Here is a 69,473-nt window from a genome sequence, read left to right as displayed (position 1 = left end):
GTGTTGCCCCGGATATGATTCGCGCTGCCTCATGCTGAACCTTCTCTAGATATTCTGCATCAGCATGTTTTATATAGTAATTCTCGCGATTTGCGATCAATGACATATTTAAATGATCGCATGAGGTAGATACGTTGCCAGGCCTTGTTTATTTACGGACTGAATATGTACATGCCATGAGCAGTTATTGGATAGTGTGACGCCAAGATGTTTATAGGAAGTCACCACCACCATATTAACATTGTCCATTAAGATGGGTGGATGTGCCTGTCTGTTTGTTTTTCGAGAGATAAGAAGTGATTCAGTTTTCGCCAAGTTGAATGATACAAGCCACCTTTCTGCCCACATATGGATCTTTTCCATGTCATCATTTAATTGCTGAGCAGCAGACAAGGGGTCATCGACAATGATATACATGGAAGTATCATCTGCAAAAAGACGTATGGGTGAATTTATTTCACGAACGATATCATTTATGTAGACAAGGAAGAGTAAGGAACCAAGGATCCTTGTGGAACTCCGGCAGATATTAAAACCGTATCAGACATAGTACCAGACATGACAACACACTGTTGTTTTCTATCATTGAGATAATCAGTAAGCCATAATAATAGGGGACCAGAAATACCAATTTCTCTAAGTTTGAAAATGAGGGCTTAATGCCATACGCGATCGAAGGCTTTTAAGATGTCACAGAATACTGCTCGTACTTCTTTACCCTCATCTAGAGCGAGGCAAAATGAGTGATAAATAGATACAAGCTGATTAACAGTGGAATCCTTAGGAACAAAACCTGACTGAAATGGTGTAAGAAAGTCGCTTTGACGGAAGAAACTGAACATGTATTTATGCGAAATTCTTTCTAGAACCTTACTTATAACACTCAAAAGGAATATTGGACGATAATTACAGACGTCTTGGGGATCTGACTTCTTAAATATCGCGCATACATAATCATGTTTCCACTGGCTAGGTACCTTTCCAGAACGAAGAGAGTAGTTAAAAAGGTCTCGAAGGGTCTGTGAGATTTCGGTTGCTATCTCCCTTAGAACAAAACTGTTGATAGAGTCCGGTCCTGTTGCTTTACCAGTCTTCAGAACCTTTATTGAGTCAAGAACATCTTGATTGAAAATATCGAAATCCTGCATGGAAAGAGCATCAGAGACAGTGGGAAGAGGTGTGTAAGGTATAGTAAGAAGGGTCTGTGATTGGAAAAAGTTGTTCAGAAGATTTGCCTTGTCAATGTTTGATTCGTAGACGGTGCGTTGTTGATGAGAGGGGGAATGTGCTGTGATGTCGACGTAGGACTGTTTTCCAAAAGTCTGTTGAGGAGAGGGTATTATCTCGTAGTAACGTAGCAAGTTTTTCATAATGTGTTTGCTTGGCAGTTCTTATAATATGGTTGGCATTATTGCGTATCATCCTATAAGCTCGCCAGTTGTGTTCATTATTCGAGAATCTGGCTCTCCTATATGCTCTTTGTCTTTGGCGGATTAACTTACGAATTTCATTATGAAACCAGGAAGGGTCCTGAGTGCGAATCGTAATAAACTTTGACGGTATACACATTTCACAAAATGTCATAAGTTGATTAGTGAATTATTAGCGTACATATCGATATTTGTGTAGACACATGAACTCCAGTCAAAAGATGACACAAGCGATCGAAGTTCGACTTAATACCCTTGTGAATATTTCCAGACTTTTCGTTTAAATGTTGATCCGACCGTTTTGTTAAATTTCAATATGCAATAAATAGGGCAGTGATAACGAACTAACTGATCCAGAAATGGCTCCCCTACACCACATTTTAAAACAATATCTGATGATGAAACTAGGAATAAGTCGAGAAGAGGTTCTGAGTTTTCGGTAAAATGAGTAGCGTTTCGAATGACTTGTGATATACTGAACTGTTGACATACGGACTCAATCTTTTGTCCAGATAATGATTTATTCATATCAAGATTGAAATCATCTGTAATAACTATGTCTTTAATACCAGTATCAACCGCCAGTGATATTGAGTTGGTAATGGATTCAAGAACATATGAACTGGAATTAGGAGGACTGTAAAAGTACCCAAAAGAAGAGGTTTAGTTTTAATGCGTAATTCGAGCCAAAGACATTATACATCATTAACTTCAAGATCACGTCGATCTAATACAAATATGTCTGATTTGATGAAGACAATGACACCTCCATGTGGGTCTGTAGGTCTGTTTCGTCTAAAAGGTTTATGAAAGGCAGGAAAATGACACTCAGAAGATTCAACATTAGGCGTGAGCTATGTTTCAGTAAAAGCTTAGACATGAAAGTTATGTATGTCAGCATACAAAATGTCTTTTTTCCCGTAAAAAACTCTGCACATTGTAATATACTATACTTATGCTACCATGGACCGCACTAGAAGTTTCGGAAGAGGAAGTTGACAGGGATGATATAGGACCGGGATTTTCATGAACATCACCGGAAAGGAGTAAAAGCATGGACAACCAACATATTAATTCAAAATGAGTTACATGTTTAGTACCTTTTGCTTGAGCTTGATAAAAACAGAACAAACCGACCCTCATTCTATATGTGCCTGTTTCAATAGACATGTAAATCATGTTATACCGGGATCAAACATCTCTCTGAATTAGGGATATCTACATACTACATGACCTATACCACGGGGAAAAAAGGAAATAGAAAGAGAAAGAGGGAAGAAAAAATGTATAAGGAAAGAACTTGTGTAACATAACTAGTACCTTAAAGTTCAAAGCTCCCTTAAATAGTTAGGGTTTGGGCAAATTTTATTAAGTATTTATGTAGTGATAAAATGTGTAGTGATAAAAAATAAACACAAAAGCGAATATTATAGTAAAACTACAAGTACTGTTTGTAAACTTATTAAGAAGATAATTTAGGTTAGCAGCTTCTTAGAGTATATTCCATGATTTCGGTTTGTTATCGGACGCGACTTTATAGATAACAAAACCGAATGAGTGCGACTTTTCCTATCAAATTTCAATGTTATTCTTGAAGGAGGAACTACCTTAAACTCTTGAAATTGTTGAACATCAGAAACAAGGAAAATACTGCAAGCGGTTTCTCCATATCATTTGTGAATCATAAAATATATAAGTTAACAACGCGAAATATTTAATAAAACATCAATAGTGCCACAGGAAAGGAAAACATGCTTTACTGAAAGTAATTTTTACCGAAAATTGCAAATGATTCATTGCGACCGGGTATGTGCCTTTAATGTGTCAATAGGTGTGCACGCTTTTCTCCGGGAAGGCGAGGTTCAAAATTACGTCAAATCGACATACATATGATTTTATCAATGGGTCTTTACTGATGCATACGGATTAATTTACGAAATTCAATCTCTTTTAGGAAAAAAACTACTATATGCCTACTATCTTTTAAAGTGGAATATGTGGTCATTTGGAATAAAAGTGAATTGATTATTTGTTTTATTTGTAAATTGTTTAAGAAGTGAAGTGACATACTCAGTCCAATGGAAGATGATTAAAGAGAATATGTAGTCAGTAGTGTGAGTTGATATTAGCGTGTTGTGCAATCTAGGTGATTTATTTTTATATAAATTCATTATACTCGTGTGAAACATAAGTATAGTGATGTAAAATATTCATGGTGTATAGTGCTAGCAGTTTTGAAGAATTGCAGAATCATACAGGAAGGATTTATTCAGGTAAATCCTCTTAAAATGTGCTAATTACATCATATCAGACTTATCAATAATGATAGTTTTTTTTTTCTTTTAATAAGAGGTTAAGATTGTTTTAACATAAGGTAATTGACAACGTGTTTTGCTTGGTGGTCAAAAAAGGAATTAATGAGTTCTTATAAGTAAAATAGTCGTTATACAAAGAAAGATATACATGAACAAGCAAGTGCACATACATCATATTAAACTAGACAAAGGTATACAAATATTCAAATATAAAAACAAGAGTTTACACGGCTAAGATTTAAGAGAGTTAAACTACACCCACACACACACATACACATTCATATATCTACGCACATACACACATAAATATATATACATACGTATATACACATAAACATATATATTCATGCATACATACACATACATATACATATACACATATAAACACATATATACATATACACACACAAACAAACATACATACACATACATATATACACATATGCATATACATATATGTCAAAATAGTATGTATATGTACTTAAACTAAGCAATGCATACTTAAGTATGTTTCTGTTATAATATGCATTTTACAAATTTACATAAGTGAATTTTCAACCTCAACAATATCTCGTACTCTTGAAGATGTTTAAGGCTTAGAATGTTAGATTGCAAATGAGTCAATTATTACTAAAAGACTAAGGTTTAACTAAGGTATAAAACAGAAAGTACATGTCTCAGAGTACATTATGTATACATGTTATTGTGTAAGATAAACATGAGTATAAAAGTTCAATGCAGAGATCTTTAATTAGTCAAACAAAGTTATAGAGACATACATTTTAATGAATGTATACATCAATATGCATGCATGTGTACACACACACGCACACGCACACACACACGCACCAGCACACGCACACGCACACGCACACGCACACACACACACACATGTATACATTACACACATATACATAGAAAATGCATGTTCATACACAATTTTTAATTTCACTCAAGTATGGTGTACAAAGTTTTAAATGAGGGGATTGGTAAGCTAAGATGCAAACCATATACTTGGCATAGTTCATGAAGAGGGGGGGGGGGGGGTTGTACCCATATGGATCAAGGGCTAAATGAAGTTGTTTAGTATTAGTCATTAACCTGTCTGATCTCTGACCATAAATGTAATAAAAGCATGTGTTGAACGTTGTAAGCTTATCAAATTGTTGATGATTGTCGTTTCAACAAGCGGTGATGCTTAGGAATTAGAAAGTAATAACGTTTGCCTCAGAAATTGACAGAATACTAAAAGACTACATTTTAACCAGTACATGATTATTTTGTAAGTAGTTAAAGATTGACCACTCAAAATTTATGTTTTTATGCATGTGAATGTATTAATTTTGAATTAGGATGTCACTCTAACATCTGTCTTGTAGAATGAGTTTCATCATAAGTGTTGTACAAATGTGTTATACACAGTTACTGTAGCTTCAACAAATAAGGCAGCTGTGTACAGATGCTCTATACGATCATTTCAAACATAAATCTACCATATGTCAATGCTTAGAGATACATATCGAGCTAGACATAGTCTAAACAACAAACCAGTTGTGTTATTAGGTATCAACCACGCACAGATATATTCAACGTATCATATTGAAGTCCAATCTCTTTTCTTTTAAATGTAGCAGTTGGGATGTCATGTTTGTGACTTTACAAAACCTCAAGTACTGATCTCACTTCAAGTAATTCCGATGGTATAAGTCGGACAATTCAACGTCGATTTCTCATCATTCATTGATTCGATTCCATTTTCCAGTATGTTATTAAATGACTCTCTTGACCCTTTTGGATAACATTGATTGTTACGACAATCCTTCACCCATTTGTCATTTTTAGCTTGAAACCTACTTTCTGTCCATTAAGTGATGTTAAACTGTCACGGAATCTTGTTTACTAATGCCAAGCGTTAAGGACATCTGTACGCATATAATGGATGTTTTCTCCTTATTTAAAATGATTTATTTAGAGTTAATTTGAAGATTTTTACAGAGCAATTTGAATGTGTCAACCCTCATAAGTAGTCCGTTTTGAATTCAAGTATGTCTGAATGTTTTGTTTGAAAAAATATATAATCATAGAACCGGATTAACTGCTAGAGTCTCATGCTGATAATACAAATGTGGAATTCAAGGTAATAAATCTTGATAAACGATCTTCCTTTAGTTGCGTAATTGTTCTTGCCGTTAACATTGTATGTTCGAATTAAAAAAACAACAGTATGGACTACATAGACAAGACCAGTAGCAATATATAAAGGAAGAAACAGTTTAAAGATATGTTGCTATGGTCGAAAAACATTGAACGAGGAACACACAACATTGAAACAACACACACTTACTATACATTCAGTACACTGTCTTTTGCAATATCAACTTAGTTTTTCATAGAAGGAAAGTGTGTATATTACTTTAAACAACAAAATTCGTCCCTAAAATATGACTTTTTTGTCTAAAGCATGTAAAATGAGCGTCAGACTAAGGGATACAATATCCTCAAATGCGTGAAACTATGCCATATTGCAGCATCAGCAGTTTGAAAGATACCACGTCACTGAATATGCAGTGGAATGCTAACAAGCACAATGCAATTAGTAATAGAATTTAATTGACGCGGTACACAAAGACTTTAAAACATCGTGATTTAAGTGCACATTCTGTGTCATGTCACAAATCAAACACACGCATACTCATGCACACACACGTACACGCATACACGCACGCACACACGCATGATCGCACGCACATACACACACATTAAATTGACCATAGGTTGACAATAACTATAGGTTTATTTTTTTTGTATAGTTTGATTGCAGGAAAACGATATCCGGCGAATGTTAAAAAATTCGGTAGCATCAATACACAGTTTGGTTAGAGAGGTCTTTGATTAAGCCGTAAAACTATCGATATATGTGCTACTTCACAGCAGCAGGGTTTTTCCTGTTGTTGTTTTTAATTTCAATTATACTTTCTTTTGATGTACGTTTATGTCTGGAACCATAAATTGGTAGAAAAGCGGATATATCAGAAGAAATACCAATTTTAAGGTTTTTCACAATACCGGAAAAGGGTACGGCATGAACAATTGTACTTATACTTAAAAATAATACTCTTATGTCGCCTTATAAATAACCGGTATAGCGATACGTCCGTGTGCCATTATGCTACTTTTGATGTTAACGTAACATAGCTGCTCCTTTTTTCACCATTAAATCACATGCCTATCATACAGATTCCCGATTGTTCACGGCATCTCTTGTGAAGCAATCTTGTCTGCCATGGTCCGGCTAGTGCTTATTTACTAGGGGAACTCGGCTGAAGTTAGTGTTGTAGTAGTAACCATGCCGGTCAAGTGGTTTACCCCACAACACAAGACCACACTCTCGCTTATCATCGTGCTAACGAGAGTAATTAATTAAATATTGTAATAACTCGTTTCACATACGTTGTAAAATAAATATGTTTACACGAAACTATACGCTCTTGTACGTTTTCGGATAAATAAATTAGCGGTTAAAGGCTGGGATTACTGTGTTAAGCAGCGTGCCATTTAATGGTTGAATTGTCTTCACTGTCATTGACAGGTGCTAACTATTTTAATCCGGATAGCATCTTCTATATGGTGAAGTCGTGCTTGTTCATGCATTCGCGTTTTCAGTTGTCCAATCCTTAAAATTGAAATTTGTGCAGAACGGTACGCGAGTCCTTATAGTTTAAAATTCAGTGTCCAATAATAAAAAATCAAAACATAAACAGATTCTCAGTAAGTACAAAATAACCATCAAAGAAATAATTTTGAAAAGACGGCATTCTCGTTTTTCCTTTGAACATTCTGAAAGGAACAATCAACATGTCAATGTTGGTCGACTCTTAAAATAAAATTGCGATTTGGTAGAGGTGTTTCCTTATCATAGATTTACCAACACGCTTTTATATAGCTGACATATTATACAGGATTAAAACCGCTGATATAATCTGTATCACAATGACTAAAAGTGTATTTATATCAAAGTTGTTCTAGGATGCCTGTTCAACACGCTTTTATTTTCAAAGTGTAAGTTATCCTAGATGAAAAATGCAGATGTTTTCTGTATCCAATCGACTAAAGGAATGCATTCTTTTATTAAAGTTTTTCTAGGATGGCCTGTTCAATATAATGAATACTGTATTTTTAGCATTCGTTATTGTAATTTTGGAAATTCTGAACAGTTTTGCGGTACAAATGTATCAATGTCTACAATCTGACTAAATTGGCGTTGTTTCGCACAACGATAAGCGTATTGTTTGCATCGTTTAACCATTTGTGTATGAATTGTCTCGCTAACGATGGTGTTCTGTATTGTGTTCTATTCATTTCTATGTTGACGAACACACTCTGACTGATATGGCCGCTAATGTTTATTTACAGGCCAATTTATCGCGTGAAACATGGTACAAACAAGAGATTATATACCTTCGAAAACAAAGCCGTTCATTTAGTTGATACAATTATATTTATTTTCTGAATATAGCTATTTATTACACTATCTTCAAAGAGACCTTTGAACAAAAGAGCCTCATTATAGAACAAAATCATTTTCTAGTTTTTTTTGTAATGAAGTGCACGTATGATAAAAATGGAAAGTCTGTAGCACAAACAAAAACGAGGCATGAAGTTCATGACGTTGACGTCTGGTGATAATTTTACGTATTTTATACCTAATTGGCCCCTTGTTCAACAATAATTGTAAACATAATCAGGCTTGCACAAATCAAAAATTGTTTGTGAAGGTTGAACGTTTGAAGAGTCCCCATCAATACGTCGATTTAGTTAAATGATTGGCTTTAATCAATGTCAATAGTCTAGATTGTTGTATATCAAGTGTGCTTTAACAAATACATAACAAACAAGTAAAAATGAGTCGCAAAGGCATATTTCATACGATCAACTCTTTCATCAAGTTATACGTTGACTAAAAGGTTTGTTGGGGAATGAGATATTGAATTATGGTTTCAATGATGAAATATAACTGGAAATATAACTGGATATGAAGATATGACGATATGAAAGAATAGAGGTTTGAAAATTGTATTAGCTCATCAACAAATTGTGTTTATTCGAATATTGAATTACGCATTGAATGGTTTTTGTTTACCACAGGGATATGAAACTCATAACTTGTTTTATTTTGCCGGAATGAAATAAGGCAGACGTATAATATTGCTCAATAGCTCTTAAACAATTTAGTATATACTAGAAGTAAAATATACATGCAGATCATTAAATGGTGTTTTGACCTTCAATAATTGTATAAGAGTAGGTTTTGTTATTTGTTTCATGTTACGTATAAATACACTCATCCATAATACACAAGGAACGTTTATTTTTATGATGTACTTAGCGGGTATGTCTAAAGGTGTTTGTGTTTAAGTAACTTCTAAAATATACTGTGGATATCGCAAAGTATAATGTACCATTATGTTTGGCTAGATAATGCAACTATTCCGAAAACCCTGGAGGTAATACAAAAATAAAAAAGCAACTTTAAATTAGAGAACAGTATGCGATGTGGCACAAACCACAAAGAGAAAGAATGAAGTTAAATAAGCTACATTAAAATGATTAAATTGCAGTGCCAAACTGCTTTAAACATTGTATGAACGTCTTGTGATGAACGAAAATAATATTCACCTGATTCGTGTTACAAAATATCATCTTGTTCCCATTTGTTAACACTGAAGAAACTCTTTATATCAAAAATATATATATACATCGTTGTTAAGAGCTGTTGCATAAATATTGGCTATACTGCAGACACATATTTCAGACGGTACAACATGTAATCATTCAGTACCCAGATAAGAGCATCGACACATGATTTAAGCTTTCTTATGCTGTATTGGTGCGCAATAATTGCATTGTTATTTCCGGAGAAGCGCAAACTTCAGACAGCTCAACTAGTTTGTGACAGCTTTATGGACATTCGGAGTCTGGAAACACTGTTTTATTTTGAAGACACAATAAAAATAACGTAAAATAAAGTTCATTCCCAAGTATTCTCATTTAAATGAAGTATATTGAGGAACAATGCCTAAAACACAGAATGTAACAGGACAATTCAACTCTTTCTACCTTGATTAAATGCATTTATATAACCGATCTAGATAGACCCTTTAAAATTTACTGACCATTCAAAGGATGCATTTTACTTTATTTGCTTTGTCTTTTTTGTATGTGTTAGGTGTGTTCGTTACTTTTGTATGTTTTATTTTCAAAAATATATTTAAAACTTCCAGTAGACTTATATTTAATAAAGTCCATATTCAAAGGCACAAGCAAAATCTCAATCATACAATGGACGAATGATAAACAACATACAGACAACAAACACAGAGAACACATTAATCAACCTATTTTTATCAATATCAACTTGGGTGTGCACAATTAGTTTTTTTTAAATATTCGTAACAAATTTGTGCCAAATTAGTAATTATGACAACTGTGTAAAAGGCCTCTACTCGTATATATTAAGTTTAAAATCATGTATGATATAGAGTCACAAAACAAGAAACGCATTTATAAATAGTTAGCTTTTAGCATGTTTCCAGTCTGGTTTTGATATCAACTCTTGCATCACCTTACTTAGAGTGTATTAACTTCATATAAGCTTATGCTATTGGGTATCACAGTGTTTGTACCGGGCGGACACATTAGTTTATGTCATTAATTAAAGGGCAATGCCTTTCGTGTTACTGGCCTGATTGAAACGAATGCAAATGCATCAGTCCACTATGGCTAAAAAGACGTACATTCATAAGATTAATTAATTTATTTTAAATAGTCACATTATGCTGGCTATGGACGAACGGTTATACCAAAGGTTGATGCTTATTAATCTTGACATAGTACTTGCTTTTAATGAGCGCATGGACGAATAGACCGAAGGCGCGGATGGAAAAGCCAAAGTTGTATTCTTCCATCTAAAGCTTTATAGGGTGTAACAATATACTTTAGATTCATTGCTACACAAATAAATGACACGGATGCCTAAATAAACTTCCCGCCCTCGATCCTTCTGAAAAAAGCAGCATCAGCAAGACTTTCGCATGTTCATTTTGGATAATATTATGCACCTGTCAATATCCATTCATTTTACCGTAAATGTGTACATACTATATTTTCTTATCAAATTTTATTTCTTTGTGTAAGAGGAATATTCAATACGGTGATAACTCATCCTTCTTTGATATGATTCCATTTTCCCGTACGGTTTTGAATGGTGCTCTTGACCTCATTCGATAAGCGTGAGTGTTACGATAGTCCTTCACTCATTTGTCTGTTTTATCGGGAATACTTGTTCCTGCGGGAGATGTTAAAGTGTCATGCAATCGAATTGACATTTACAGAGCAATAAAAAGGACAATTAAATGCAGGGCAAGCTACAAGCCAAGCAAGCGTGGCTTAAAATGCATTCAAAAACATGGGCAATATACTATCGATCAAACTGGAAAACTAGATATTTCTAAATATCGTTGTTTTACGAAATATTGGATTATGCGTTTATGTTACTTTCACTAGCAAAAAGTAAATACCAATGCAAATATTGCAATATATATCTACTTTAGAAGCTTATTGGAATAAGTTTTGCCTGGAATAAGAATATACAAGACAATTCATACTAAATAACATGTAGTATGTACATTAATTAAAATTTTGGAACGAGGAAACTACACAAGGAAATATCAAATATAATCATTTGACACATTGGACCAAAACTATTTCCAATACTGTTTCTTAAGAAGAGTTGAAGAGTATTAATGCAATCAGTAGTTTATGTTTTGTTCGTATATATAAACATATGTACATTAAACACAACACATGGTGGGTTTTGAATGTTTGCATGTGTAATGTCATTTAAATCACAATTAGTGTGTTAAACCTACTTTCGTAATCGTGGTCCAACGTTTACATACCTTTCTTAAATGATGAGCATATGATTAGCAAACGCCACCTGAGACTATCTTTGACGCCTTTACAAATAAAAAATACGATCTGGGGGACTTAGTTCTATTTCAGAGCCTTAACAACTCATTATTAAGTTCATTTTGCATCGTATATATAACGGTGATGCAAACACTGTTGTAATGAGTAAACACATGCAAGCTACGTGTTGTTCAAGCTTTTCCGAGATGCCTGCTCAGTAGAGTGACTTTTTTTAAATAGCATTTACATAGAAGCCTTTTTCTAAATGTCTTCTGAGTATGGATGGTTGCGCTTTCTCTGCCCAGACTGGAAAGTTGCACTTTAAAAGAGCCCTTTATGCATCGTTTAACCAAGTTGCACCGCTGTTGATTAGATTCTGTGCTGTATTATTTCATTAACATAAAATTGTTACTGTGCCACGTATGTTCATGTAAAGGCCAAATTATCTTGTTTGCTTGACATAGATATCGCGTTAATAGACTTTTGAAATCCATGAAAACCAATTAAATGAAAAACAATAGTCCATTTTCTAAAATATGGCCATTTATGACAGAATCCTTATGGAATGATAGTATAAAAGAGCTATATTTAGAAAAAAAGTTAATTTCAGAAATGTTATCCTAAAGATTTTGTAAATGATTGCACGTTTGATCTACTGTGTCGTGATATAAATACTCTGTTGCAAAATATACAAGTATGAGTTAAATTCATCAAACAGGAGGAAGATACATTTAAAGAAACTGTATTGAAGTGTTTGCTTATTTAAGGAATGAATTGCCGGGTTGATGTCATTATCGGGGTATGAACGCAATTGGGTTGGTCAATGTGTGTGGAGTCCGAAGGACTCCACGCGTACTTTGACCAACCCAATTGCGTTCATATCCCCGATAATGACATCAACCCCACAATTCATTCCTTATATTTACACCAATAGTTCATTATTTCATTCAAGAATTGTTAAAAAAATTCTTCATTTCATTTAAGAAAACCTTTAAGTAATCCGTTCCTACCCATTCCGTAAATAGAACGACCCGAATGACGTCACAATAACGCGGGAAAAGATCAACCACTTGAAATCACTTTAAAACGTAAATTTGAAACACTTCTGGTACCATTATATTTAAAATATAATAACCTAACACTTTTAAAAATGTTGATCTATATTTTACGGGACCTGCAGACACAATACAACCAATAACAAGATTAATAGCTTTCATGTATATTGTTATGCAATGAATTACGATCCGAACATATCCGAAGATGTTGCGTTCATCGATTGATGAACGCAATTGCCGAAAGTCAGTTCATTTAAGGAATGGAAGTTTAGGTGTAAATATTGAGATATAAATTTTCATTTCGATCAAAATGTTACCTTGGATTGCTTAATAAATTCAGTTTGAATTGTTGAAGCACTGCTTGCAAAGGTCGGTATAATGCCAGTGATTTTCTTTGTTGGTGTTGGCCTCAAGAACGAAACACTACAAATGTTGGTGTAGTGCTAGGGAATTTTCTTGTTTTTGTTGGCCTTTAAAACATCATACAATGCAAAAGTCGGTATAGAACCAGAGATTTTCCTTGTTTTCTTTTGCATTTAGGAAGTTGTGACCAATACATTATTTGGTAAACTGTTTGTTTTTTGTTGATATATATTTCATGTTGCGGTTCCCCTTTGACTTGAATGTCATTCAAATGCGATGAAATGGGAATGTCTACTCGGATGTTCACTGTTCCTTCATTATATTATACATCACAACTAAACCATTGTAACGCACATTTGCAAAATAATCCTATTTGAGAATGTTTTTGTTAACATATACATGTTATAAATGTCTATCCTAATTCAACCAACTGTTGTTAACCTATCATTATTGTGCCTGTGTATTAGACATCAGCTATAACAGGATTTATTTGAAAATGACTGTTATTAACCAAAACATGTAATTTGGCAGTAAATACATTTATACCACAGCAAAAAAAGTTGTAACCCTTAACATTGCATCTCGGTGTTACGGTTTTGTGAAATTGTGCTAAGAAATGCAACGAAGGAAGGCAACACATTTTTAGAAACGTAACATTTAAAAAAATATGATCCCGGCGTTTGAACAATAGTTGTTAATTACTCCAACAACAGAACATATATTTATATTAAATTTTAAAATTGCTTAGTAGTGTCTGCTAATTAATGTTTGAAAAATACGAATGAACCCCGTTTCAAGTCTTCCAATTACAGTTTTAACCAGAAATGTTTGCAATGTTAAATAAATAATGTTGATGAAATATCAAACAGTCACACACAAATCGCATGGCTGGATCAGAACCTACCACGAAATATTCCATTTATTCCGCTATCTATCGGAAACCATTTAACAGTTTGCTCAAACGGTGAGAGAAAAGAAACGATAGCATGTCTGTAGGACGATAAAGCAAATATAAACATTGGATATTCACATCAGACGGGGTTGTTAGAACTTCCAATCGTAACTAAAACATGTCGTGTAGATCGTTCCACTTACCAGGAGATTTAAGTCAAATGTAAACGACATTGAAGCTTGGGAAAAATGCAAACTATCTGAAGGACACGATATCCCTTGCTTGTGAAAATAAATTGGATATAGATAATTGTTAAAATGTAGGATATTCAAAACAAATCCTGGATTGTACATCAACAAAATTTAAATATATTTCAAATATCTCCAAAATTTCTGTAGAACATATAAACACTATGATACTGCTGGTTTATTTATCACATTATAGCTGACCAAAAACTCCTTTGCCTATTGACATTAAAATATAGTTTTGCTTCGTTTGTCACGCATAACATACTATTTGTATATGTGTGCCATTACAGATGAAGACATTTACTTCTATATTTTGATGATTGTGTAAAGTTTGTTGTCCTGTAGCGTTATTTCTTGTATCTAGTTTTTGTTTGGCCTTGAAAATATTACTTATATGATTGTCCCTGAATCTTTCATTGTTTTATTATGACCGTGGTCAATTTTTGTTTGATATTGTCACAAACATCGACTGCACACGACATTGCTCGAAATCAATGGCTAAAAGAACGTAAGGAATCGCTGATTCGTAACTTAAACACAAAAAATAATTGGCAATTCGGCGGGGATAATTTAGGTACGCACTGTGACAGACATATGACCACATATTTTTAGGACACAAATCTCCAAATAATCGATTTGTAACAATTTAAAGAAATTCGTGACAACGCAACTGGTGTCTATTATTTTAATTAACGCCTATCCTTAAAAAAAAGAAGATCGTTCTTGATCTCATTGAAAATATTAAAGTTCAGAATTTTGGTATGTAAAACGACGCCGATAGTTTCATTTTAAAAGAAAGATCATAAACAGCTTTTTATATATAGGAAGGATATGGTTGTATGACAAAAATGTGTAGGCTAAAATAAATTTGTGTGCAAGCATGTAACACCTCTCCAGAAAGTTTTGAATCAGATAGAAATTAATATTATTATGTTGTGTACCGGTCGAGTTTACCAGATCATCAACATCGTTATATTTTACCGTAAATGTATATTTTGTTTTGTTTAACAATTTGGAAGAATTTTCATTCACAAAGTCCTTTGTATAGATTAAACGTTCATTCTTTATTACACACTTACGTCATTGTTAACTTCAATTTTGCGCTCAGATTGGATTAGCGCTTTATGGAATTTGCTAGCGTGCCGTACTGCGAGCATAAACGTAAAAAAGCGATCAATTCTTAATTATTTTCGATCCTGTTTTTTTGTTGGCTGTTTACCAAGTGTATATTTGCCAATGATTTCAGTTGGAATAGTTGAAGTAATACGAGATCGATCAGTTATTTCATAAACAACTCCTGCATTTGTACACATAGCTTATGGTCCTTCCTTGTAGCTGCCATTGCATTATTAGATATGGATATATTTATAAGTGTATAAACTTGCCTTGGTCTGATAAAAAGACAGTTTATTGTTATGTGACAATTTAAAATAATGGAGTCGGGAGCAACATTACAAAGGGTTTATGGAACAAAGGAAATGTAATTAAAAGTGTTGGAATGTTGGTTCCTAATTGTCGTAATTAGTTGTTAAGACGGAAAAAGGGGTCAATATAAGTGTATTTATGTTATAAATAAATACATAATAAAAAGAAATGTGTTAAAGCAATGATAACAATGAGCATTATTTTATGAACAGCAACTCAATTGCATTAAGACAATTTTAAAATAAGATAAAAACAGCGGCATGATGCAAAAGGTAATTATTACATTCTTACAGTCAACTTGTATATGTTTTAAAGGTTTAGGCGATAGCAGTCACAATAAATAAACCCCTTAATACACGTTCAGTTGTTGTTAAGAGATTTCCATAGTTTACGAAAGGAGATATTTAACGCATATATAGACAATCTAAACATACATTTGCGTTAGATTTATCATTTTAAATTTCAACAAGTTTTGGAAAAACAGTATTACGTAAAAAATAATCATTTTAAAAAACACCAAACATGTTGCAAAGGCTATATATTTTACCCTTGCAAAAATGTCTAGATCGACACCATTCTAAAAAATGAATACACTAATTTTAGACACTTCAGATAATTGCCAACAGCTTGTGTAATAAAACATGTTCCAGACAAGTTTTTTTTCAGGTTAACTTCTTATCATCATGCGGCATTCTCCGATACCTTTCAGAATTTTTGTAATTTCTTTCTTGTGACACAACTAGATACTGCTCTTATAATGCAACAAAATCTATTTCATGGTTAATATCGTTAAGTAAACGCATATCTCAAATTAATGAACGGAGAAGACGTAATTGTAAATGTCACAATGATATTGTATTTAAAAATAATCATTTTGTATTGAGCTTTTCCGAAAATGGAATTTTATTTCAGAGAATGTTCCCTGGTTGTTTTCAATTATGCAATAAATCAAATGTAATGGAACGCACTGTGTGCACCGAGTTTCTTAACACTCGTAAATCGGGAAATATGTCTTAATTAAATACACCGGCAATTACTGCCTGACCGAACAATACCCTGAACAAAAGAAGTAACATGTTTGCTTTGTTTACTAAGAAACAATCGAAACAATAACCTGCGAGCTTTGGTGCATTTCTTTTTATATCATTGCTCGATCGGGGAATAATGAGGTCTGATAAATGTTTCACCAGCCTTTTCAAAGTAAAGAAATGAATATTTATATAAGAAACTAGCTATGGTCAAATTCACTTAGTATACTTAGCTTATAAGTACTGAATCTTACCCTATCGTTTCCCCACAATATATATATATATATATATATATATATATATATATATATATATATATATATATATATATATATATATATATATATATATATATATATATATATCATAAGCGCATTTGTTCATTCGATGTGTTGTAGAATCTTTTCAAAATATCAACCATCACAGTCGGGTGATACTTAGTTTAAATTTGACGCTCATTGATATTCGATCAAAATAAAACATACAGAAATGAAATATATGTGATTGCCTTTTAAAGCCTATCACGAACATATATGTTACTCTAAGATTAACCAAGATATAGAAGAATAATTGTCGAATTATGGCCAAGTTATGCGAGAACCCGAACTTTCGCCGTTCATTCTAACGAGTCAAATGCAATGTTAACTGTATGTTTTTTTTGTGGTTTAAAATTCCCTTTTCTGTTTCCGTTTGTTTTTCTATGAATTTTAAAACAAACATGGACCTACCTAAGCTTGTATACTCTGATCGCTGCTGTGCATAATATTTCACTTTAACTACACGTAAGCTATATTTTCCCGTTGTGTATTTTAAACATAAGTTAAAAAATCGTTTTGTTGACCTTATAGTTGTTGTTTACATAGCTGCTCTGAGGGTGAGACATTTACAAAGGTCTATTTTTCAGAAAGAACACGATTTATTAGATGACATAGAAATTACAGGGTGTTCAATATTTCCGTCTTTTATACTGCTAGCAACATTTGCGACCCTGTCATTTTTTGTGTCTGTGTTTTTGACAGTAATACACTTTGCCATTATTAGGACGACGATATGTATGAACCCACTGGTAATACGGGCTCTAAACCGAGCGAATGTATATGATATGATATGAGATATATGTATCATAGAGTACACAAACACATTTTTTATAATTCTCAGACCAAGAGATCACCCAAGGGACCGAATCGCCCCAATCAGATAGCTCGACTGGCCACAACTGCAGTCCAAATACCAGGTAACTGAAATGCAACACCACTTTTTTGTGACAGATGTTATTAAATTTAAGAAGTTGGAAGGGGAGGGTGCGGGTCACATCTACCATGTAACCTGCATATTTCCTTTCTGGTTTCCCCTTCTGCCAAAAAAATCCATGGCGGAGCGCAAGATTATAACTGAAAAGATAAATGGACGGTTGCGGTCCAACACCATGGCTTTGTGAGCTATTGTGACTGTATGAATGAATGGTTTTGCTTTGATCCACAGATTGTGTAGAAGATTGTAAATAAATAGTGCCGAGTGACTACTCGTGCCAAGCAACACTATGGCAGATGAGAGATTGTGACTGAACATGTTGAGAGGAAGGCTGACACCATTAGAGTGCAAGATTGTGATTGAAAGTCAAATCGGCAAATGCGGGTTGATGGTTTTGCTGTGGGCCACAGATCGTGTGAAATATTGTAACTAAATAGTCAGTTCAGGATGTGGAGAAGGCCAAACAACCCCCATGACTGAGTGAGAGTTGCCGTACCCTTTCCATGAAACAACATGGCTTTGTGAGAGAATCATCAATGTTACTAAAATACACTTACTTTATAGGTGCACCTGTATGTTATTAAGCTGTGCAATTCTTTATTCATACGTTCTGTTCTATATACATTTTAAAACTTTAAAATGGAGGTGCACTTCTTACATAAATACAACTGCACCTCTATATTTAAGATGGAGGTGCACATCTTTAATATACAACTGCACCTCTATATTTAGACCGTCATGCTTTTTCTTAGACCTGCACCTTAACAAAATTAGATGCAACTCCATTTTTTTCAATTTACATCGCCGTTTAGTAATGTTTCACCCAAATGGTAAGTCAAACTGTACTGGCTTGCTCACACTTAATCTCATGGTCAAGTTTTTATAAAATTGCCATTGTGTCAAAATTTCCGCTTGTTAATAAGTACAAAAGTCTAAATGAAATGCCTAAAGAAGTTTGTGTTTTAAAAGTCAAAGCCGTGTTTCATAAAAAATATATATACAAAAGAGTAAAATAGATTCCAAAGATTTTCTTAATCATAATGGATTTATCTAAAACTCTTGATGTGTTATCGGATATAAATCATTTAGTTATTTCAGTCCACATGCACATTCAAACACAATTTAACTACAGTTTTTGTAGAAAAATCGATTTGCGAATTGCAGTGATAAGGTTTCCATTAAAATCTTATCCTTGGTAGTGATTGGTTTTGGAAACCTATAAGCAGTTCATCATTTTGTTTCTGCAGTGATTATCAGATTTTTCTTTGACAGAGTTAACCCTATCCCTTACTATTCATTAGACTATCATGGATATTACAAAGCATTGTGATAAACCATTGATACAACTAATAATACTTCAATTTAAGAAGTCAATGCCAGTTTGGTTTGTAATATTCAACTATTTTAGTACACGTTAAAGTTAGGTACAAGAAGTCTTTTTTGTATTTTAAATGATAAACGGGAGAAGTGATAAGAAATGCATTTATATTTTAGTGTACGCTGTATTGCCATACGATTACATCGTTACGCTTGATATGATCTTTAAGCCTTTTTCTTGATGATATAAAACAATGTTTTTCTCGACTGAGGTTCAGCGTTTATATGTATTATAAGTTACACTATAAGCAGCTATATCAGCAGTAAGTGATATAAACCCTCATAGTTTTATACCATGCGAGAGCCGAATACTTAGTTAGGACTGTTAGTGTTCTCTCCTACACCTATACACATCTATAATAACTAAATACTTACCTCTAGCATTGCTTCAACTTTAACGCAATAGCGAGATGCCATTTAAGAAGGACTGAACCGAAACATCCGGTGGCTAAACTAAACCTACTGTTTGCGATAAACATACTTTAAATAGTTAGTTCCCTTATATAATTGTCGCTCAAACAATAAAATAAAGTGTGAAGCGGAGATTTGTTTGGTCGCAATTTTGTTTATCTCGTTAGTGGGTCTAAATTTACAAGAGGTAAATGGATTACTCAAGCCTCATCGTCATCGCTCTAGTCTTCTTGTACTTCTTTTGAAAAATATGTAACCATGCTGTTGACCTAACGCTGTTTGCATGTTGTGATTTTTTGCACATTAGGTTTTGATTCAATTGCAAGTTATGAAAGCCCTTCTCTCTGTTTTCGTCAATGTATTTGTATAAATTGACAAGTAAAGAAGCAATTAACTGGTTGCATGCTTCACAGTAACATTCTGTCTGATAGCGAATAGTATCGACACAAATAACTTAAAAGTAAAAAGGTATACTGACTTAACCTGTTAAACATACATATATACATTTGAATGTTAATGTTAATTGTGTGTATATTTTATATGACAACATGTTAAAGCATTTGTCAACAACGATGTAGTAGCACTGGTCCCCTATTAAAAACCGTGAGTATCCAAGATCGTATCCTTAATTCATCGAATTCTAATTTTAAGTCTCATTTTGATCATGAAGAAAATGAAATTAATCTCATTTTTAACTCATCATCCTGATATTTACTTTATTCATTTTTCTATTATTTCAACAACAAACATGGAAGTAATGGGCCTTTTATGAATAAGAATCAATTCCAGGAATACCTTAATGTAAGAATTGAACCGTGTGATTTATATCTTATTTTATTCTAAATGTAATGCAGCAACATGTTGAATATGATATCTTTTTCAAACATATTTGATTACACATGCCATATTTAAAAGCGCACTTTACTGGTTATATCATTGTCACAATGATTTATTATACAGCCTACTCACATGTTGACAGCGTTTTAGCGCTTATTCCGTTATTTGAACATCCTCAATCTGATAAGATTGAATTAAGGTAGGGTGTTGATTTGTATTTAATGGTAGGCATTAAACACCACTTATAAGTAATCGATTTGACTTTCATTAATATATTCTATGTGAATTTTAAAAGTAGTTTCAATCATATACGTGTGCAATTGAAATATAGAATTGAAATGCTTATAACATTATAATACTTTATCCAAACAGAAATAATGTCACAATTTGCTATGTAACAAAAAGGGTAAGATACTACACTTTAGCATTATTTAAGGAAATAAAGAACAGGGCTGAAGGTCGAGTAAGGTAGAATATGTATCGCTTAAATAGAACAAAACATTTCAAACATATTGCATTTCGTTTTAAGGTATTAGCCACGTAATACACACTTTTATTAAAGTTAATTGAAAACTAAAGCTCAAACGAAAACAATATTGAACGAAATGGAAAAAAATAATATTTTGATTGATCTTTTGACTTTTTGGAACAGAGCAGTTTTATTTAATTCATAGAAAATAGTTATATCTAAGACCAGCTGGTGAAATCATTTTAAATATTTTCTATGATGTCAATTGAGCAATTTAAAAGACAATTTATGATATGTTACAGTCCAGTTTTAAAGAATATATCTATTATGTCATGTAACCATACATTTTCATACCTAATAAAATGCCTAAAAATCAACCTTATTCTTGTAATAAATGATAAAGCTTAGTTGGACTTGTTCATTAAATATACTCATTCAAATAAATGCATTTAACTTATGATATTACCTCAGAATGCAGTGTTTTAAAATAATAAGTGTACTTTTAAACTAAAATATGTGAAGAAATAAGAAAGCTAAAGCGGGCGGAAATTCCTCTCTAAAATGTCAAGGTGAAAGTTCTCGGCTTTGATTTTATAACATGTAACATAAGTTTGACCATCTGTTTCAATATGTTATTGGGATTTTAACATTAAGATTTTTTCACAATAATTCTTCGCTCTTAAACATTTAAAGATTGGTCTTTTCCCAGGCGGTTGTACTTGTAAAGTGTGCACTGATGATCACTTATTAATGCTAAGTTAATGCTGATTTGTTTTTCATGCCCTTTAGGTACATTATACATCAAGAATGTTTTGCTGTAAAGGAAAAAGAAGTTGTACTTTAAAATATTTTTTTTAAAATTAGTATATATAATTATACTGGCATACACATACAAAATAAAATAGTGTAATATTTTTACCACCACCATCATCATCACCACCATCATCATCATCATCATCATCATCATCATCATCATCATCATCATCATCATCATCATCATCATCATCATCATCAACAACATCATTAACACCACCACCATCATTCACAACCACCACTTGATTATTTAATACAGTGTGTTTATAAAAACAAAAATTAAAGTCAAATATGTATTTTTTTATAAAATACCCACATCATCTTTATAAGGAGCAACTGCTTTGTGGACATACATAGCTGTCAAATCTGAAAGAATTTCGACATCTGAAACTACCACCGTAAAAATCCAAATGCACAGATATTATACATTTTTCGCTTATATCCGTTTTAGCCGACGGTTAGGGGTGGTAGGCATAAATATGCAGTGAAAACTGTTGACAATGATTCCAGACAGGTTTTGACAGAATTGGCGAGACCAGCACCAAGCAAATGTATTTTGCTAGTGTCTCAGCATTCGTGGGTTCGAGCCTCAAACCACGCACAACATTTTCTCACAGGTTAACTTTTAATATATGCATTTTGTAAAAAAATAACGGAAACATACACGTAAAATGGTATGTTAGAAATAAGACGCGTACTAAAACACATACAATGATTATAAACAAAATTTTAAGTTTAATATTTTTCTAAGATAAAATAATCAAGGTAAAGTGTACATATTCATATACATAAATCAGGTAAATAAGTATATGTAAAAATATGTAACATGTACATAAGTACATGTAAACATTTGTAACATGAACATAAGTACATGTAAAAATATGATCATGATGTCTAAACATTTAGCTAATAAAAATGATTTTAGAATCCAAAGATAAATTACAAACACACACTTTTTTGAATCACATAAAGGAACAAAACTGCTCAATGTCTATTTACATTTATAACCCTTTTACACGAATACCTGAATATTCCAGTTCCATGTTGAAAATTTGTTCTTTCGACACAAAATCTTTTCCTACGCGTAGATTTCACTACTAATCCATGTTTAACTGTAATAAATCAATGTGTCAGGCGTATCGTCATCAATTGTCAGCGTGCCGTTTTAGTTTTTATTTATTTTTAACGAATATTCGTGAAAAGAAAAATCACCCAGTTTCCAAATATTACGATGTAGAAATTCCATCATTGACCTATGAATAGCGGGAAAATACTTTATGTATCTACAAATAGCAACATCCGGTACATGCCGAATACGTCCACTGCCATTCGGAACTCCTCGACCATCTTTTAATAAAAATGGCCGAGGTGTTCCGAATGGTCCAATGTTTGTCGCGATCTGTTGTGGCGAGTTGTGATATATGTCGATGTTTATGAAGGCTATTCGTTGCCAAAAGTCCAGATGTGTAATTCCCACAATGTGCTTCTTAATCGTATTAAATGTCTCTTACATTTGTCAATGTATACGTGCTATTTATTCTTTCTATTCGTTAGTTTTTCCGTATTGATTTGACATTTGTCATTATAGTAGTCAAAATGTATATTTGTCAGATCTACCCTGTATAAACTCACTAAAACATAGATCGTATAACTTGCCTTTAACAATATGACGATGTAATTTAGAAAGCCGAATCATGCATATGTAAAACTGCAATCCTACAGTCGACACTCGCATTCGTATAATGAACATTTGCAGTCCAACAAGTCCAGGTTTACAAAAATGAATTGACAAGTTCAGAATTACAAGGATAGACGATTTCGCCTATGCCTTATATGATAAATGTCACGGAAAGAAACGAAGGTGAATGGGCGGAGCTAACGAATCGGATTTTCTTTCGTTTATTTCCGTCGAATCCAGCAAGGGAGATAACATCTTCGCCTACTTCCTGTAAATTCCCGGTTGTACCACAGTCTACAATTTCACGAACATGTAAGTATTTGCTCAATTACACTAACATACAAACATGTACACACTACTGTTGATAAAGACTTTGTTAGTTTACCTAATAAGATCATTGATATAATGATTTGGATAATGAGTGTATATAAGTTAAAGATCTACATCATCTGGTCATGTAAGTTGTATTGTACTAAGACCAGATGATGTAGATCTGAAACTACATGTATACGTATTCGTTCACAAAATCATTCGTCGCAAATTAAGTGGTATGAATAGTGAAATAATGATCAATAATTTTATTATATATATTTACATTATTTCTATTTGTTTATCTAACTGTTTATTGCTTAAGCAGGATTTCTGCATTCTCGTGTACACACTAGACCGATGATGCTATGTGTACAACAGTTTGTTTTATCATTGTCAAACCTCAGATGAATGAGAATGGATCTCTGTGACTAGGAGGATAAAGACTGATGTTTTTTAATAGCAACGTCTCAATACAGTGGATCCCCCAAACAAGAGTTTTATGCTATCTAGACTTATACTAAGGAATTGAGTTAATGATTATAATAAACACTAAATTTTAAAGCTGCACCCTCACCGATTGACTGCTTTGGCATGAGCCAATTCTTGTGGAAATTTCAGGAAAAAAGTGATAAAAGACTGCTGACAACAGATTAGATCACAGGTTTTCATATTTACATTCACAAATGGAAGTCCATGTAATATGGTTTATTTATAATTTCGGCGGTTTTCTATTGAGACCTATTATATTGTGAGTTATCTTATATGAATGAATTGCATGCATTGCTGCCAAAGTCAGCTGATTCTGAGAAACTATTTGAAAATATGTCTGTGAGAGTACAGCTTTAAGGCAGTTCTAGATTTAAAAGAAATATCAAGTATGCCACCAAAACATGAGACGTAGAGGTAGTAGAATGTACGTACATCCCTGATGATATCCCAGCTCATGGCAGGTAATACTGAGAAAGCTTATTAAGCTAAATATACAATGGGTAATAAACAGACACCGTCTTGGTAAAAGTGAATAAGTACCATGGAACTGCACTGTACTGATTGGTGTTTGGACACGGCGTTCTTTTCAGCAAAGAGGTAAAAGTACAGGTCCCAAATGGTACAATATATAACCTGTTTGCTGAAGTTCTTTAGTTAAGACTTATAGGGATACTGGTTTGAAACTTATTTATTGGTATCATTTACCTGTAGGTCATGGGGACAGGTCACATCTACCATGTAACCTGCATATTTCCTTTCTGGTAATGTATAAAAGGCTGGCGAGAGCTTATTCATTGGTTAAAAGCTACAAATACTTCTCCAAAGGTAAACGTGATTCGAAATGAAACTATGGACTTATATGGAGATTTTAATGCACATCAGTTTTTCTCTATTCAAATGTTGATCAATGTGGTTGCAGTCATTACCAAAAGGAAACACTTTGAAGACAGTAAGGAATATTGCATATGGCATTTCCCAATATTGTCCGTTAATGCACATACAATTGTAGAATTGCACACGCTATAACTTCCAAAAACAAATAGGCAAGGCCTCTAAGGCTCTTCACTATATTTGATAAAAAAGCCCTGAAAGTACCAGCCAGAGGCTTCGGTTCCGGTATAAGGTAGTTCATTAAACCTTTACCAAGGAAACGTGTAATGTCTATCATTTAACATGTTTCAGGCAGCAGTTGTTTGTGTCTGATGGTTTCACAATGTAATGTCTATCATTTAACATGTTTCAGGCAACAATTGTTTGTGTCTGATGGTTCACAATGTAATGTCTATCATTTAACATGTTGCAGGCAACAGTTGTTTGTGTCTGATGATTTCACAATGTAATGTCTATCATTTAACATGTTTCAGGCATCAATTGTTTGTGTCTGATGGTTTCACAATGTAATGTCTATCATTTAACATGTTTCAGGCATCAGTTGTTTGTATCTGATGGTTTCACAATGACCACAGTAGATTTTATTAGTTTGTTGCATCTTTTAACGTTTTAAAAATTTATTTAACTCTATCTCTGCTTTTTATTTCTAGGATGGAAGACAATCAATTAACAGAGCTGATAGTTGAGAAATTGAGGAATGTTATACCCATCTGCGAAACTGAAAACTACCAAAATATACCTGACATTTCCAGAGATATATAATTAATTATAATTATTTTAAGAAATTTCATTTACAGTCCAATTGTTGAAACTGTCACAGATATTTTGTGAAACAACATTAGAAACACTAGCAAGCATGAACTATTCATCCGGAGAATGTGTACATCTAGGTACATCGGTCGAAAGAGGAAAGATTGGCAGACCAGTGTTAAATGTTCCTCTACAAAAGTTGGAATATTATGTTGATGCTGGCTTTTCCCAGAAATATATGGCATCTCTTTTTGGCATAAGTAAAAGAACATTGAACACACGCTTAACATAATTTGGCATCTCTATGTCTTCAAAGTTTTCAAACTTAACCAATGAAGAGCTGGATTCAGAAACACAAAAAATAATTCATGAGTTTCCAAATATTGGTTATAGGACTGTAAGAAGCCATTTTAATGTGAAGGGTTTCATTGTCCAAAAGTCTCGTGTCCTCGATTCGATGAAATTGTTGAAATAGAAGGTGTTCTGCAGAGAAAGTTGTTACTGAAGCCAATATTTAGAAGGTAGTACAATGTGAGGGAAACATTGTCTTTATGGCATATAGATGGATACCATAAACTTACAGGTAAGAAGCCATGTTTAAATAATTTGTATTCTTAAAAATCAAGTCTATGGGTTAAACTTCTAATTTGAAATAACTTCGCAATCTGCATGCAGCAGTGTTAAATTTTAAGAATTCTAACAATGCAAACCGTCCATTAACATCCGATTTTGTTTTCGATAAAAATGGACGGGCAAAACAAATTGGGCAATATACAATCAAGTTAATTTAAGTTGTATCCGAAAAACATTGTCCGAAATAATATCATTTCAATCAATGCTGTTTTTCATTTTGAAAATAGCACAACAGTAGTCAATATTTTTGCTTACTGCAGATATGGTCTATTTACCTGTAATGGTACTTTGTTCATTAAATATCCACGTAAAATAGTCCAAAACACGGTTTGTTTTTTTCAATACGGCAGTATAAAGTGGCAGACAACAGGTATCACAATAAGGTGGCAGACTACAGGTTTCACACAGTATTGATCCAAACTTTAACGCAGTGATCTCCCATGTTGCTAACACCGCGTAGATGTTCGGCCCAATTCAACTGCATACTTCATTTGTTTTCATAACAAGCTTTATTTACAGTCACTAAAGTGAACGCTGTTCTTCTTAACGGTCATGTGTAACACTTGTTTACGTCGCACTTTCACAAGAACCTAAATGTCACTATGCTGTCTTATTTTGGCTTTGATAAGGTTCTAGATGACACATTCCCCCTGAACTGTGTCAGGGAGAGCTCGGATGTTGATTTATAAGGCACTTTTAATGCCGTGTCTATTTGAGTTTAGAGGATAAACTAAATGGTGATGTGTGACGCCATGTATTGAAATTTGATGTATAGAATCGTTGATTATTGGTGATGATTTTAAGGTTTTTACCATGGAATTTACGATTCAGGGGGTATTTAAGCCTTTTGACTTTAAAGTGTTCCCATGTGAGTAAATGAGTATGGCACACACCGTACCTGTACAGGTCAATATATTCTGAGTCTTTAACCTCCTATCAATAATATTGCTGTTACATAAAGTCAAGGGAGTGCCCATTTGTAACAATGTACCGAGATAGATATGCATTAAGAGTCTTAAAACTTAAACCACTCAAGTATTTTTTTTCCTATTTTCAGCAAGAACAGAATGGTACGTCATCGCATGAGCAGGCCGCATACGAAGATCTATCATAATAAACGTGTTTGTTATTTTTAATCTGAATAAGATTATAATTAGAAGTTATTTACCGACTTTCTTTTATTTATTTGGAAACAACGACCTTGACCATACATAATTAAAATGCAAGTCCAGGTGTCACCATTAGTATACGCCATTCCTAACGGAAGTTTATCATACTAACGCTGTTGTTAGCGCACACGCTTCCCACCTATACGACCCAGGTTTAATTCCCGGCCTGGGCGCATGTAAGTTTGGTTTACGGTCATCAAGCCGGAAAAGTGGGTTAGATATACCTCCGGGTTCTCTGATTTCCCCCACAACACAATACCACATACTCGCGTAACATTGTGCTAACGATAGTGATTAATATAATGTTGTAATAACATGTTTCGCACTAGTTGTAAAATACATAACTTTAAACAAGATGCCCATAATTAACCTGACACTTTTATTCAAAATTAATACAAACACGTGTTTATCAAACTTAAATTTTGACTGATTTACCTTCAATTACTTATAAATTTTGCATTTATTGAAAATATCTAATAATGATAAATAGATTGTAACCGTGTGTGCAATATCTGAAAACACAAAAATATAAATGATTGGTGAGTGCTACAAGATTTACTGCGATCAGTTATCGTCGCATAAGGTAGAAATGCCGTGTTTTATGCACCTTTCTTTCAAATCAAACTCGGTATCCTTCATAAGAACCATTGTTTTTGACATGTATTCATCCTTATTAATATATCAAAACAATTGTATTAATTGTGGTAAGTCTTATTTGGGAGTAAGAGTGCATCTTTAAGGATTTGACGGTCATAATCGGCTCGAGGTAGATACTCGCATAACAGCGAGCTGCAGCCAATCGTTTAGGCTTTCTGTGACTCCTTTTCATTCATGTTGAGCTATTTTATTTTAACTTTGTTAACTTTGTTTTTATTACAATTACTCATAATTTCATATCAGCCCGATCAATAAAATACCTTGTGATCCCCGAACATACGCAATGATTTTGTTTAGTGGTCACTGACAATTCAAACCATAGATACCTATAAGGGAAGCGATGGGTGGTATCCATCGCAAAAGGTCGAAGTGCATACTTATTAAACTAACATACATCAGATTGTCAGCCGAGCCGCTTATGCAGATTTGGAGGTTTGTCCAACAGACTTTTGAATACAACCTAACAAAACGTTAATTTGTAGCAAAATGGTGGCGTTTTAACTTTATAATCAGTATTGTATGTTTTCAGAGATGTTTTCAGTGTACGCCTTATAGACATCATTTTACACTTACTAGTTCAAAACTGTGACATTCTAACATTTGACTACTATCTTAAACCGTTTTAAATACAAATGCGCAAATGAAGTCCAGGAGGTAGATGCTGTGTGGATAGCTGGGACCGACTCTACTGACTTATGGTCTAGGTGGTATATGTTGGATCGAGTGCCGGGACCGACTCTCTTGACTTGATATCTAGGTGGAAGATGCTGTGTGGAGTGCCGAGACCGACTCTCTTGACTTGAAGTCTAGGTGGAAGATGCTGCGTCGAGTGCCGGAACCGGCTCTCTGGACTAGTAGTCTAGGTGGTAAATGATGCGTGGAGTGCCGGGACCGGCTCTCTAGACTTGTAGTCTAAGTGGTAAATGATGCGTGGAGTGCCGAGACCGGCTCTCTAGACTTGTAGTCTAGGTGGTAAATTCTGCGTCGAGTGCCGGGAAAAACTCTCTTGACTTGAAGTCTAGGTGGTAAATGCTGTATGGAGTCCCGGGACCGACTCTCTAGGCTTAAGTTCGTGGTGGTATTTGATGTGTTTAGTACCGTTACCAACTCTCTAGACTTGGAGTCAAGGTGGTAGATGATGCATGGAGTTCCGGTACCGACTCTCTTCACTTGAAGTCTAGGTGGAAGATGCTGCGTCGAGTTCCAGTACCGACTCTCTTGACTTGAAGTCTAGGTGGAAGATGATGCGTGAAGTGCCGGGACCGACTCTCTAGACTTGTAGTTTACGTGGTAAATGATGCATGGAGCGCCGGGACCGACTCTCTGGACTTGGAGTCTAAGTGGTAGATGATGCGTGGAGTGCCGGGACCGACTCTCTGGACTTGATGTCTAGGTGGTAAATGCTGCGTCGAGTGCCGGGATAAACTCTCTTGACTTGAAGTCTAGGTGGTAAATACTGTATGGAGTCCCGGAACCGACTCTCTAGGCTTGAAGTCTAGGTAGTGGATGCTGCGTGGAGTGACGGGATAGACTCTCTGGACTTGAGGTCTAGGTGGCAGATGCTGTGTGGAGTACAGGGACCGACTCTCTAGACTTGAGTTCTTGGTGGTATTTGATGTGTGTAGTACCGTTACCAACTCTCTAGACTTGGAGTCTATCTGGTAGATGATGCATGGAGTTCCGGTACCGACTCTCTTGACTTGAAGTCTAGGTGGAAGATGCTGCGTCGAGTGCCGGAATCGGCTCTCTAGACTTGTAGTCAAGGTGTTAATGATGCATGGAGTGCCGGGACCGGCTCTCCAGACTTGTACTCGAGGTGGTAAATGATGCGTGGAGTGCCGGGACCGGCTCTCTAGACTTGTAGTCTACGTGGTAGATGATACGTGGAGTGTCGAGACCGGCTCTCTAGACTTGTAGTCTAGGTGGTAAATGATGCGTGGAGTGCCGGGATCGGCTCTCTTGACTTGTAGTCTAGGTGGTAAATGATGCGTGGAGTGCCGGGACCGGCTCTCTAGACTTGTAGCCTAAGTGGTAAATGATGCGTGGAGTGCCGGGACCGACTCTCTAGATTTGAAGTCTAGGTAGTGGATGCTGGGTTGTGTGCTGGGACCGACTCTCTGGACTTGGAGTCTAGGTGGTAGATGATGCATGGAGTGCCGGGACCGACTCTCTGGACTTGTAGTCTATGTGGTAGATGCTGTGTGGAGTGCCGGGACCGACTCTCTGGACTTGTAGTCTGGGTGGTAGATGCTGTGTGGAGTACAGGAACCGACTCTCTAGACTTGAGTTCTTGGTGGTATTTGATGTGTGTAGTACCGTTACCAACTCTCTAGACTTGGAGTCTAGGTGTTAGATGCTATATGTAGTGCCAGAACCGACCCTAGACTTGGGTTATAGGTGGTAGATGCTATGTGTAGTGCCTGGACTGACTCTTTAGACTTCTGGACTTCTTATAGCACATTTGCTGACTTCTTTGAATATTCCATAGCTAAAAGCAAAGATAATTTATGTCCCTGATATTATTTTCCGACTTTTAAAACATCTGGAGTTGTTTTAATTGGATAGTGTTTATTCGGGTATAACCTTAGAAGACATATATGTAATACTTTATTTACTTAATTTATTTGCATATGACATGTTAACAATGGGGCATTCCACAATCCTCTAAAGCCAAGTACGATGTATCAATTATTGTACGCATTTGTATCATCAGACTATTTATGGGTTTGGAAAAAGTAAAGAGATTGCAGGGGTTCATTTGATTTTTTTGTAAATCATTATAACACGTAGAACAGTCATATACATCACTATATGATAAACTTGGTAGATGCCCATTGTTTATAACAAGGTGTATAACAATACTAAAATGTTGGTGAAACATTAAATAACGATTATATTATAGTCAGCAAATAGTATAAGGATCTTTTAGCCCACAGTAAGAAAAGAAAGTCTAACTGGGCTAGTAATGTAGAAATGTTGCTGGACTTGCCTTTCAAATGTTTGGATTGATCCAAACTGTGTCGATATGAAATTGTTTTATAAAGTTTTTAAAGAACGCATTATTGATCAGTTTAAACAATTGGTGCAGTGATGAATAACAGCCCCGTTCTGAGTACTTATACACTTTTTGAAACTCTTATTTCGAACGCTCTGAGTATCTCGATGAAGTTGCTTCAAAGTATCGAATTCTTTTTTTCTAAATTGAGACTTTCGTTTCATCAGTAACGTATTGAAACTGGGCGTTAAGTTAGCAACATAATTGCTCATAATCAACGCTCGTAATATATATATGTAATAGTGGTGATATTAAAGATGAGTTTCACTTTGTTTGTATTTGCAATGTAAATGATAATTTAAGTAGAGCATTTTCAAAACACAATTCTTTGTTCGGCATGGTATGATGAAGTTCATTGACCTTATGCAAATCACGTACTATTTCATTTTACTTAATATGTTCAAAAAAATTCTAAATGATTCAAACGTCGTCATAAAATTGTTAATATTGTTTCGCAACCATTTTCACTTCGTTTAGTGTTAACTTTTAAAAATAAATTATTTTTATCATAATTATCTTTCTTATGTGATAGGTGATCGTTGTGATAGTTTATTCAACGCTCTTTTGTCCATCCTGAATTTTAATGTAAAGCAATATGTAATACACATTTAATGTTTAAAAGACTGATTATTTAATAGTGATCATGTTATATATGTCCTGTCTCACATTCAAACCGATTGTGTTATTGTTGTATTTATGTATATTTGTAGTAATCTTTCGATACTGTAACGAGGAACACTGAATAAATATGTTAATTGTTCAATCATGCATTGACGAATATCATATCATAACCTGTAAATATGTCATTAACGATTTTGTAAACACCCACCTGAAATGATGAGATCCAATTTGGTCCAAACAAAACAAGTGTGAAAAGGCACTGTTTCTGACTCTGGGGAATATATATATACTATTTATCTAGTGAAATTATTGCTCAGTATTGTAATATCTAGTACAAAATATCAACACATTAGTGATGGGTGTTTATTGACGTTATGACCAGAAAAATAATATCGAGTTCCAGTGTATTAAAAAACTACGACAAAAGTGGTTTGCTAACAATGCAAATGCAATTATATGTATGCAACAGTATGTATGCAAAACCATGTATATATTTTCAGATAAGCAATACTTTCAAAATGTGTTAAAATAATTTAATAGAAACATCATCTGAGCGTTATCTTATCCATAACAAATGAATTGATGTTATTGAATGTATAGTTTCCCGCAATGTCTTTCATAATTCAAATATTGTACATAACAATATTAAAACGGGACCATATTCGTACAGGAACCTCTAATGTCGTTATTCGTCTGTACTTGCTCCGTGAAATGGCTTTGACCTTGACGTCGAAGTAGTCACTGCAGCATGCTTATCTAAGGTACATCTTACATATCAGGTTTCAGGAGTGTCCGTCAAACATAGAATTAATCATGATTGGCGTGCCAAGAGGTACCGGAATTAGACACACAGTGTTTTGAATAGGCCAAGGGCAAAGTGAAATCCTAATCGGATGGTTTCATTACAATCTAAATAGTATTGTTTTGTGTATGTTTTTAGCCATAATTCGAATATGAAATGCATGTGAATGAAACGTACCAAATATGCCATTTATCACGACATAAAGTCTTGATCTTGATCAGCAACGATGATAACATATGTCAATATAAGTACATAGAACATATATTGTATATGTACATTGTCGTGTGTTTTTTTCGAAATTGATACAAATACATAGAAACTACATATATACTTTATTAAAGAAAACATAAACCAGATTATTAATTGATTTTGTAAAGTGTTTCCCAAAAGCAATGTACTCGTACAGGCATACAAAATGATTCGACTACGTGTTCATGAAACATCGATTTCAGTTCTCTAGTGCTCTATTGGGTGAAATGCGATACACATAGGCGGCCAACTTCTTCACCGACCACTGACATTTAGAAGCGCTGCCTTCGCCGAGTACTTCCCATATTGAAGGCAAAAGAAAGGAAGTGGCGGGGCAAACAAATGACACGGTTGGACAACAGAAATAAAGCGGTTTAGAAAAAAAGAATGAAACGGTTGGACAACATGAATAAAGCGGTTGGACAAAATAAATGAAACGGTTGGACAACATGAATAAAGCGGTTTAGTCAAAACGAATGAAATGGTTCGACAACATGAATAAAGCGGTTTAGACAAAACGAATGAAATGGTTCGACAACATGAATAAAGCGGTTTAGTCAAAACGAATGAAATGGTTCGACAACATGAATAAAGCGGTTTAGACAAAATAAATGAAACGGTTGGACAACATAAATAAAGCGATTGGACAAGTGATATAAAACGGTGGGATAAAACAAAAGAAACGTTGAGACAAAATGAATATAACCTATGGTCAGATTAATGAAACTATGGGACAAGACGGTGACTTGGTACTCATTCAACGAGTACCTGGATGGAGCAAACATGTAGTGACAGTGTGGATTTCTCTTGCATTTATTCTTGGTGTACCCGGAAATGCAATTGTTATACATATCCATCGCATGTTACAGGAGAGGACGACTGTCGACTGGATGATATTTTACTTGACATTTTGTGATATGTGTTCTTTATTTGTCTGCGCGCCGATTTTTATTACTCATATATGGGATATATACATGCCATCAATATTTTGTCCCATACACTTTTTGTTTTTGAATACATGTTATCTAGCCTCTAGTAATATTATGGCCATCGTTGCTGTCGAGCGATATAGAAAGATGTCAGGAAAACGAGACATAACATTGGCCCATCAGGCAAAATTCCTTGGAGGAGGAGTAATTGTTATAAGTCTAGCATTAGCTAGTCCTTCATTTGTCGCAAATGCAAACAGCTCGGATGGGTATTGCCGTTTTAAAGAGAGTACCAAGATAGTTCAATTTGTAGCTTACATAGTTCATGTATGTAATGTTATGTCGTGTAGCATTGTAACATGTGTGTGCTACGGAAAAGTAGCTTTGATATTGAGAAAGAACAGAAAAGAATTATCATCTCTTTCAAACAAATGCAGGGATACAGCGTTTCAAACCAATGAATTAAATTATTATTAACCAATGTAGTGACTGACTATAGGGGTTGTCCATGTAGCTTTCATTGTTTTACTGGTACGCGTGGCATACAAAACAGGAACACGTCTGCCAAAGTAGGAAATGGGAAATGTCCTTGAATCATTATGTTTTCGTTATGAGGACAGCTGGTTATATATTACTTTATTGTGAAGTATTTGTATCGTGCATATAAGGCCTTCATTTCCTTATATGTTTTGTAAAATATAAATCGGTTGTTTTGTATAGTTTGTGTTTTACTTTTATATTCAATACGTTTAATAACATTCTTGCTTGTACTGTCACAATTTTCATATACACAAGCCCAACTTATATTTGTAACGGTAATTTGATGTTCTCTGTACATGCATTCTGTGTTGTATTTTTTCCTTGAGCCGTTAGAATAGTTCATTGTTAAATTTAACTTATGCGTTTGTCATGTGCATATATATATATATGTGTGTATTGTTAAAAAAATTAAGCGTCAAGCTGATATGGAGGACACGAGTAAAACATGCGCTCGAGTCACACATGTTTGATTGGGTAACCAAAGTGGTAAGCGCACACGCTTCTCTTCAAGGCGAACCAGGTTTTATTCCTGGGCGCCTGTAGTTTGGTTGGTGGTCACCACGCCAGACAAAGTTGGTTTACTCCTGGCTCTCCGGTTCCCCCAACAACACAAGACTCATGCGCAATATCGTAGTATAAGTAATATTACTTTCTTCACAATCGTTGAAAATCAATAAAGTTTAAACTAAGCCAAGTTGATAGTTGGTTTATGTAACATTATAAAGGTCTAATGTTCAGAACTTTGTTAAAAGTTAAATACAGTTTATAACAGCATTGTTATTAAATTTTATAGATGAACTGTTTTTATTTACTCATATATTTGAATAAAAATTATGTAAGTATTTATATAATTATTTTTGGTATAAAATTTTAATTTTTGTTGCTTGTTTTCACATTTTTTCAACCACTTCACTTTGACGAATCTTGTCAAATTAAAAGGTTTAAGGTGGACCGTTTAGGACACTTGAGTATATATGAGATCCTTGCCTACAATCTCTGGCCAGTTACCCTAAAACCTAGTTGGCTAGTTTTCCATTAATATTGAACCTTGTGTCTTTAGGATGCCAAGGGAGGTAAGGACGAAAAAGAGGAAAAACATGATAAAACCAAGGGCAAAAAGGACAAGGAAGAGAAACCAGCAGCAAAGAAAGGTAGTTTTCTCCCTTTGTTTGAAATTTACCATTGATTTTTGACTTGCAAATTCCAATGTTCCAGTAAGTTAGATTGATTTTAAAGACATTCTGAGACTTGGTATTTTGGTTTGAATGGCAATAAACTTCATTTTTAGAAGTGTCTGAAAGCAAAATAAATAGTTTTACAAAATTACGAATGGAACCCTTTTAAAACTTATCATAAGTATTAAATCAAATCATATCAATGGCTACCATCTTTAACAATGGAACTTGCATGTTATTGAAAAAATGCACTTGATTTGGTTCAGTAGATCTAGTATATTGTGAGCTATTTTTGCAGTGATTGAATTTTGCATGCATGGTTATTGCAATCATAGTTTCTGTATTGTAAGCATTGAGTTTTAAAAGTTGCTCTGATTTTTTTCTTGTTATTGCATTTAAAAACTTATTTTATCAAAGTTGAACAACATATATTATTTTATTTTGCTACTTTTATTGATATTAAAGCTCCACCAGGTAATAACTAGCTGTTTACTTGCAAATTCTGGAGTGAAAAGCTTTAGTTTTGACTTGTATTGTTTTTTAGTTATTGTTAAATAATTATGTTATTTGAAGCTGTAATTTCAACATGATTTTGAATCTGTTGTTTTGATATTTGGTTGTCTTTATCACATTTTGTTATTGTCAACTTCATTTGCCTCATCATGATCATTACAGTCATCATTATCATCATCATCAATCATCGTCATCATCATCACCACCATCATCATCATCATTGTCTACACCATCATCATCATCATCATCATCATCATTGTCATTGTCTTTGTCATCGCTACCACCACCACCATCATATTCATCAACATCAGCATCAGTATTAAGGACATCATCGATGTTGATGAATAACATTTTTCTTACAATTTTATGGTGAATATTCTAGACATCAATATAATTATTTTTCCGTTTTACTAATGGAATGTTTTTGTTTTCACTAGAAAGCAAAGGAAAAGGTTAATATTATTAATCAAAATAGTATAAAGCTTCCATAGTGATGGTCTTTATATTAATCCACTTAACTATCAAAGTAATCAGCCAGCCTGTGTAGTTCAGGCCATCCCTAAAAAATTGCATTTGTTTACAGTAGCCTCAGTAGAAGGGGAATTTTAGGCTTGTCTGTGTTTTTTATGAAGAAAACAAATTGGGCTGTGATAACATTGATGTCTTTGGTTGCGATGTTGACGTGAAAAACGTTAATCTGGATCATATCTAAAAGCTATAAAAGATATTGAAATGAAACTTGGTACAAATGTTGCTGGAGGCAATATGAAGATCCATAGCAAGGCATATTAACAATCATTGAGTTATGTCCCTTACTTGACTGATGAATGCTGGGAATTCGTTCAACAGCACTATTTTTTATTTTCACGTCACAGCAATTACGTTATATCAAGCAAAACAGCAACTTGATGCAGGAAAACGATTTGTCTTTGTAAAAAATAATTGGGCATTTTTATTTAGTCCCTCGTGCCACTCAAAACAAACAATTTTTTTTGTGGATGGCCTTGCTGAATTCATAGCATCTAGTTTGCATATGTTTCAGAAGTGGCTTTGTAGATTTAAAGATTAAGTTTAATTATATAATAAAATGCTCTTTTGTGATAGATGTGTAAAAGAGCTATTATATGTAGTTATTATTGTTAAAAAACAACAAACAGAAACTTTTTTATTTTGAGGAATATTGTTACAGAAGGAAAATGTGTAAAAATAATTAAATACCCAAAATGTCTTGCAGCCTCTCTATGAGCATTTTTCTGATGTTGTGAGTAACTTGTTGCATGGTTAGAAACAAAAAGTTCATGTGAAGCCAATTATAATGACATAAAATATAAATATACTTTACTTCACTTTAAGAAACACACAATCAAAGTAGGATGCTTTTATTGCTTATACGTTTACACATGCTTATGATAACCAGTCTACTTACACTAAAAATAACTGCAGACTTTGAAAACAAAATTATACTTTCATGCCATCGTTGATATTCTCATTTTCTATGTAATCTCTATCTTGCAACATATATCACTTACATAATTCATTATGCACCAGTCAATTGTAACCACGCCCCCCCCCCCCAGGTCCGGGGAATAGCTGGGACTTTGACTTTTGGTCCAGCCAACCCCGGGTAGAATCCCCGCCCTGCGGGGACGAACTGATGGTTAAACCCCGGCCAAATGCCCCCGCACCCCAGAGACTCTATATAAGGCCCAATCTCCGCTAAATTTGGCGCTATGACATAACCACCGCGGTCCCCCGGCCCTGCGGGGGCACCTGGGAAGTAAAATAACGGCCCTTTTCCCGGCTATCCCCGGTATACCCCCAGACCTGGGTGGGCCGTGGTTACAATTGACTGGTGCATTACTATTTAGGAAAATCTACAATCATGCTCAAAAATCAATAATGCTTATACATGTATCTTCATTCAATAATATACCATCACTGTTAATGCATTCGACTACACTATATTTCAATTGTATTTGATATTCATCACCTTATGCTCTATCAAAACATCATTGTAAGTAATACCATGGACCTATAAAACATGGATTGGCAACTCTCATCTGTGTTAATGCGATAATCTCAAATTCACGCGTGCAGCGGGATTTCATTCCGAGATCTTACCGTGTGGTCATTTTCGAGACGTCCAACATCTGCCGAATATATACATGTAGGAAAACATTAATTAAAATTTACTCAAATGCGCGGTACTTTCATTTGAGTTGATAATAGTCCAATTGAATCTCATTAAAATCACAGTTATTAATTATAATTAAATCTATAACGAACAATGCATTATAAGCAGAGTTGGCGGAAATAACCGAAGATTGCCGTTAATCACCGATCGGAGATTCGGCGGAATTTTCCTATATTTGCCGAGCGCTCGCTAAGGATTGTGGGTAAATGATTATTTGTTATCGTTTCACTTGCAGTTGCAAGTCCATGGTTTATAGGTCCGTGGTAATACTTAGCATTTATTTTTGGTCTGCAATACAATTAAGACAACAGGTTGTCACCATTCATGAGCCTGGCACGGACTTATAAATGTTAAGAAGGCAAAAAATAAATGCTAAATTTTAAGTGTTGAGCACAAAATGCCTCTAAACAAGCAAGCTTCTAAATAACCCACTTAATTAAACTAATTAATGACAAAATTTTAGCAGTTTGGTAACAATATATTATAAAATTTAGAGCAATTAAGAAAAACAACCAAAATGTACTAAAATACTGTTATTTCATGTTGCATTAGCATTTAATCATTTAGGCATAATGTTTGCTAGAAGTACTAGATCACATTAAATAGGGTTAATACCATATGGTTCCAAAATAGCAACATCAAAATATAATGGCTTTGGTACATTCTACAAAAACGGTTTATTCAGGAAAAAGCTGCACTCTCTCAGATTTTTTTAACCTTTTGACATTTTTTATTTTTTGTCTTTGAATAAGCCAAATTTTGCATAGATATCTGATATAACACATCTGATTAAAGATCAGATCGCAGTGTTTAATATTTACATTCAAAAATTGATGTTTCATGGTTAAAAGTCTTTCTTACGCTTACAGAAAATCTTAATTTACGTCAGTTTTCAAAACAATTTAAATCACTGCTCTATTGTGAGATATCTTTAAGCTATAAGAATTGATCAATGCTAAAACAAGCGTATTCTGAGACAAAATTTAAAAATGTTACCAAATCAGTCACTGTAGGAGTGCAGCATTAACACTATAAAATAAAATTATAGTATAAATATTATTTAATGTTGTAAGTATTTATGTAGTCAGCATTGTTTGCTATCGTAGATCATAAATTGTGGGGTTGCACAATGCCAGAGGCCGGGGCAGATCCAGAATTTGACGCTAGAGGGGACGTTACTTAGGGGCGTAACCTTTTGACTTGCGCCCTTCCCACAGAACCGAAATTTATTTGGTTTAAAATGTTGGCAGGCGGGTTCTAGTCTAAAATGGTGATTTTAGTGGAGGCGTGCACTGGATGCCTCCCTCTGGATCCCCTAGTTAACTCCAGACATGTTATGTTTAGGCACCAGTCAATTGTAACCATGGCCCCCCTTGGTCAGGGGAATAGTGGGGATTTTGACTTTTGGTCCAGCCTGAACCCTTGTTAAAATCTCCGCTGTGCGGAGATAAATTGCTGGTAAAATTCCAGCCAAAAGCTCCCGCACCCCTGAGGTGCATCCTAGCTAATTGGCCTATTCCCCAGTATTTTTGGCGCGAAAACAAAACCACCGCAGTCACTTGGCACTGCGGGGCCACCTGGAAGCTAAAAACAAGACCAATTTCCCCTGCTATCCCTGATATACCCCCAGACCTGAGGGGCTGTGATTACAATAGACTTAAGGTGCATTATGTTGTATGACTATTTGTAGTCATTGTTTGGTGTCTTAGATCATTTAAAGGTCAGCCAAGGTCACTCACATAGGTCAGGTAGTCCAAAACATGACCATAGTAAGTTTTGCATGTTAAAAAATACAAGTCTGAATATAGATTATATTTACTGTATATAATGCATGAAATATAGTCACCTTAACCTGATGCATAAACAAATATTGTTTGGTTCTGGTTTCCAAAAGTTTTTTTTGCCCTGACCCGAAAACTTTTTTATTGCCATGAGAAATATTTTATCATTTTTTTAGAAAGAAATAAAAATAAAACATTTATACCAGGGATGCTTAAAGTGATTGTTCTGATGTTCTTAAAAAAATAAAGCATATAATTTTATTTTTTTGGTAACAGAAAAATCTCAAGAAACAATTTTTGCCTGATAAAAAAATGACCTTCCTACTCTACTTTTGGGCTAGAAACCAGAAACAATCATGTTATTTTTATGCCTTATCATATAGTTAGATAAATTTAATGGATTTTGATTTGCTAATGTTTTTTCTAGGATCATATATAAATAATTGGAAATTCATACTCCCTTTTGCTATTTTCTTCAGCAAATAATTTCTTGTTTTGGCAAATGGAAACTGGAGCTTTCAATATGTTTTGGCAAATGGAAACTGGAGCTTTCAATATGTTTTGGCAAATGGAAACTGGAGCTTTCAATATGTTTTGGCAAATGGATATTGGAGCTCTCAATATGTTTTGGCAAATGGATATTGGAGTTCTCAATATGTTTTGGCAAATGGATATTGGAGTTCTCAATATGTTTTGGCAAATGGATATTGGAGTTCTCAATATGTTTTGGCAAATGGATATTGGAGTTCTCAATATGTTTTGGCAAATGGTTATTGGAGTTCTCAATATGTTTTGGCAAATGGATATTGGAGATTTTAATACATTTTGGCAAATAGGTATTGTTTTTTGGCAAAACTCTTTGCAAAATATCTTTCGCAGGTAACCCAACCAATTTTGGCATATGTATTGATATTTCAATTTGGCAATACTTTTTGGCCAACACAATTCAATAGTAGGATTTGCATTATATTTTGACAAATGTAGAGAGCAGATTTACAATATGTATGACAACTTTCAGCTATCCAATGCAATTTGCTAAATAGATATTCCAGTAGTAATGCAGTTCGCCAAAAACGTATTGCTTATAATGTTGCAAAGAAAAAAAGTCGAGGTATTGTCATAGCCTTAGGTCGATTTTGTTTGAGTCCTCATGCATCTAGTTATAATAGTGTAAATACTTTCAAATTGGCCATAACTCTTGTTCAAGATATTCAACTGAAACTTGGTACACTTGTTGCAAGAGACACACATGTAATACGCATGGGGCATAAGTTATGCCCCTTTTATGAATGAAAGAACAGACAGGTATTGTCGTTCAAGATATTCAAATGAAACTTGGTACACATGTTTCAAGAGACAGTTTGCACATGTAAAGCATGGTGCATAAGTTATCCCCATTTTATGACTGATAGAACAGACAGGTGTTGTTGCTTGCTCTGTGGTGCTTTCTTTCCTGTTATGGTTTAAATTAATGCTTCTAGTGACTAGGTAGGCCAAAAAAATGGTTTAGTTAGGATTACATCCATTTCAAAAACAGGGTAGGTACATTAATGTTTCATTTTTTTATGCTTTATGTAAGAATGTTATTATCATCATTTGGAAATGGCATTTAAGTTATTTATTTTTATTCATTTTTCTTTTTTTACCAATGGACTACCAAAACAGTAGAATCGGCGCCTATTTTCATAGGTATATGTAGTGTCAGGTAACTTGAACCAAACTTTTTTTAGGCCTTATAAGGAGGTACAAGACTTGGGATATAATTTTGTTAGCTCCTGGACCTGTTAAAGAACCATCACAGCATGCATTTTGTACCACAATCAGATGGCATATAATCAAACAGTGAACACTTATATATATCCCATCTCTGCTGCAAACAATTTCAGGATCTTTTGCAAAGCCAGGCGAACCTCATATGTGTTAGTATAACTCATGAGCAATTTCATTGGTTTGTAAAATAACCCCTACCCTCATTCTTACATGCAGTTTTGTGGGTCAAACCAAAATGTGCTACAAACAGTTTTTTTATGCCTAAATACATTTATTCTGAAAACTATCATTATTATGTTGCTGTTTATTAACCCTTTCCTTCATTGCGGAGGCCCTTGCCACCTCAGCTGCTTCTAATTGTTAAATACTCCCGTTGTTATATAATTTGAAAGTAAAAAGCGAATCAATGAGGCCAAGGATTGAAGAGTAAAAATGCATATATGAGTCTATGGATAGAGATATCTATGAGGTGATGGATAGAGAAGTGAAAAGGCACATCTATGAGGCTATGAACAGGGGTATCTATGAGGTAATGGATAGAGGAGTGAAAAGGTGTATCTATGAGGCTATGGTTAGAGGAGTAAAAGGCATATCTATGAGGCTTTATGATGGAAAGAGTTGAAAAGGCATATCTATAAGGCTATGGTTAGAGTAGTAAAAGGCGTGTCTGTGAGGCTATGGAAAGAGTGGGAAAAGCATATCTTTGAAGCTATGATTAGAGGAGCAAAAGGTGTATCTATTAGGCTATGGAAAGAGTGTCAAAGGCATATCTATGAGGCTATGAAAAGAGTTTAAAGATATATCTATGAGGCTATGATTAAAGAGTAAAAGGCATATCTATGAAGCTATGGTTAGAGGAGTAAAGGCATATCTATCCAGGGGCTATGATTAGAGGAGTAAAAGGTGTATCTATGCAGTGTCGCGTAATGCCAACGCTCACTTAACTTTCGTGATAGTTCGTTCAGTAACCAACCAACAACTGTTCAAGTGTTCTAAGTCTTTATTGTTCCACGTTCTTTCTAAGTATAATAATCAGTATATAATACAGCATGACATTTAATGTAATCCCACATCCTAACTGCCGTCCATTAAGGACCCAAGGCCGGTCTCCTTGCCGTGCCTAACCTCACTCCAACTCTCTCTACATTAAAACATGCGTTCATATATACTGCTGATTTCGTCTAGTTTGTGACAGGTGTGCATATCTAATTTCTTGTTATATACAAAAAGATGTATTCTACAGTCATGAACTGTCACGCTAATTGGTCTAATAGCCAGCGGCTATCACGAACTGTCAGCATCTAAGTAAATCTACATTTGATCACCATGATGAAGTATTTGCTTTTTTTGTTACAAATAAACTTTGAATTCTACTATTGATTTTAGTTATTACTTTAAAGTGTTTCATACGTAACTTTTATGTTACGTGACACTTTAAAGTGTTTATACTACGTTACGCGACAGCAGCTATGAAAAGAGTGTAAAAGGCGTATACATGAGGCTATGAAAATAGTTTCAAAGCGTATCTATGAGGCTATGAAAAGAGTGTAAAAGGCGTATCTATGTAGCGATGGAAAGAGTGTAAAAGGCTTATCTATGTAGCGATGGAAAGAGTGGAAAAGGCGTATCTATGTGGCTATGGAAAGAGTGGAAAAGGCGTATCTATGTAGCGATGGAAAGAGTGGAAAAGGCGTATCTATGTAGCGATGGAAAGAGTGGAAAAGGTGTATCTATGTAGCGATGGAAAGAGTGGAAAAGGCGTATCTATGTAGCGATGGAAAGAGTGGAAAAGGTGTATCTATGTAGCGATGAAAAGAGTGTAAAAGGCTTATCTATGTGGCTATGGAAAGAGTGTACAAGGCTTATCTATGTGGCGATGGAAAGAGTGGAAAAGGTGTATCTATGTAGTGATGGAAAGAGTGGAAAAGGTGTATCTATGTAGCGATGGAAAGAGTGGAAAAGGCGTATCTATGTAGCGATGGAAAGAGTGTAAAAGGTTTATCTATGTAGCGATGGAAAGAGTGGAAAAAGCGTATCTATGTAGCGATGGAAAGAGTGGAAAAGGCGTATCTATGTAGCGATGGAAAGAGTGGAAAAGGTGTATCTATGTAGCGATGGAAAGAGTGTAAAAGGTGTGTCTATTTAGCGATGGAAAGAGTGTAAAAGGCGTATCTATGTAGCGATGAAAGAGTGTAAAAGGCGTATCTATGTGGCGATGGAAAGAGTGGAAAAGGTGTATCTATGTAGTGATGGAAAGAGTGGAAAAGGTGTATCTATGTAGCGATGGAAAGAGTGTAAAAGGCGTATCTATGTAGCGATGGAAAGAGTGGAAAAGGCGTATCTATGCAGCGATGGAAAGAGTGGAAAAGACTTATCTATGTAGCGATGGAAAGAGTGGAAAAGGTGTATCTATGTAGCGATGGAAAGAGTGGAAAATGTGTATCTATGTAGCGATGGAAAGAGTGTAAAAGGTGTGTCTATTTAGCGATGGAAAGAGTGTAAAAGGCGTATCTATGTAGCGATGAAAGAGTGTAAAAGGCGTATCTATGTAGCGATGGAAAGAGTGGAAAAGCTGTATCTATGTAGCGATGGAAAGAGTGAAAAAGGTTTATCTATGTAGCGATGGAAAGAGTGAAAAAGGCGTATCTATGTAGCGATGGAAAGAGTGGAAAAGGCGTATCTATGCAGCGATGGAAAGAGTGGAAAAGGCTTATCTATGTAGCGATGGAAAGAGTGGAAAAGGCGTATCTATGTAGCGATGGAAAGAGTGTAAAAGGCTTATCTATGTGGCGATGGAAAGAGTGTAAAAGGCGTATACATGAGGCTATGAAAATAGTGTCAAAGCGTAGCTATGAGGCTATGAAAAGAGTGTAAAAGGCGTATCTATGTAGCGATGGAAAGAGTGTAAAAGGTGTATCTATGTAGCGATGGAAAGAGTTGAAAAGGTGTATCTATGTAGTGAGTGAAAGAGTGTAAAAGGCGTATCTATGTAGCGATGGAAAGAGTGGAAAAGGCGTATCTATGTAGCGAGTGAACGAGTGTAAAAGGCGTATCTATGTAGCGATGGAAAGAGTGGAAAAGGCGTATCTATGTAGTGATGGAAAGAGTGGAAAAGGTGTATCTATGTAGCGATGGAAAGAGTGTAAAAGGCGTATCTATGTAGTGATGGAAAGAGTGTAAAAGGCGTATCTATGTAGTGATGGAAAGAGTGTAAAAGGCGTATCTATGTAGTGATGGAAAGAGTGGAAAAGGCGTATCTATGTAGCGATGGAAAGAGTGGAAAATGCGTATCTATGTAGCGATGGAAAGAGTGGAAAAGGTGTATCTATGTAGCGATGGAAAGAGTTGAAAAGGTGTATCTATGTAGCCAGTGAAAGAGTGTAAAAGGCGTATCTATGTAACGATGGAAAGAGTGGAAAAGGTGTATCTATGTAGCGAGTGAAAGAGTGTAAAAGGCGTATCTATGTAGCGATGGAAAGAGTGGAAAAGGCGTATCTATGTAGTGATGGAAAGAGTGGAAAAGGTGTATCTATGTAGCGATGGAAAGAGTGTAAAAGGCTTATCTATGTAGTGATGGAAAGAGTGTAAAAGGCGTATCTATGTAGTGATGGAAAGAGTGTAAAAGGCGTATCTATGTAGTGATGGAAAGAGTGGAAAAGGCGTATCTATGTAGCGATGGAAAGAGTGTAAAAGGCGTATCTATGTAGTGATGGAAAGAGTGGAAAAGGTGTATCTATGTAGCGATGGAAAGAGTGTAAAAGGCGTATCTATGTAGTGATGGAAAGAGTAGAAAAGGCGTATCTATGTAGCGATGTAAAGAGTGGAAAAGGTGTATCTATGTAGCGATGGAAAGAGTTGAAAAGGTGTATCTATGTAGCAAGTGAAAGAGTGTAAAAGGTGTATCTATGTAACGATGGAAAGAGTGGAAAAGGTGTATCTATGTAACGATGGAAAGAGTGTAAAAGGTGTGTCTATTTAGCGATGGAAAGAGTGTAAAAGGCGTATCTATGTAGCGATGAAAGAGTGTAAAAGGCGTATCTATGTGGCGATGAAAAGAGTGTAAAAGGCTTATCTATGTGGCTATGGAAAGAGTGTAAAAGGCTTATCTATGTGGCGATGGAAAGAGTGGAAAAGGTGTATCTATGTAGTGATGGAAAGAGTGGAAAAGGTGTATCTATGTAGCGATGGAAAGAGTGGAAAAGGCGTATCTATGTAGCGAGTGAAAGAGTGTAAAAGGTTTATCTATGTAGCGATGGAAAGAGTGGAAAAGGCGTATTAATGTAGTGATGGAAAGAGTGGAAAAGGTGTATCTATGTAGCGATGGAAAGTGTGTAAAAGGCGTATCATTGTAGTGATGGAAAGAGTGTAAAAGGCGTATCTATGTAGTGATGGAAAGAGTGTAAAAGGCGTATCTATGTAGTGATGGAAAGAGTGGAAAAGGCGTATCTATGTAGCGATGGAAAGAGTGGAAAAGGCGTATCTATGTAGCGATGGAAAGAGTGGAAAAGGTGTATCTATGTAGCGATGGAAAGAGTGGAAAAGGTGTATCTATGTAGTGATGGAAAGAGTGGAAAAGGTGTATCTATGTAGCGATGGAAAGTGTGGAAAGAGTGTACAAGGCGTATCTATGTAGCGATGGAAAGAGTGGAAAAGGTGTATCTATGAGGCAATGGTTAGAGGAGTAAAAGGAAAGGATAAAATAAAACAGAAGTGTCTCAGTGAATGTGTGTTTGACATTCAAGGTAATTTTTATAATGGACATAGTCATTCAAATTTAGAGAAACTTTATAGATACCAATTCCTTTTGATTTGAAAAAAAGTCAAATCTTAATTTCAAAAAAGGCTTGAAAGGTTTCAAGAATTTGTGATCTAACCTTTATGTGTATGGATAATTATATAAAGTGTATTTTTTTTACCATGTAATACATTCTGGTTTAGCACATACAAGCCCCTGAGAGACCACACGGACCCTGATTACAAACCATCAAGTATGCCTTGAAAATGAAACAAGAAATTAATATTCACTGTTTTTATAGCATGGGTAGGCATGATGCAAATAGCAGGAATGTTAACAGGTAGGGAAAACACATGTTTAATATCAAAACAACAAAATGTAATATCCACGCACGCTTTTAAAAAATCCCTTTGACTCCCATAATGCCCCCTGACCTTTGAAAGCCAAGACGTATTTTACTGCAATCCATTTCATTCATATGTCAATGTTTTGGAACTGATATGACATTGCATTCCTTCATCTTTCATGTCTGTCAGAGAGTAAAATGACACCAACTGTTTATACATTAAACATTGTTGTGTTTGCGTCACGTCTATAACCTTGCCCAAATGCTCAATCGCTAAAAAACGAAACTGTTCATCTTACCATTGTTATTGTCTGGGTTTTTTAATCTGTTACCGTATTTTTTTTATATCCATTGAATGTGTTTCCTTTTGTTAAAGACAAAATTCTGTGTGATGTGGTTTCCTTCTGGATCTTATGAAAACAGTGCATGACCCAGTAAAAATATTCTTGGATTACCAGTGGTTTACCATAACATTCCAGTGGTAAACATAAATCATTGGTAATCCAGTGGAATACCACATGATACCAGTGGAATACCAGTGCATTTCAGTGGTAAACATAAATACATTGGTATTCTAGTGAATTACTAACCACGTAATACAAGTGGAATACCACTGCATTTCAGTGGTAAACATGAATACACTGGTATTCCAATGAAATATCACATAATACAAGTGGAATACCACTGCATTTCAGTGGTTAACATGAATACACTGGTATTCCAATGAAATATCACATAATAAAAGTGGAATACCACTGCATTTCAGTGGTAAACATGAATACACTGGTATTCCAATGAAATATCACATAATACAAGTGGAATACCACTGCATTTCAGTGATAAACATGAATACACTGGTATTCCAATGAACTATCACATAATAAAAGTGGAATACCACTGCATTTCAGTGGTAAACATGAATACACTGGTATTCCAATGAAATACTACATAATACCAGTGGAATACCACTGCATTTCAGTAGTAAAACACAATTACACTGGTAATCCAGTGAAAAACCTATGGTAACCAATAATCAAAAGTGGTATATTCCACTGGTCATATTTATACAAGTGGTATACCACTGGATTTCCAGTGAACATAGTGACGATAGAGATTGGAATAAGGCCGATTCGAAGTACACTGAATTTTAGCCAATGGCATACCTTTTTGAAAAAAGGTTCCATCAAAATTGATTTGATGATATTTGTTATGTGTGAATCATAGGTTTTTTATATTTGAGGTTAGATAATGAATTTCTAGGGCATGCATTAAGTTTTCAATGTTAGATGCAAAAGGACTCCACGGAGATAATTGCGGGGAAACTTTGTGACGCCCTAATTAAATATATTTGTATATTTACTTTACCTTTTGTCACGATGAAAACAGTTTAAACAAACCAAAGACTAGCTTAATCGTTAAATGTCCATAGTGATTTTAATTTTAAACAGGGGGTAGTCAATTTGTCTTGAATAGATTTGTGTTGAATAGAATTTGTATATTTTCAATTTCAATCTTTTGAAGATTGGTATTATGATTGGACAAGATGTGACTTCAACAGAATCTGTTCCTGCTAGTTAATTTTAAATCATTATGGACATGAAGCACTGTTAAGATACCCATTAACATTATTTTGTTTCTCCCATTTTCGTATTTCTTTTTCATTCTTTTCATTATTGAACTATAATATTATAAATTAAAATTTTTTTTTTTTCTAAATTTCATAATTATTTTTGTTTGACCAAAAAACATGTTTATATTTTAGTGATTTTGTAATGATATATAACGTAATAATACTCATTCCGTAAGAGCTGAGTTTTTCGCCATACATCTTATCATGCAATTTCATGAAGAAACCATCCATTCTGTGTCTTAAAAATACCCTTGCTAATTGTTGTTTTATTTGCTAATTAGCGTTTGCTAAACTGTTGTTTACGTTAACTCTGGTTGACACCGTTTTACCAATAAAAAGTAATATTTCGTTTCTATGGCACATTTTTTGGAACGGCTGTGGAGTACACTACTCTCATAATCGCATTTAAAAAAACTCATCACATATTATGTATACCACTGACACTTGTTTAGAAGATGAAAAATAAACGCTTAATTTCTTAGTGCTCAGTGCAAAATGCCTATCAAATGCCCCTATACTCAGTCTCAGCGCATGCCCCAGCTCCTGTATAACTCACTCCATGAAATAAATAATGACTCAATGAGAAATTGGCAGTTGTTTACATACTTTATGAAAATTTGGCAGTTGTAATCTGCAAAATGGATTTCTAGCTGTCAGAACTCTTCAAAATGATTAAATATGAATCGGTCCAGTGATCTCGTTGGTAGAGGCATGAGTCTGAACACTGTTTCCTTCTAGGGCAATATTTTGTGGTATTTAACTCTGGAAAAAAGTTTATTTTGGGAAAGACTGCAATAAAATGGAATCTAAAAAAAGAATTAAATGTAGCGGTGCCTGAGAATCAAAATATTATTTTTCCTTGGCCTAAGTGTGCTGTGCTATTCACCAATGGCTTATTGTTTTATTTTTGTCCCGTCGTGTCTCCCGTCGTGTCTAGGCGGTGGAGCAAACGTAGGTGGTAGAAGCTCGGGAGGTAAGTTGTCTTGTTACAAGCATGTAATCAGAGTTTATTATATGTTTTTATGTGCTTTATATTTATCATATATTCATTCTTTTTTATATATATGAGAGGTTTTTTTTATAATTATTGTTTATTTTATACCTGTTGAATTTCCATTTATATTATTCAGGTGTTCTTAAGTTCAGGACTTCAATCCTGAAAACAGGATTAACAGCATTTAACTTCAGAGTATTGTTTAGTTTTAAATCTGTCATTTGCATTAAAAACAGTATAAAGAAATTTTGAAAATTACTTTTGACTTTTGAAACAATTTCACAAGAGATGTATAAGCCTTAACGCTGCTTTGGTCATGAATAACTCTACTGTAAAAAGACTCCAGGCTATAAGTGAGGGTTGAGATCTTTCTAGCTGCTAAAACCCTTGACTATTGTAAGATTAAAACATAAATTATAGAAACCAGAAAGAACCTGTATATCACGCTGTGTTTTCTGGTTCCGTATCACACTGTTATTGATAAGTTTTGTGAGTGTACGCCAATCAATTTCCGCTTTATTTTAATGGGAAAGAAAAACGACGGTCTGTTATCAAAATTTTAAGGCTTTTGTAAACCAATCCATGCATCTTCATTATTATAATGAAAAATACTTAAAAGGTATGAAATTAAAGAAATGCTTTGTTTGCTGTTGATCTGTCGGATTGTATCACTTCACGTTGATAGCGTAAATACGCATTGTACTCAATGCCCTTTGGTCTCATGCAATATGGTCTTTGCCCAAGCAGCCCAAAGTGATACATTCCCACAGATTATCCAACTATCATGATATGCCTTATTTATTGCCTTAATTGTTTCTGAACAGAAGTTTTTAAAGGGACTTGACACTTGGCAGATTTCGTTATGCTGACCATCTTGGGTTTTTTTGTCCTGAAGTCTGTGTTATGAATTTATTTTCTAGAATAAGGAACAGGTTTAAAAAAAACATATTTTTAACCAGGTTTTCGCAAAGTGAAGCCTTGTTATTAGAATGACGTATGTCGTTGTTCAGACTTGATGGCTTGCAGCTGGCAAGCTGAGTTTAGCGTCTTTAACTCACCTATGGTTTGGAAAAACTTATGTCAAGGTTGACTTATTGTGAGCAAATTTGGTATGTTGGAAGGGTTTATGGAAACCATTCATAGGATTAGATTTGAGGCCCTTTATATAATGCCTAGGTCAATAATAGAAAAATGGTTTAAAATCAATATCTTGATTCTTCAGTTATGGTTGTCTTTTATCATCACCAAACTTGGTATGTAGGAAGAGTTTATGGAGACCTTTCATGGGATCGAGTTAACAAGCAAAAAATCAGCTTACCGGTACTTATATCATTCTCAAAACACAGGCTGAAGTTTTTCTGTCTATACTTTAAAGCCTGATTATGACTCGCTTTGCGGCGGTTCTTGTTAATAATTCAAGTGTAAATTCTGCCATGTTTGTGAATATTTTATCTTTTAACAATTGGTACATGCTTTATCATTGTACATGTTTTAGTTTTATATTTAATTTACACTCTTGATAAAAAATTTGCTTTCTAGATCTCTGTCCAATAAAATGAGAGAATTAAGTCCCTTTAAAAAAAACACTGTTTTCTGAAATAATAGCATGTCATATTGATAGTTTTATTTCTTTTGATTTTTAATTTCATACCAAAATATTTGAGATATTGATATCATTTTCTTTTAGCAGCATAAAAGTGCTTTGTTAGTCTAAGTTTGCTTTTATTTAATTTTTTGGCAACATTTTATCTGCTTGTAGGAAATTTTTTTGCATCCCAATTTTATCTGCACAAATCTTTACCTTTTATTTTATGCTGAATAGGTCATTTATGAAGATTTATCAGTGAAATGAAAAATTATATTTCACTGTATCATTTAGCAGTGAAATAACAATTTGATATTTTTCACTTTTTTTTTCCGGCACTTCCAAATCAAATTTATTAATACCAGCGTGCACATTGGCAAGGACACAATTTTAATGATGTCATATCCTGAATAACAATTATATTCACATACCCTTTGGTGCATTTTTCTGAAAAACTACAATTAACTGTCTTTTTATATCCTTTTAAGGCATATAATTAAAAGAAAATTGATTTGTTTCCATGTAAGATTGCAATATATTTCACATTGTTAACACCAAGCCAGCGCAACGTATTTACGCATGTGGGTTACATTAATTAAAAAAATTATGGCCAAAAATGCCATCAAAGTCGAGGTCTTAACTTAGCTAAAAAATGATATCAGAATAAAAGAAAGAGCAGCTAACGTAAGCATAATGCTTCTCTGTGCTAGATAGGTTACTGAGTCTAAATAGGTTACCGAGTCTAAATCAATCACTTGATAACTACAAAGTCGGCAGCCTCGAATCTATAAATCCCTCCAAATACACCTCAGACCTCAACATCATGGTAGTTCCATTTTCCTATTTTTTCCTGGGGAGGCCCCCAAACCCCTAAGCGGCTACAGGGATATTCCCGCTCCCACACCCGCCCCCTTTTGTGCAGTAAAGCCTGGCTACGCCCTGATAAGTAAATAATTCACTTATGTCTTATAATAAACCAATGGTGAAATATAGAATGTGGTGCTCACTTCGTGAAATATATTGTGATCTCATATACTGTACTGAAACAAACCAATAATCCTGTATACCATAAATGCACTAAAAATTCAAGTATATTTTGAACCCATACTTGGTGTTGATAATATTGCTCATTTTCATCCTGGCTCATTTCTGTTTACATGTTTGTGTTCTGTTTTTTGTTCTTTTATCATCCAATTATTTGTTTGGGAAAAAATATCATTTTACACAACAGGGCTGAAGTGGAAATTTTAATTATTTTCTGAAGTGTTTGGCTTGATTTAAAAAAAGACAGACTGCCAAAGGCCTCCAATTCTGCACTCAAATTGGGCCCGTTTCAATAAGATATTATAGCCAAAACCTTATTCCGCTTAAGAGTGCTCTGGTACAACTGTGCAGTGCTCCGCTTGTGCTCAGGTACAACTATGCTCTGTCCGATACACCCGCACAGTTACAGGCAGAATCTATACGATAAATGTCCTTAAAGCTGCACTCTCACAGATTGACGTTCTCACAGACTGTTGTCTTAACTTTTGTCTCAAAATCAGCTGATATTGGCATCGATAAAATATGAATTTTCCAACTTAAATATGACAAACTGTGATTTGATCTTCTCTCAGCTGCCTTTTATCACTGGTTTCCAGACATTTTGAATGCCAAAATAGGCTCAGTCCAAGATGAAAAATTAAAAATTTGTCAAAACAGTCAATCTTTGAGACTTAAAGCTATCTTTATTGAAACGCAGTTAGTCTGTTTACCCCAAATTCAAGGCAACACCTGGAATTTTACGATCTTAAGCCTCGCGATCTCTATTGAAACGGGACCCAGTTCTTAATGGTTTAGAATATTTTTCTTGTTTTTTTCACTGTAACATTATCTTCACTAGGTCAAGTAATTGGAGTACTAATTCGAACAGGTTTGAAATGACTTAATGCTAATCCCTATACAGTGATAATTTTATCATGTATTGCTGTACAGATTCCTTACTAAGTGTGCCTAATGGTGGCTCGGGTGGTCGAAGGGGTATGTGTAATCTCCAATGGAAAGAGAGTTAATTCCTTTTAGAATTTGACTTCTTCATGAATTACCTCCCTTTGAAGACAGTTTTTCTCCCCTTGCTTGGGCTGACATGATGTACTCTTACCTTCTACATTAAACAACTTTCTTCTCTTAGATAAAGATATTCTTAGACAAAAATGTTATACTTGTATGTATATATAAACATTTTTTACATTCTCTACAAACTTATCCTACCCACTCGATCAAATGTTTGAAAATTAAAATAGAATTATGAAAAAGATAAAAAGAAGTTATTGAATGTTAGTTATTGAATGGTATTTTGAAACCCTTGCAGCAGCATGTTCCCAAAGAGTAGTGTTTGCTGTAGCTTTTAGAATGAAGACAATTACAAAGGAATGTTTTACAAATTAAAATGAGTTTATATTTATTGCATGAGATCATGTTTTCCATTTCAGTTCGTAATAAATCAAGAGGTTAAACAAATCAAATATACATGTACATCTATACATTCAAATATTGAACTATTTGTATATGATATAAATTTCATTAACTTACAATTTACTGACTCGTTTTTAAGCTTTTATTGTTACTTATAATTGTCAAAAGAATTAGGTAGCCAAAACATTAAAGAATTGTAATAATGAACAACTAATTTGTGTTTCGATTTCTTCAACAAATCACTATATTTTGGCTTTTCTATAAGTTCAAACTTCAAGTTACAACGAAATGTATCAACTAATGTTTTATATTGTTAATACGTTCTATCTCAATTACCATGATTATCAAAATTACTACATGTTTTACAACTGATGCTTACTTATTATATGTTGGGCCGATCGTTAGGAACTTTGTTAAAATTAACAATGTGATTTACGAGATCGTTGTTAACTTTTGAACATGAACTACTTGCTCACATATTTAAATATAAACAAGTACATCAGTCTCAAATCTTGTTAGAAATACAGCAGATCACAAGTGTAACCATAAAGCTCCCAGAGCAGTTACGATTTAAAAGTTAACAACGACGGCGTTAACTTTGTTGTTAACTTTAACAAAGTTCTCAATGATTGGGCCATAGTATCTTTTCCTTAACTGCTGAGTTTGCAGATATACATGTATCAATAAACAGTTTAACATTCTTATTGGCCTAAACTATATATTAAATTCAAAGACACATGAATGTTTTTTTCTGAAAAATTATTTTTAAGACCCATGTAGATAACATATATACTTTAAAATTTTCATCATATTGTTTATTACTATCTATTCCAATCTCATTAGTGACAGAAATAATAGTAAATGTGCAAATTAATTTTGACATAAATAAATTTTAATTGTAATATAACTTTGAAGTTGAATAATGGATGTTAAATTACAAATGTTATATTTACACAGCTTCAATAGCGGCAGACTCGAAAAAGAAGGGTGGTAAACCAGCCAAGGGCCAGGGTAAACCAGCTACCCAGGAAACAGAGGTATGTTACATAACTATCCATATATGATGGTTTTAGTTATCCATAAGCAGCCAATGCCAATGGTTTGAAACTTGGTTAAGTTGTTCACAGCTAGGTTATCTTTTGCTCAGTTTGCACATTAATTAAAATGATTTCATTGGTTAATATGATTTTTGGATAAATGTATTGACCAATCAATAAACTTTTTGGCTAACTTTGATTAAAACCAAGGAATTAACCACTTTTATCAATTGGGCTGAAGATATTTAATTATACTTATATTTTCAAAAACCAGAATGGCTAAAATATTCACTGTTCAACCAAATCACAGAAGCGCTTCACAGTGCTGCGCGTCGTTTGCCGGTCAGTAAGTTTAACAAGAGGGCTAAACCCTACTGGTGCAAGGAGGTTAAGGTCGCACATACCATCGCGAGGCGCCTGCGTAGAATGTGGATGGCGGCAGGGCGCCCAAGGGGGAATGACCATGTGTCATACCGATAGTACAAACAGGCCAAAGCAAACTTTCGAAACATACAAAAGAAAAAGCAACATGAGAGCGAAACTAATTACTTTGATGAGCTTAACAAAACCGCTGAACTTGACTACAAGTTATTTTGGAAAACACTAAAGCGTAAAAGTGGGAAGCGTCCTGATATTTGCAGTGATTTAATTATTGATGGCACCAAGTACAGTGACGATAAAGTGGTAGACGGCTTCCAGGATTACTTCAAAAGTGTATTTGATCAGGAATACCCGCTTTCATCAAACGATATTGAAACACTAAACTGCGTAAATATTTTTGCCGCAAATGATAATTTAAACAACCCAAACTTGTTAGCAAACATTGAAATCAAGGAAATAGACCACGTTATACATACTCTTAAGAAACAGAAATCGCCAGGAATAGACAATGTTCTCAACGAACACATTATACATGGTGGCGTGATTATTCGAAATGCGCTTATCAAGCTTTTTAACTCTGTGTTACGTAACGAGAAAGTCCCAGATATATGGAAATCTAGCATAATTATTCCCATATACAAAGGAAAGGGTAAAACTAAAAGCGACCCTAACAGCTATAGACCTGTCTCGTTACTTCCGTGTACCTGTAAAATATTTGAACGGATACTGCTGACAAGAATTAACAACCATGTGACCACCTCTAATTTACCATTCCCGTCGGCACAGCAACAAGGCTTCCAGAAAGGACTTAGCTGCATTACAACTGCATTCAACCTCCAGGAAACAGTTTACACACAGATTGAGAGTGGCAGTAATGCATACACCGCTTGTCTCGACCAGAAAGCTGCGTTCGATTCGGTGTGGCACGGTGGTCTATTTTACAAACTTGGACAGTTGGGAATATGTGGAAAACTCTTGCGCTTAATAATACAATCATACAGCAGTCTTAAAAATGCGTAGTTCGCACAAACGGGAGTACATCAAAGGCCATTAACGTTAAACGCTCAGTTCGGCAGGGAGGAGTTTTGTCAACTTTTTTCTATTTAGTATACATCAATGAACTACTCGTCACACTCGAGAACAGTAACTACGGAAGCAGTGTCATGTCAGTCAAGGCAGGTAACCCATCATTCGCAGACGATATAGCACTGATTGCAGTTACCCCCCTTTACCTCCAGAAGTTAATAGACATTGTGTACTTTTATTGCAAAGACTGGAAAATGGATATAAGCGTAGCCATTTCAAGCGTTGTGGCCTTTACAAGTAAAAGGACGATACCAGTTGTAGGAATCCTTTATGGAGATATATGTATAGGTCAAGCAGTCAATGTAAACCACTTAGGAATTAGACAGGATTCCAATTTAAAGTTTTCGTTAAGAATTCAGGAAAGACTGCAAAAGGCTAAAAATGCATTTTTTCTATGGCTGCACAGGGTGTCCACCCTTTCGGAGTGAACCCTTTGGTAAGCGCCGATCTTTACAAGAAAATAATCAAGCCTATAGCTCTTTATGGTTGTGAATTATGGTGTAACCTTACTGCGCATAACATGTATACTATTGACAAATTTCAGCATTTCATTGTTAAAAAATACAGGGTTTTCATATTTCGACAAGATCAGATATGTGTGAGGCAATGGTTGGACTGCAAAAGCTTACCTGCGATGTGATTATTAGGAAACTTGTGTTTTTACACAAGATATTAAGCCTTGATTGTAAAAGTACATGTCGAAATATTTTTATACGCAGATATTTGTCATTCATATCTTGTAACACTATGTATGGTTTTATTCCAGATATTTGTAACACACTCTGTAAATACGATCTTTATTCTGTTATTATACCCCCCAAAACAAAGTTTGGGGGGGTATACTGGAATCGGGTTGTCCGTCCGTCTGTCCGTCTGTCCGTCCGTTTTTTTTTTGTCCGGGATTCATCTTTGTCGTTATTGAACAAATCTTTTTCAAACTTTCAGATATTAATGGCCATGATGTAAACTTGCGCCTCTGTGAAATTGGTACGGGTCACATGACCCTGACCAGAGTTATCTCCCCTTGATGTGTTAAAGTAGGCAAAATAAGCCCTGTCCGGGATTCATCTTTGTTATTATTCAACAAATCTTTTTCAAACTTTCAGAAATTAATGGCCATGATGTAAACTTGCGCCTCTGTGAAATTGGTACAGGTCACATGACCCTGACTGGAGTTATCTCCCCTTGATGTGTTAAAGTAGGCAAAATAAGCCCTGTCCGGGATTCATCTTTGTTATTATTCAACAAATCTTTATCAAACTTTCAGAAATTAATGGCCATGTTGTAAACTTGCGCCTCTGTGAAATTGGTACGGGTCACATGACCCTGACCAGAGTTATCTCCCCTTGATGTGTTAAAGTAGGCAAAATAAGCCCTGTCCGGGATTCATCTTTGTTATTATTCAACAAATCTTTTTCAAACTTTCAGAAATTAATGGCCATGATGTAAACTTGCGCCTCTGTGAAATTGGTACAGGTCACATGACCCTGACTGGAGTTATCTCCCCTTGATGTGTTAAAGTAGGCAAAATAAGCCCTGTCCGGGATTCATCTTTGTTATTATTCAACAAATCTTTATCAAACTTTCAGAAATTAATGGCCATGATGTAAACTTTCGCCTCTGTGAATTTGGTACAGGTCACATGACCCTGACTGGAGTTATCTCCCCTTGATGTGTTAAAGTAGGCAAAATAAGCCCTGTCCGGGATTCATCTTTGTTATTATTCAACAAATCTTTATCAAACTTTCAGAAATTAATGGCCATGTTGTAAACTTTCGCCTCTGTGAATTTGGTACAGGTCACATGACCCTGACCAGAGTTATCTCCCCTTGATGTGTTAAAGTAGGCAAAATAAGCCCTGTCCGGGATTCATCTTTGTTATTATTCAACAAATCTTTTTCAAACTTTCAGAAATTAATGGCCATGATGTAAACTTGCGCCTCTGTGAAATTGGTACAGGTCACATGACCCTGACTGGAGTTATCTCCCCTTGATGTGTTAAAGTAGGCAAAATAAGCCCTGTCCGGGATTCATCTTTGTTATTATTCAACAAATCTTTATCAAACTTTCAGAAATTAATGGCCATGTTGTAAACTTTCGCCTCTGTGAATTTGGTACAGGTCACATGACCCTGACTGGAGTTATCTCCCCTTGATGTGTTAAAGTAGGCAAAATAAGCCCTGTCCGTTATTCATCTTTGTTATTATTCAACAAATCTTTATCAAACTTTCAGAAATTAATGGCCATGTTGTAAACTTGCGCCTCTGTGAAATTGGTACGGGTCACATGACCCTGACCAGAGTTATCTCCCCTTGATGTGTTAAAGTAGGCAAAATAAGCCCTGTCCGGGATTCATCTTTGTTATTATTCAACAAATCTTTTTCAAACTTTCAGAAATTATTGGCCATGATGTAAACTTGCGCCTCTGTGAAATTGGTACAGGTCACATGACCCTGACTGGAGTTATCTCCCCTTGATGTGTTAAAGTAGGCAAAATAAGCCCTGTCCGGGATTCATCTTTGTTATTATTCAACAAATCTTTATCAAACTTTCAGAAATTAATGGCCATGATGTAAACTTGCGCCTCTGTGAATTTGGTACAGGTCACATGACCCTGACTGGAGTTATCTCCCCTTGATGTGTTAAAGTATGCAAAATAAGCCCTGTCCGGGATTCATCTTTGTTATTATTCAACAAATCTTTATCAAACTTTTAGAAATTAATGGCCATGTTGTAAACTTTCGCCTCTGTGAATTTGGTACAGGTCACATGACCCTGACTGGAGTTATCTCCCCTTGTAGGCAAAATTAGCTTTGTCCGGCCTAACTCCAGGGCAAACAACCTAGACATGGAGGGGTGGGGGTATTCGTTAGCCTATGGCTTACAGTTCTAGTTAACAATGTTTTAGTAGATCCGACAACATTGCCGAGTAAGTATGTATGGAAAATAACTGTCAAGCAATTAGTGTATAGATACGAGACTGAAATGTGGAGATACAGAATTATGACAGACTCCGACTTTGCTCGCTTCAGAATTTTACAACCAACTATCGCTCCGTCAATTGTGTACAGGACGTGTTGTCGTGCTGCTCAGAGAAACTTTATGCACGAGGTTGCAAAACAATGGTGTCGCAGCTGTCGACTTGACTCTCTAACACTTTGTCAAATCTGTAATGTCCAAACCACGGACAAAATTGTTCACCTAGTCAGCGAATGTGCAGCAACAACTGAATTGCGAACTAAATATGTGTGCGCTATTTCATGTTTCGGCATTGAGTTTGTATCAGAAATACTTCAATTGGACGAATCCATGTTTACTATGAAACTGATGGGTGCACCTTTAGCGCCACTGCTTGACAATAATGACAATAAGGACTTTCTCCTGATATCGTTCCAATTTATTAGTGACTGTCTGTCATGTGTGTAAATTGTTACGAACATATTGTATTGCTGTATGATGACGATGCCCACTAATTGGGATATTATTATTTATTTGTAATTACACATTGCTGATGTGTTTCTTTGAAATGCTTTAGAAATTAGATATATATATTTATACATATCTATGCATATCTCCTTTTAGGAGGAAATAAAGATTTTGATTTGATTTGAGGCACTGTTCTTGAATGTTTCATCCGACTGGGTAACAAAAGTGTAGCTTTGATTTGCTCGAGAATCGGCAAATTAAGTGATACTCTTTTATCCACTATAATGTTGAACTTATGAATTAATATTTTATTATCTTCCACTATAACGAAGTGTTTACACTGTTTCAGACGTCTGACAGTCCCGAGTTTATAAACCCACTTCTAGAAGGAGGTGACTTGATTGATGGGCAGTTGTGGGTGGCAGGAAACAGGGTGCTCATTAACCTAAACCTTACCCGTAAGTCTATATTTAGAAACTCGGATACACTACTGCGCTAAGCTTCGTTATAATGTACCCTAGGCGATTTGGGTAGGAAAATCTCATAATCATGAATTATTACTGAGGCAGTTTCATTGGTTCCACAAGGAAACCTCTCTGGAAATCTACATATGCACAGACACTCGTAGTAATGTTTTCCTGTAGAAATGTGCTCTGGCTAAAGCTTTAATTGAACTCAGTTCGCCGGATTTCTACAAATTTTAAATCAGCTACTTAAACCACTCGCCTGCGGGGACCAAAGACAGTAGAGGGCTATTGAAGAGTATTTATTTATGACATGCTGTTTCATTGGAAGAAGAGTTGTCACCCCTGCCTCATTCATATTCATGTAAACAAGATTTTGTCAAGTTAACTTTCTCTGGGTATGTTATAATGAAGTGTAACAGAAGAAAGTACCGTGGTTACCGATGATTATTTTTAGTATGTTTGATTATCAATGATAATAATAGTTGGGGTAAGTTTGATATAGGTAGTTTAAATATGGAGTCATGAATTATAGGAATAGATTTGGTAGGTTTTAAATATATATTATATTGAATATGGAGACTTGATTGACAGAAAGCTAGATCCAGGAAACATGTCAGTTATGCCATATTTAACTGGAGGGATAAGATTGAAATATTTTGTATGAAAACTTATGTTGCCCTACTTTCTCCAGGTAATCCAATTGGGGAGAGTGACCTTGAAGCTCTTCTAAAGGCCATGTAATACCAGGCGACCTTGACATTGGACAGCCACGGAGGCACTGGACTCATGAGACTACTTGTTGGTGTGAGTAAATTTAACTTCCGCTTAAAGTCCTTGAGACTACTTGTTGGTGTGAGTAAATTTAACTTCCGCTTAAAGTCCATGAGACTACCGTACTTGTTGGTGTGAGTAAATTTAACTTCCGCTTAAAGTCCATGAGACTACTTGTTGGTGTAAGTAAATTTAACTTCCGCTTAAAGTCCATGAGACTACTTATTGAAGTGAAAAAAATATCAACTTTAAATTTATGAGACTACTTATTGATAATAGAAAATATCAACTTAAAGTTCATGAGACTACTTATTCAATAGAGAAAATGTCACCTTAAAATTAATGAAATAACTTATTGGAGTGAGAAAAATCAACTTAAAGTTCATAAGACTTATTGTTTTTGCTAGTAATTTCCATTTTAATCTATTTTATTTTGAACATTTAAAGGGACTATACACGTGATTGGCACCCAAAAAAATAATTTTTCAGTAACAAATCTCAGGACAATTATTTAATAAAATGTTTTACTCTTTGGTATCATAATTGTAAAAAAAATACCAAAAAGTAAACAAAAAATCGAGTCGGAGACCAGGTTTGAACTGAGGTCGCCAAAATTGCAGTCCAGTGTTGTATCCATTGTTCTACCAAGGTTTACGATATATATTAGGAATATTTAAGATATATACCTAACTTGATAATATCACGTGATAAATCGACTAGCCAATCACGCATAAGAATGAATTCTACTAGGTAATCTTTTTTAATGGAAAAATACGAAAAGACTGCGAAAAATAAATTAATTGTTAACTACGTGGTACTTCAGTTAGTAAGTTTCAATGCATTAATTGTACACATTGATACCAAGTTTATAACAGTTTTCGACAATTTTCTCTTTTTTTCGCTAGTTCATCATAGAATGTATAGCCCCTTTAAAGAGATAATTAATTGTCATATATTGTAAATGTAAAGAAATGTAATTGTTATTACAATACATCTTACTCAGGCATTGGAGAAAAAATGACAACTATTTTTTGCAGAGAAGCCGCAGATCAGAGCACTCCTTCAGTCGAATGACCCTCCAACGTGAACATGACGTGATGCAGAAAATCAACGACCTGATGACCCCTAAAGACCCATTCTACAAGCCCCCTCCACAGACCCCGGATGTTGAATCTTAAACTCTTCTTTTTTTAAAGTGTATTTTTAAAACGAGCTTTTAAAGCTTGTTGAACATAATGGTACTGGCCAAAAAATATTTAAGGTTTAAAATCTGCTTGTTGAAACTGTTGCCGGCAAAATCGTTCAAACAGATCTGTTTTAATTATTTAAACAATTCCTGATATTAATGAGTCCGTCCATAAATGTTTTTTCTTCATGCTTTATAGACAAACTTAAGCAAATTATTTTAATTATGTGCTAGCTGAATAATTTCTGAGAAGTAAAGTTATTTATGCAGTCTGTGATAAACTTGTTTACCTTGTGTTTTGTACGTTGTTGTATTTTCTATGAAATAAATTTGGAAATTTACAATGATGTTAGGAATTATATTTTGTCTCCCCCTTTTTATGGGGATACATATTGTTTTTGCCCTGTCCGTCTGTCAGTCAGTCTGTATGTCACACTTCATTTCCGCTCAATTACTGTAGAACGCTTGGACCCAGGAACTTAATAGATGGACCAAGAAACTTCAAACTTGGTATGCAGGTTGGTCATGACTAATACATCATTTTCCCTATGTTGGGTCTGCTCCAGTTAACGCATCTAAACAATGATAAATTATAGCAATATTCTTAAAATTATTAAGACATATTTGATGACACCAAAGAATCTGAATTAAGTAACTTAACTGTGAAGAAAGTATGGGCATTTTTTTACAACAGCCATATAGTACTTTAGTAATGCTTAGAGATTGCAAGTATGTTGAGTGGTCCATATTATATTTTGTAAACTACCAAGTTATTGGGGCAGCCACTGTTTATATCTACCGCCTCACCTGATTACTAACAACAACAGCTGACTGAATAATTGTATTAGAAAACTTGAGAAATACCTTCTCATTGGACACAATATATAGTTGACCACTTAAAACAGTAAATGGTATAAACATAAGTCATGGAAAAACAGAAACACTGTTAAATGTTCGTAATATTTATTTATATAAAATAAAGATGTTTCTGTACTATAAAAGAGATTCTGGAATAGCTATATAATTGGGATTGCAATGAAAATAGGAATGTAAAATTGTAAAAATAAAAATGAATATTAAAATATCGTAAAATTAAAACATCTCTATAAATGTTGTGTATAAAGTTTTATTAAGTTATATTTTAGACAAATATCATTTTCATATGACGATATCAGATGCAAAACAAATTCTCACGAAATATTTGATTTTCTAAGATTGCTGGTTTATAATAATAATAACTTTACTTACTAGTTAAAGATAACTCATTCATCTATTTGACAAAACTTGTTTAAACATATTTATTAGTTATTAATTTGTTTACTATATGACCTTCATAAAAAACTGCATTGCAAACAAAACAACAAAACACACACGCATGCTGCACGCATGTCACAATTTATTATTGTACGATTAAATGAAAACAAAACAAATTGCAATTGCTGTGAAAATGATAATAAATAAAACTATGAAGTTGAGCACGTTTCTGAATGCCTGGGGAAGCAGCAATGGACTTGATTTTTAGATCACTACTTTTCTACAAATATTTAGCTCTACTGTGCATATAATCATAATGTATGATAATGTCGGCATGAGATTTTGATTTTTTTCCAAAAATATTTTCATGGTACTAGGTGGTCCTTTTTTTACAATACATCCAATCACATGTCCTTGAACTTGAACAACAGTCCCTTAAAACAATGTGAGCTGGACGCAATGTCATAAGTAGAAACATAAGACCTGGGGTCAATACTGATCTTATTTGGATTTAAGAGCGATGTAGCTAATCGGATTGCTCGATATAAATAACGGACCATAACAGTGAATGGATTTAGTAACGTTCATGTATGACCATAAGTTGCACATTAAATATCACCATCATAAATAAATAGAAAATGAATGAATAGATGGAACAAATCATAAACACATTCATGATGCATTTAACTCATGAACACAAAACTAATGCAAGTTTCTGTTTCCCCTGATTTCCAAGCACACAACAGCTGCAAAGAAAGTACCTACACAAAAAGCGATAACGACATAAAAGTTTCTTGCGATGACGTCAGCACTACCTGGGAAGTTCTTGTCAAGAAAAATGTCACCGCTTTCCATGCATGGCTGTAGCACTGTAAAAGATGACGTGTGTTTCATAAAACAGTTTTTCAGAAATGTACAAGACTAATTTTGATGCAAAGTATCAAAGACGTCGCGAATGTTTTTGAAACATGACTACTGATAAAAGGAAGAAGATAAATCAGGATACCAAGTTTGAGGTACGTGGAGATAAGCATTCTTCAGTTATTGGACGAAATCGGATTTTAGCTTAAGGTCACCAGGACCTTGACCTTTGACCAACTGACATGACAATAGTTACGTACTGGTCATGTTTGACGGATCTCTACCAAGTTCGAGGTCTCTAAGCCTAAGCGTTTTTCATATAATGATCGGAAACCAATTTTCAGCTGAAGGTTATCTTATGGTTACCACGACGTTGACCATGATGGTCCATATGTTGACCATATTTCACTATCCGGGAGTGGGCCCACACCATATTGATATGAAAGAATTTAAACTGTTTAATTTCACTGGTTTTAAGAATGTTCTGTTAAGTCTATATTCTGCAATTAAAATATGGAAACGTATGTTTTTAAAAATGAATACTCCATGTTAAAGAAATCGTTGTTTTATTTCAAGAAATACAACAATTCCAAATTGTACACTTAAGTTGATATATGTTGAGATGCTTCTGTAATACGGACCTAGAGAATATAACTGTTTTGATTGAAATGTTAAAGAAATTGGCCAGGTATATGTGTAATTAATAATTATCATATGTTTACGAAGTAAATTGAGTACAGACCGTGATAATACAGTTAACGATTAAAAATCAAGGTTTTAAAATCTAAACAATTAATATGTATACGCTTAACTTAGGTTACACACCACCATTGTCATTTCCTCTATAATTCAATGTGAAATGATTATTTTTAGACAACATTTAAAGGCATTTCGAGCGAATGCAGACTATGATAAACATATATATTCTTACAGTACAAGCTTTAAATTACCTTTTAAGCCAATAAAAGGGGGGGGGGGGGTCAAGTTATTCCTAAGAAAAATCTCTCCACTTGAAAAACAAACTCTAAAAATTGCACATTCCGCCATGACAGTTCTTCCAAAATGACCTTTCAACTATAGGGCAGCAGTTTATGCTTAAATCTCTATTCTAAATGATAAATCAAGAAATAATAGATACTCAAGGTATAAAAGTTTCAGGAATAATGATATTTTTGATTTACAGTGTATTGAGCATGTGAAAACATGTCTATCAGTCATAAAAACATTATTTTTTTATTGAGAACTTTCCACACAACGGAAGTACATATGACGCAATGGTGACGTCATACCTAACTTAGAAATAAGCTCCATTATACGTGACGTTTAAGTTAGAAGTAACGTTAGAAAGTTGAATCTCAGGGCAGTCGAACCGCAGACCATGGAACTCGTTAGCAGCCAGAAGTTCGGCGGAGTATTTTTGGATAAGACCTTTGCTGACCCACTGCAAGGGTTTCATAAGGGAGTTCAAGTCCCTGAAACAATAGATAATGTGTCTGTTTTCACTATGATATGGTCAACGGGAACTGAATTATTTAGGTATATGTATAATAGAAATATATACACACATCGTGCATACTTTTAACTGTTGGCAAAAAATATGTTATCAACGTATTTGTTTGTGTTAGTTTGTTTATTATTGAAACAGTTTTAGACTGGCGTGTATAAACAGCTAAATCGTTCTTATAAATGCCCATGGAAATACCATTGCGAGAGGCGGAGGGGGAGGGGGTATGGCGATCATCACTCCGATATTTTTCGGACATCGACGTGCGCCCAATTCCGCTACTCTCCATTCATCGGTCGATGGGTCAGTCATGATAATCTGTATCTGTATCTGTTCTGTTACGTATAATCCGACGATGCATCTAACTTAAACACCTTACAGCTTACAAAGCGTCTCACAAACCTTGAAAAAAAGCTTACTTTAAAAATCCAGTGGCCACCAAAGAGCAGCTTGAAAGACAGAGTCCAGTGACGGCCTGGGCCAAGTTGGCGGACAGGAAGATGCCATGGAAGGCTGCAGTGTGCAGCTCCGACCAGAGACAGTTTAGGAACACCACGGCGGTAAACCGGATGAACTGGAGTTGGCCTGGATGAAGCCCCGTGCTCCTGTAAGTCACATCGGAAGCATTGGTATAACAGTTATTACATGTGCATTGTATATCAAAAATGTCAAACAATAACTTCTCAACTGAGAAAGACACCCGTATATAATTTTTGGATTGACCGTTTTAATTTTGAATGGTTGTTGTTGTTGCTGTTGTTGTTGTTGTTGTTGTGGTTCAGTTTATAAAGGCCTATCATTGCCCTATAACGACTGCATTATGGATTGACCCCGTCACATCCCAAAGTGTGACTTCAACACAAATTAATTTAAGCTAAATGAGGAATTTTATCCAGACCGGTTGATGGGATATTAGCAAGAAGAGCAATTTTATTGTTGTTTCAACGTTTAAACCGCAACGTTGTTTCAACGTTGAAATCACAACGGCAATACAACTTTCAAATACAACCATAGTTCAACCTTTTCTCAACGTTGAAGGATAACCGTTGTTTCAACGTTGCTTCAACGTTGTTGTGCTTGCTGGGTACGTACCGCCCCACTAGAGACAGGCTATAGAACAGGCCAAATTAAACCGTGTTGGGGATGATCCTGTTGCAGTTCATATACTAATATATGATTCTTGTATAAGTCTTAATAAAAAATGTCCCATCTGTTCTGTTATATTAAATACTTCGTTGTGGTTTTATAGAAATGAGCTTCGTCATTCGGAATACTTCGGCCATTTTCAATCGAAAACAACCTCGGATGTATATGGACGGTTTACAGTGTAAGAATTATTTTAATTTTAACTACGCTGCAAGTAGATCGCGTAGTAATTTGAATATAGCAGATTAACTTTATGGCTTTACTCTTGAGAATCTTTCTTAATTATACGACAATACACTTCCCTGACAATCAATTTAATCTTAGGTAAAATAAATACACGTTAAACACCATCATTAATAAATGCTATTATATAATTTTTTACGAACTACTTCTAATGATGTACATCCGGGGTTGTTTTCAATGGGAAATGGCCGATGAGTTCCGAATGGATCGTCGTATGTGATCGCTTGCAATCCACTTACCAGTAAACTATGGCACTGAAGAGGACGGAAGACACGACGTGGCACGGTAATACATGGACGGTATAAGCCAACAGGAGGGTCAGGGCGCCATACAACCCGTCTCGTCGCTGCCGGAAATACTGGTCTCGGATGCTAGGAACTAAATTTAGGAAAATTTGTTTAAATTAATTCTCTGAAGTTTGTAAATAATTGACTAGTTCACCTTATAATTCTTGATGTTTATCGAAAGTAAGGAAGTGGAAAAAAAGCAATAAAATGGGGTGAAATCAAGAAACATCTGAATATTCAGTTGTTGTGATAACTAACAGACAGTGTGTTTTTTGCAATGTCTGCAATGACGTTGCGGCGCGAAGAATTGCAGGACTTTATCTGAGAGGAATTTCTTAATACCGTTGAGGGACGCGCGGCGTGGGGTTGCATATTTATCCTCCGCAGACAATTCGCACCACGGTGGTCCGCGATTTACTGCAAACCGCGTGCTTTAAGTACTGTATTTATAGAAAACATAGGTTGAAAAGTTCACAATGTTGGAAAACACTAGGCATTAAGTATTTAATTTAGGAAGATTTTGTCTCCTTTACAATAAAAAAGATTACTTCATAGCTTTGTGAAAGAAGTCAAATTTATATCGAGAAGAATGTTATTATTTCTTGGACAATCATCGAATTTCGAAATGTAAATGCTTTTTCTTTGAAAATCTGATAAAATTATCTTTTGTAAAATTTGCTCAACTCCTACACCTAAACATGTTGCAATGGATATATGTATTATGCTTGCTAAATATTGAACCCGAAAACTAGATAAAAAAGATATGTTTTTATATTTTGTTATTTGGTCCTTTTGAACGACTTTTAAACTGCGGAAGGCCTTTAATTCCGCTAATTTTGCCCAGTTCTAATGTTCTTTTTACATGCGACATGGTATTGATATTATTGGTATTATAGGTTGTAATGTTGCTATTCCATATATTAACTTAATCAAATTGGTAAAAATTGTGAGTTTTTGTTACACCAAAGGCAAATATTTGATACTAAATAAGGCACATTTCAGTGTCAAAAACAAACAATTTTTAACAATGATTTAAGACGACTGCTTAAAAATAAGTTATTGGTAAAGGCTCATCTGAAATCATTGTTTAAAATGTATTGTACAGTATATTTTAAAGGCAACTATTCAAAAAGACAGAAAAAATATACAACAAATGTAATACAGATATGGTATAATACAACTAGACGTGTTTTGACTTCAAAGTTTGAAAATGACGTATTTCAAAAAGGAATCGAATGGAAACTCGGGATAACTCGAAACATCGGATAACTCGAGGTTCTGGGGCCGTATTCAATAAGCATCTTAGTGAATATTTTCAACTTAGTGAGAATTTCGTAATTTTTGACAACGATTATTTTAAATACCTGCTACTTTTCATCAGATTTATTCATATGCATATGTTGTTTAAACCATTTTCTTGCTTATTTTCATATTTTTGGTGTACAAACCATGTTCGTTTTCATAAAATTCAAATTAGAAAAATGGCAATTTTTTACTTAGTTGAAAATTTTTACTAAGATGCTTATTGAATACGGCCCCTGGTTCGCGTCCTCGAGTTATCGCAGTTTTACCTTAATATATGATTCAATTCAAGCCCCAAATAGCTCAATTTCCAATAGCGTTACTAAAACTTTTCGGCTAGTTAGTTTAAATTTCACCATTTGCAGTCCGGTCATGCCAAAATATAAATAATTAACATTGACTTACAATCGAAACATTAAAGGGACTAGACACCGAATGGTCCAAAAATCGGCAAATACAGTATTTCCTCAAAACATGTCTAGAATTATCGGTATATGTACATGTTTTGCCAGATGGGTTTATGACCTGCTTGGAAATAAATGTTCTGTTCTGTTCTATGTATCTGTTCGTTGCTGCCTCTACTACGTTTACCCGTTTAGAATTGCGCATGATGGTTTCCCAGTTTATAGTGCGTTAATTTAGCATGTGAAAGTCACGTGATTAGTACAGATACATAAACCGACGCTAA

The 69,473-nt window shown here is 34.7% G+C and overlaps 1 protein-coding gene and 1 long non-coding RNA gene across 2 annotated transcripts; one reads left to right on the top strand and one right to left on the bottom strand.

Moving 5' to 3' along the window:
• The first annotated feature begins 34,264 nt into the window (after window positions 1-34,264).
• On the top strand, window positions 34,265-62,523 carry LOC128246170 (leucine-rich repeat-containing protein 71-like). Its single transcript, XM_052964360.1, has 9 exons — window positions 34,265-34,321; window positions 35,718-35,808; window positions 40,249-40,308; window positions 49,739-49,774; window positions 53,355-53,399; window positions 54,792-54,871; window positions 60,114-60,222; window positions 60,923-61,035; window positions 62,040-62,523. The coding sequence occupies exons 1-8, from the start codon at window positions 34,265-34,267 to the stop codon at window positions 60,970-60,972; spliced, it is 528 nt and encodes a 175-aa protein (XP_052820320.1). The 3' UTR covers window positions 60,973-61,035; window positions 62,040-62,523.
• Window positions 62,524-63,650: 1,127 nt separating this feature from the next.
• LOC128245413 (uncharacterized) lies at window positions 63,651-66,247 on the bottom strand. The gene is made up of 3 exons (XR_008263145.1): window positions 66,227-66,247; window positions 65,593-65,775; window positions 63,651-64,311 (listed from the first exon to the last, which is right to left on the bottom strand). It is a non-coding gene; the product is annotated as an uncharacterized LOC128245413 (long non-coding RNA).
• Between the last annotated feature and the right edge of the window lie 3,226 nt (window positions 66,248-69,473).

Source organism: Mya arenaria, chromosome 9 (genome assembly GCF_026914265.1).
Source record: "Mya arenaria isolate MELC-2E11 chromosome 9, ASM2691426v1".
NCBI lineage: Eukaryota > Metazoa > Mollusca > Bivalvia > Myida > Myidae > Mya > Mya arenaria.
Note: the sequence above shows the minus strand (reverse complement) of the source record. Positions and strands in the feature narration are given on the sequence as shown.

Bases quoted from the DNA above. Each gene is read 5' to 3' on its own strand.
- LOC128246170 (XM_052964360.1), top strand. From the start codon at position 34,265: ATGTCAGGAAAACGAGACATAACATTGGCCCATCAGGCAAAATTCCTT. The intron at 34,322-35,717 runs GTAATTGTTATA...TTGTGTCTTTAG, and splicing joins CAAAATTCCTTGGAGGAGGA to GATGCCAAGGGAGGTAAGGA. The intron at 35,809-40,248 runs GTAGTTTTCTCC...TTGGTGTCTTAG, and splicing joins GAAACCAGCAGCAAAGAAAG to ATCATTTAAAGGTCAGCCAA.